The 69246-nt window shown below is 48.4% G+C and overlaps 11 protein-coding genes and 5 pseudogenes across 16 annotated transcripts; 9 read left to right on the top strand and 7 right to left on the bottom strand.

The window, feature by feature from the left end:
- Positions 1-8701: 8701 nt before the first annotated feature.
- On the bottom strand, positions 8702-11598 carry GCG54_00015358 (uncharacterized protein; the record flags this gene model as incomplete). The annotated part of the gene is made up of 2 exons (XM_045415153.1): positions 8702-10357; positions 10420-11598. Coding segments are annotated over 2 exons (2835 nt in total), but the record flags the coding sequence as incomplete, so codon positions are not given.
- Positions 11599-15443: 3845 nt separating this feature from the next.
- Positions 15444-17026, bottom strand: GCG54_00015357 (uncharacterized protein; the record flags this gene model as incomplete). Its single annotated transcript, XM_045415152.1, has 2 exons — positions 15444-15581; positions 15638-17026. The coding sequence occupies 2 exons, from the start codon at positions 17024-17026 to the stop codon at positions 15444-15446; spliced, it is 1527 nt and encodes a 508-aa protein (XP_045258325.1).
- Positions 17027-18590: 1564 nt separating this feature from the next.
- On the bottom strand, positions 18591-18971 carry GCG54_00015356 (uncharacterized protein; the record flags this gene model as incomplete). Its single annotated transcript, XM_045415151.1, is given in 2 exon segments — positions 18591-18876; positions 18895-18971. 2 exon segments carry the CDS (start codon positions 18969-18971, stop codon positions 18591-18593), a joined length of 363 nt encoding a protein of 120 aa, XP_045258324.1.
- A 155-nt stretch (positions 18972-19126) lies between these two features.
- GCG54_00015355 (uncharacterized protein) lies at positions 19127-19324 on the bottom strand (the record flags this gene model as incomplete). The annotated part of the gene is made up of 1 exon (XM_045415150.1): positions 19127-19324. The coding sequence occupies one exon, from the start codon at positions 19322-19324 to the stop codon at positions 19127-19129; it is 198 nt and encodes a 65-aa protein (XP_045258323.1).
- Positions 19325-19643: 319 nt separating this feature from the next.
- On the bottom strand, positions 19644-20916 carry GCG54_00015354 (uncharacterized protein; the record flags this gene model as incomplete). The annotated part of the gene is given in 6 exon segments (XM_045415149.1): positions 19644-19911; positions 19984-20066; positions 20083-20228; positions 20245-20605; positions 20654-20729; positions 20771-20916. The coding sequence occupies 6 exon segments, from the start codon at positions 20914-20916 to the stop codon at positions 19644-19646; spliced, it is 1080 nt and encodes a 359-aa protein (XP_045258322.1).
- A 721-nt stretch (positions 20917-21637) lies between these two features.
- GCG54_00015353 lies at positions 21638-23348 on the top strand (annotated as a pseudogene). The gene is given in 5 exon segments: positions 21638-21688; positions 21713-22203; positions 22270-22617; positions 22677-23206; positions 23217-23348. Coding segments are annotated over 5 exon segments (1552 nt in total).
- Positions 23349-23594: 246 nt separating this feature from the next.
- Positions 23595-24303, top strand: GCG54_00015352 (annotated as a pseudogene). The gene is given in 4 exon segments: positions 23595-23613; positions 23648-23760; positions 23775-24006; positions 24099-24303. Coding segments are annotated over 4 exon segments (569 nt in total).
- GCG54_00015351 lies at positions 24304-24779 on the top strand (annotated as a pseudogene). Its single transcript has one exon. A coding segment is annotated over exon 1 (476 nt).
- A 234-nt stretch (positions 24780-25013) lies between these two features.
- Positions 25014-25432, top strand: GCG54_00015350 (uncharacterized protein; the record flags this gene model as incomplete). Its single annotated transcript, XM_045415148.1, has 2 exons — positions 25014-25125; positions 25209-25432. The coding sequence occupies 2 exons, from the start codon at positions 25014-25016 to the stop codon at positions 25430-25432; spliced, it is 336 nt and encodes a 111-aa protein (XP_045258321.1).
- A 76-nt stretch (positions 25433-25508) lies between these two features.
- GCG54_00015349 lies at positions 25509-27379 on the top strand (annotated as a pseudogene). The gene is given in 8 exon segments: positions 25509-25517; positions 25578-25784; positions 25971-26214; positions 26298-26370; positions 26421-26723; positions 26741-26922; positions 26934-27119; positions 27218-27379. Coding segments are annotated over 8 exon segments (1366 nt in total).
- Positions 27380-27415: 36 nt separating this feature from the next.
- On the top strand, positions 27416-27777 carry GCG54_00015348 (uncharacterized protein; the record flags this gene model as incomplete). The annotated part of the gene is made up of 2 exons (XM_045415147.1): positions 27416-27443; positions 27500-27777. 2 exons carry the CDS (start codon positions 27416-27418, stop codon positions 27775-27777), a joined length of 306 nt encoding a protein of 101 aa, XP_045258320.1.
- Positions 27778-27788: 11 nt separating this feature from the next.
- On the top strand, positions 27789-27998 carry GCG54_00015347 (uncharacterized protein; the record flags this gene model as incomplete). The annotated part of the gene is given in 2 exon segments (XM_045415146.1): positions 27789-27890; positions 27906-27998. The coding sequence occupies 2 exon segments, from the start codon at positions 27789-27791 to the stop codon at positions 27996-27998; spliced, it is 195 nt and encodes a 64-aa protein (XP_045258319.1).
- A 201-nt stretch (positions 27999-28199) lies between these two features.
- GCG54_00015346 (uncharacterized protein) lies at positions 28200-28720 on the top strand (the record flags this gene model as incomplete). Its single annotated transcript, XM_045415145.1, has 2 exons — positions 28200-28511; positions 28553-28720. The coding sequence occupies 2 exons, from the start codon at positions 28200-28202 to the stop codon at positions 28718-28720; spliced, it is 480 nt and encodes a 159-aa protein (XP_045258318.1).
- A 176-nt stretch (positions 28721-28896) lies between these two features.
- GCG54_00015345 (uncharacterized protein) lies at positions 28897-29319 on the top strand (the record flags this gene model as incomplete). The annotated part of the gene is made up of 1 exon (XM_045415144.1): positions 28897-29319. The coding sequence occupies one exon, from the start codon at positions 28897-28899 to the stop codon at positions 29317-29319; it is 423 nt and encodes a 140-aa protein (XP_045258317.1).
- A 16067-nt stretch (positions 29320-45386) lies between these two features.
- Positions 45387-46036, bottom strand: GCG54_00015344 (uncharacterized protein; the record flags this gene model as incomplete). The annotated part of the gene is given in 4 exon segments (XM_045415143.1): positions 45387-45501; positions 45567-45687; positions 45705-45831; positions 45851-46036. 4 exon segments carry the CDS (start codon positions 46034-46036, stop codon positions 45387-45389), a joined length of 549 nt encoding a protein of 182 aa, XP_045258316.1.
- A 96-nt stretch (positions 46037-46132) lies between these two features.
- GCG54_00015343 lies at positions 46133-46367 on the bottom strand (annotated as a pseudogene). The gene has a single exon. A coding segment is annotated over exon 1 (235 nt).
- Positions 46368-69246: the final 22879 nt, after the last annotated feature.

Here is a 69246-nt window from a genome sequence, read left to right as displayed (position 1 = left end):
TAATCTATAGAGCTTATAAGAGAAGAAGGTATAAAGGTATAAACATCCTTCTAAATCTTATTATAATAGTTATACTTTAATTATATAATTAGATATATTAGGTTCTACTTTAAACTATTTTATTAGGTCTAAGATAATTAGGATAAGTTTATTAGTAATAAGGTTCTTAATTTTCTAGAATACTATCTATTATAGTTCTTCCTATATAAAAGGTATATCTTTATANGCTGAGGCTAGTGAGAGCTATATTAATCTTACTATAATCTTTAATAAATTTATAGTAGAAGTTAATAAAACTTAGGAATCTTTAGACTTCTTTAAGGTTATTAGGTACTAGCTATTCCTTAATAGCTTTAACTTTATTTCCTAATATATAANTAAAGTTATTAGGTATTAGCTATTCCTTAATAGCTTTAACTTTATTTCCTAATATATAAACCTTCTTAAAAGTAATAGTAAATCTAAAGTATTCTACTTTTTATATATAAAATTTGCTTTTTTTAGGTTTAACTAAGAGTTTAGTTTCCTAAAAAGCTTATAAGATATAATAAATATCTTCTTTATACTTCTTAAATATAAATAAAAAGATAAGGATATTATCTAGGTAGATAACTATATAGATATTAATATACTTATATAATACTACGTTAATTATATTCTAAAATATTATAAGTATATTAGTAAGACTAAAAGGTATAATAAAGTATTTAAAATATCTCTTTTATATTTAGAAGGTAGTCTTCTATTCTTTATTTTATTTTATTTAGATTAAGTTATAAACCCCTTTAAGATTAAAAGCTATAAACTAGTTAGTTTTATATAGAAATTATCTTATTTTATCTATAAGAGGTAGTAAGTAGTAATTCTTAATTATTATTTTATTAAGTATATAGTAGTTAATATATAGTTATAATTTTCTATTCTTTTTAAGTATAAATAGGATTAAGTTTCTTACTAGTAATATTAAAGGTCTAATATAACCTTTCTTAAGGTTTTCTTTAAGGTACTTATTTAAAGTTTCTATCTCTATTAAGTTAAGTCTATAAATTTTATTAAATTATAATTCTTTCCCTTCTTTAAGGGGGATTTTATAATTAAAACTAATATATTTAGGTAGTTTAGTNTATTTAAGTAGTTTAGTTTCTAATTTAGCTATAAAGAGTTTCTTATAAACTTTATATTCTTTTATTTAAGATCTATTATTATTAATAGTAGTAATATAGCTTACTTTACCTTAAAGTAGTAGATATATTATTTTATAGTTCCTTACTATATTAGCTTATTTAAAGTTTATTTTTAATAAGGCTACTTAAGGACTAAGTTATTATAGTCCTAATAGAGTTAGCTTTTACTTTAGTCTATTTATAGGTTACTTATTTATAATTAGAGTAGTCTTAATACTATATTATATATTCTTAAGTTAGTAATATTAAATTAGATTCTTTCTTTTTAATTTAAGTAGCTTATCTTAAGAGGTATAGTCTTATTATAGATAGTACCTCCTTTATATTTAAATTCTTCTCTTTCTACTATATATAATTAATATAGTTATTCTTTTCCTCCTTATAGTATTTTTAGCTTATTAATAGCTTAAGAGGTAATAAAGTTTATTTTAGCTCTACTATTAATTAGTATAAGTATTATCTATTAATTAATAATAACTTTAAGTTTATATTACTCTAATATTTTTATAATATTTAGTAGATAAACCTTTTCTTTATTACCTATTATAGTTTTATATTAGTAAGTAAGTTTAGTTTTTTAATTACTTTAGGTATTTTAAATAAGTAATTTATTTTTCTTCCTATTATACCTTTATAAGGCTATTTTTATAGTATCTAACCTAAAGAGGTTAAGGTCTATTCTTTATAATTCTCTAGATATATACCTTTTCTTTATAATAGATTTAGTATTTATTATATTAGTATTTATCCTATTTTATCTATTTATTATAAAGGTATTCTATAGGGAATTATTAGCTAAAAGTAAATATAGTAATATTACTATTAAACTTTTTAAGTTCCTATCTAGTGAGGATATATATAGTATAAATATTTTATAGGGGACTATTATTATATTACTTAGGTTAGAAATAGTGTTTATACTTATCTCCTATATAGATTTTATAATAATTAAAGAAATATTATACCTAAAAGAGGTATTAATAGTTAGAGTTAGTAATTTTAAGATATAAGTAATCTTTAATTCTAAGTTATAAGGTGTAATATATTTTTAGCCCTATATTAGGTATACTATAAAGTTTAATAAACTATTTATTATTATATAAGTTAATTTATTTATATATAATCTACTTAGGTATATTATCCTTTTTAGATTCCTCTTTAGAACTAATATTATTTACACTAGGGGTAAGCCTATAGGTAATCTCTACTTAAGTATATTAGTATATAACGTTATAAGGTTTATCTAAGTTATAAAGAGAACCCTCTCCTTCTCTAAAAGTCTAGTTATTTATGAGATTAAATAGTTATTATTCTTCTAAGAGGTTATACTAATAATCTAGCTTATTATTAGATTCTTTCCTTATTTATTCTTCTAATATTATATAGGTAGTTTAGTTTAGGAGTTTATAGCTAGTCTAACCTTAGTTATTAGTTATTTTTAAAGTAGAACTAAGAATTAGTTTAAGTTATTATACTTATAGTATCTCTTTAAGTTATTCTTAGGTTTCCCTTTAAATCTTACTATTACTAGTATATATTATTACTAAGGTTCTTAGATATATATCTAAAGTAGTTATATTATATCTAGACTATTTAAAGTTACTATCCTTTAGGTAGTATCCTAATATTTCCTTATTTTTAAGATAAATCTAGTAGTTATTATTATAATATTTAGTCTAAGACTAAGATATATATAAAACTTTAGTAATAATATTAACTTATTAAGGTTATTTAGCTATTAGCTTCTAAAAAAGCTTTTTAGACTGCTTATATTCTCTAGTAATATATTCTTATTTATTATAGTTATAATACTTAAGGTTTTAAGGCTTTTTATTATTAAGTTTAGTTATTATACTAAGATCTATAGGTTTATTATATTATCTATAGGTAGTACTCTAGTAGGTATTATTCTAGTTATTATAGGGTCTATTATTATTCTACTAAGGGTTAAACTTCTAATAGAGCTGCTATTAATACTTATATCTAAAGTTTAATCCTTATTATTTTTCGCCTTTTTCCTTATAGTATTTAAAAAGTTAATTATTAATCTTAATAGTAAGGTTAGTATACTAAAGAAAGTTTTTAGGATAGTTAATCTTAATAATCTTATCTTTAACTTTATCCTTAAACTTTTAATAGAATATAAAGATCTTAGTTTCTTTAGTGAGGTTAAGTTAAATACTAAGTTATCTAAATATAGTAGTATATTCTTTTATTAACTTTATCTATTATAGCTATATAAGGTCTCTCTTAACTTATCGTTTCTTATTAAGGTCTTAGAAGAGAGAGTAGAAAGTATCTTTAAATCCCTTAAAGTTACTATAGATATTATAAGTTTTAGTAGAGTATTTATCTAAAGTTTTATACTTAAGGAACTCTTCTTAAATAGGTTTAAACTACTTAAAGGCTTATCCTTATAGGTAAGTAGTAATATAAATAACTTTCTTAGTCTAATTAATAAAGTCTCTATAATAAAAGTTCTAGTAGTTCTTAATTTAGATTAAGAATAACTTAAGTTATTTAGAGGTACTATTATAGGTAATTAAAGTACTAAGCTTAAGCTTCTATTATCCTCTAGTAAGGGTTATAATAATATTAGTAGCTATATATAAGATATAGATTTCTTCTTAGAGTTCTTTAATATTAGTATTACTATTTTATCCTCTAAGTTAGATAACTTTATTTTCTAGGTCTATAATATACTAGGAGCTATTTCCTAGTTATTATATTATTTCTTTAAAGTTTTAAAGTTCTATAGTAGTATTATTATATATAGTCTAGACTTTAGTAATATTATTATCTCTTTTCTTAACTTTAGTTTAAAGGTATTTATAAATATCTTTCTTTAAGGTTACCTTATTATTAGAGTCTACTACTATAGAGGCTCCTTTAAGTTCTTTAGCTAAGTTCTAGACTAGCTACTATAAAGAGGAGGAGGTCCCTAGAGTAAGTAACTTAGTAGAGATATATAAAGATATATTTATTATTTTACTATTAATAGGTATTAATAATTAACTTATTAAATAGAAGTAATTAAAGTGTTATAATTAGCTATCTAATAGTAAGGTCTACTAATAGAAACTAAGGATTAATATATTATAATAGTATACTAAGGTTATAATCTAAGTTATAAGTTATAAGCTAATAGTAGATTAAGTCTTTAGAGGCTAAGGTAATTAGTCTTAGACTTAATAAGTAATTTATAATAAAAATAAGCTAAAAATATCTATAAGGATAAATACTAAGTTAATTACTAAAGAGCTATAGAAATCTAACTATAAGCTAAGCTTAAGGTTATCCTATATATAGATCCCTTATATAAATAGTCCTACTATTTATAAGTACTATTTCCTTATTATTATAAATACTTATTCTAAAGTAGAATAAGTACTTATTCTAATATCTATTAAGTACTTATTATAGGTCCTTTATCTATACTTATTCCTTATTATTATATAGCTTATACTATAGTTCTTCTATTCCTAAGTAAGTCCCTATTATTCCTATAATCCTGTAGTATAAATATCCTATCCTAGCTGCCTGTTACCTAAGTAGGTTAGTTAACTGTTATCTATGTATAACAGGTTGTAATATCAGGGCTGCTTAAGCCTGGAGTGAAGCTCAAAGTGACAGCCAGCGTCGAGAAGGACCATTGTGCAGCGGCGAAGGTGGGTTTACGAGCGCGCCAGGATCCGGAAGTAGAGGGGCGACAATCCACCCTCTCGAGCAACACCTGTACCTAGTCAGGCAAGAGTTGGAACTACACAAGTTTCCATCTCCATGCCAACCACAAGGTCGATCCGAAATATTTGCCAAAGGCACGCTGAGGAGGACGAGTACCTAAAATTCACCTTACTTCCAAGCGAAGCATCACAAAGTCCTATGCAGACCACGACCCAAGCATCGAGTTGCATCCATTCTCACCCCGGTCCGCTTCCTCCACAACTTCGCTTAGACAGTGTTGTAGTTCACGCAAGGTCCACGTTGAGTCAGTCAATACATACACGGGGAGAGATTCGCCGTCACATGGCGCGAAAGAAGCCAACGACGCGACGTAGAAACTACCTATGCAATTCCCAATCTTTGGCAGTGAGCCCCGGCCAAGCTGACACGGCAGAAGCTCCCGTCTTCCGTCACCGCGCCGCGCCGCGCCGCTCCATGCATTCTTTAACCTGACCGGTGAGAGCCACGTCCCATGGCGTCTCCATGGGGCTGCAGCCAACCAGAGGCCCGTACCATCATAAGAGGATGGTACGCGCTCCATACCATCATGAGAGGATGGTACGCGCTCCATACCATCATGAGAGGATGGTACGCGCTCCATACCATCATGAGAGGATGGTACGCGCTCCGTACCATGGTGAAGAGAATGGTACGCGCTCTATACCATCGTGAGGAGATGGTACGCGTAATTACAGGAAGGACGCGTACGCTTGGAACGCCAATCGGGACTTCCACCGTTTGCTACCTTAGGCAGGAGTTAGAACCGCTCCACAACACCTTCAAGCAAATTATCACCAGTAACCACATCTCGGCCTTGTCTTGGAACAATACAGTAAGCCTTCCGTCTCAGGTAGCATCATCAGCAGACTGGCTGCGCGGGATATAATGCAGCCGGAAGAGGATTGTTACAGTGTGAGCTCGTTTGCATTCTAGAAAAAAGAATGCGGATATTTTTAGTCGACTCAACGTCAGTCGACAGATGCGATGGCGTAGGTGCAGTGCTAGTGGAACGAGACATCTCAGGCTATTGCTCGTATAGGTACCTTGCGGAGACAGGTTTTGTGTAGATGGTCATCGTCGCAGAGAGCATTCGACTGTTCAGATGGCACCCGACGCGTCACCGCGCTTCGATTGATTAAGCTGGGCTCTGGGGCCTGGGTTAGTGTCCGAGAAATTGAATGTGACGGTTTTCAATGTGAAAATCGTCACATTCGTTTTCGCCCTGCCTGCCTGTAGCCTCACAGGGGCACGTAGCTGGCTCCTACCATGTGCAGCAACGGACACTTAGATTAGAAGGCTGTGATTGATTCCAAGGCTGCGTACCATCCTGGGGAGATGGTACGAAGGCTGGTGCGGCTCTCCTATTTGCTGTATTGTCGCAGGCCGAGGGGGACCCGCTAATCAAGCCACATCTTTGACAGACAGGCAGTCTCAGCGCCACAGCAGTTCCTTCAGGTCCTTTACCAGATTCCTGGCACCACCATCACCACCACCACACGCATTAGAACCACGCACCACAACAAACGCGCCCCTCTAACACGACTGACCAACCAATGCGATCGCGACGTTTCTTTGAAAAGGACACTGCTCAACGCAGTCGAGAGTCTTGTCAGCAACGGCGTTGACATTGTTCAATGAGAAAAGACCCCCAAATGGCCGGCCTTTTCGGCGATTAGGAACGGATGCTCCCACGGCAGATTGGACTCTCCACTTGAGCACGACGGCCCCATTGCCCACCCAGGTCCTCTCATCCTTCAACCTTCCAGCCCGGCGATGATCCTATAGGCGCGCACCTTAGGCCCGCTGGAAACCGTTCTCGTCCATCTGAGTCGCATGCTGCTTCTTGTTCAGCGTGTGTATCGTCCTCCGCATCCAGCTAGAAGTCGCTTCTCTGGTCTATATGTTAAGTCCAGTAAGTATTGCGAAGAAATCTGTAAGGCAAGTAGGCACAGTAGGTGCAAGTGGGCAGTTGCTAGTAAATAGGTGTTAAAAATTAACATGTGTGAAAAGTTAACATGTGTTGAAAATTGACATGTGTTAAAAATTAACATGTGTTTAAAATTAACATGTGTTTAAAATTAACATGTGTTTAAAATTAACATGTGTTTAAAATTAACATGTGTTTAAAATTAACATGTGTTTAAAATCAGCAGGTGGTGAAATCGGCAGGAGGTGACGCACCCACCTTACACTGTACTACACAAGGAAGTCGGAGGGCTTCGCTGATTGGCCGTCTTGGGTTTGTGGGGTTCTAGGATCTTCAAGGCACCGCATTATCGCCAGGGAAGGGGTCTTACGAGTAGGTGTCGGCTCGGCCCGTCCCTTCCAGCGAAAAAAAGCCAGAACGGTCTGGTGACGCAGGGTTGTGGCGGAAAAAAAGCCAGAACCCTACGTCATGTAATCATCAACCGCGGGAAGGGACGCAACGCCAACGAGTGGACAGACCTGCCCGACGTTCTGCCCACCAAAACGTGCGGCGCACGCCAGTTGTTCCTGCCGAACCTACAAGATGCAGTGTGGCTTTTCGGACGCATCTAATTCGGTGCGTCTGAAGGCGACCTGCTGATGAGGCCATCCCCCACCACATTGAGACGCGCCGCAGACTTGACTCCGGTCGTATCGTGTGCAGTAGGTGCCTTACCTCCTGACGATTGGACTACCTGCCGATGTCACTACCTGTGAAACTTTAACACCTGTCAACTGATAAACGCCTACTTTTACCTGCTGCACCTGCCGTGCATCCCTCTGGTGCGCCCAGCCAGACCGATGCTCGCGAGTGCGAGGATACAGTGGCTTGCTTCTACGGCAGACGCTTTCTTCTCAAGGCATTAGCGACCCCTGAACCCTTCCCGTCGTGATGTCCGTATCTCTCGGGAGGCAAGAACTCACCCACCGCCCTCCTGTGCCTCGTCACCTGCTTCGCTGCTAGTTATCTCCCGGCCTGCAGTTCCATGGACGGATTGATGAATTGTTGAATCTCTGGCGTCAGGGGACTTTGTGCAGCTGTGGTGTGCAAGGCGTCCACAAAGGTGCTGCGCCCGCCCAAGGCTTGAACTGCAGCGTGTAGGCCGGCACCTTGCACGCCGCAGACCATACCATCAACATGGTCCTCACCAAAGTCGATAGGTATGTCCTAGCCGTTGAAGTCCAAGGCCACCTACTCCTGCCGCTTTGGCAATGGCCCAGAAGCAGTGTGTAGTGCAATTGATGCCTCTCCCAGGTTGAGATGCTTCCAATAGAACAACGAAAGTGCTGCGACACAAGCAGACCAGCCATCTTTGTATCTGATGCCATAATTTGCCCTCTGAACATTCTAGAAACCATGCTCCATCATACTGGAAGTTGGTCCTCTAGCGAGCCAACCTTGAGCTTCCACCATGTTCACTCTCACCTCACGCCCCTCCTTACCTACGTTGTGGATTACCCGTGCTGTGTCGCCCCAAGACCTTCATTCCGGCGCTTGAGAACCGAGGACCATGGGATGAATGCAGCTAGGACAATATAGATGGCCATGTAAGGAAATCTGGCGTCTCATCCCGCTGCATAGACACTAGTGCCTCGTAACCATAGCTGAAAGTCGACCAATAAGTCTTTATTAATGGATATCAAGATGACCGACCAGTACAATAAACACGCCCAAGAACAATGTAATTCCTTTGCACCCACTTGTTCCGCCCTCTTGCTTAATCATGCAGATGAAAATCCCATATTGCTCCAACCAGTTATGCAGATGCTCCTGTTTCGAGAAACTGTAACGATGTCGACGGTTCGTTTGGCCATCTCCCGTGCTAGTATCAGCCAGCTTTCTCCAGTTCTTTCTTCAACTCCTTCAGTTCCATCTCTATGGCGTCAAGGCCTCTCTCGACGGCCTTTCGTTCGTTCGACCGTCGAGCTTGTTGGTGCACAATCTCTTTTTCTTCGTCTTCAAGAATGGCAATTCGCTGCCGAGCGAGGCTGGCGATCTCGATGTCGCCGACGGAGCTCTCGTGCTTTTCGAGCGTCTCTCTGGTGAGACGAAGTCGCTGCTCGATTGTCTTGGCCTTGACTCGAGCTTTCTCCTGTTCGTCATTCTGGTGCTCCTTTCCCTTCGTGCGTATGCGGAAGATGAGGTTGTTGATGTCGGCGATCGTCATCATCGTCAGCTGGCGCGCCTCCTTCATACTTGTCAAGGCTTCAGTGGTACGCTTTGACAGCTCCGAGGCCCAGCTCTGAAGGCTTGTGATGAATCCCGCAACGGCGTCCGTGTGGTACATGGCTCCTCCTGTGGAGGACGGCGAATCCGATGTTACCATCAGAGGATGAAGACCTGCAGGAGCGCTGCAATCTATTTGGGGCCTTGACGACAGGAACAGAGCTTTTGCGTGTGCAGCTCGAATGTCGTCAACAACGGTGGCACTTGGAGGCCTTCCGGGCTGATTGACCCCGTCGACACCGGATTCCTCTTGAGCATGGGTAAACAGAAACACAGCGATGATTCGACGCCATAGAAGCCAGTCTGTTGTTACTGGCGGCGACATGCCCGCGAATGTATGGAGACAGTGCAAGATAACGGCGACGCCGCAGTCTTGCCCATTCTGTTGCATGGTACTGTGGCGTTGGCGGCTGGTCCAGTCCAATTCCTGCAACCGCTGTTTGAGTGCCGGGTCCCTGGAGCCAGCTGCTGTAATCAGCTTCTGGAGCCTTTCCTTTGCTTCATTGACTAGGGCGTTTCGACTTGCAGCATCGCTTGGCATTGAGTCGTACAGGTCGATGCTTCCTCGACTGTTGTTGATGACTGCCACTGCCACATTCCAGTGCCCTTTCTTGGCCACTGGCATGACGATTGTAGTCTCTTTGTTCTGAGGCAGAGTCAGAACAGAGACAATCCTGTGCTGTGCTCGGTCTGTCGGCTCCTGCATGTTGGAAGCTGGGCTATCTGCGACAAACGTTGAATTGTGTAGAAGGCTGGAAAAACCGTTCAGCGCTGCCGAAATCACGCAGCCAGTCAAACATGTGGCGGGTGCCAGCGTCTTGTAGTAATCTTGCAGTGGACTGCCGTCTGTGGAGTGTCGTATCCGTCTGGATGGCCGGTCTGGGGATGATGAGCGACCTTTTCGCTTCCGACTGTCTACGTTGTCCGAATCGAGAGCAGAGGGCGTCTCACTGACGATGCCGATATTAAGCATGTTGCTCGTGACAGAGTTCGACGGCAAGCCGGCTTCGGAGGGCGGCGGAGACTCCATCATGGGTAGTTCAAGCGTGAAGATGTCTGAGTCTCCTTCGAACGAATGGGTGCTGTTCACGATTATCTGCGACAAAGGGCGCCCAGTCGAATCGGCATCGCTGTCGGCTTCAGGGATATTATCAGAGTCGTAGGAACCACCTGAGGTAAAGTCGGGCTCGTAGTAGAGATACGTATTATCTGGTACGACGTTTAAGGGTTCCGGCTCATGGTCCTCGACGAGGGAGGGCTATCGGAGGGGAGAGTCAGCCATTGCAGGGTGTCGAACAGGCATCTGTCAGTGTAACTTACCTCGGCGTGCCTGAAATACTCGAAGGAATTGTAGCTCTGTTCGTCGAAGCTTCCGCCCGCCTGAGCGTCAGGTTCCTCGGCCACGGACTGCTCTCCAACGACTTCGTCTTTGCCCTCGGTCCCGGCTTGTCCTCTGGTGGCGTCGGTGTTGCTCACAGAGGCGCCTTGGTCGTCAAGGTCGTCAAGGATGTAGTCGTTGGCCTCGACGTAGGTCTCGCCTTCAGAGGTGTTGTCCTTGCCGTCAAGATCGGCCTCTCGTTGGGACTCGGTGTGGCTGTCCTCGTCTTCAGACTCGATGTGGCTGTCCTCGTCTTCAGACTCGATGTGGTTGTCCTCGTCTTCGGACTCGATGTGGCTGTCCTCGTCTTCGGACTCGATGTGGCTGTCCTCGTTTTCGGGCTCGATGTGGCTGTCCTCGCGTTGGGACTCGGTGTGATTGGCCTCGTTTTCGGGCTCGAGGTCTTCGGCTTCGGGGATGGCCTCGTCTTCGGGGCTGTTTCCGTGTGACTTGATATTGCCAGCAGCAGAGCTTGTCTCAATCGGTCGATTCTCGATCGCCCCTTGGTTTTTGCGCCCGTTGTGACTTTCTTCGGCTACAGAGATGCCCTCCTGCTTTCGATCGTGTGGGGTGATGGGGTTCTCAACGTTGGATACTGCGACGGTCTTCTTGCGTGTAGGTTTGGAATCGACGCGGTTGATCCCAGAGATGCGCTGTGTTGCTGTTCTGATGTCGTGGCCTATGACGCCCGGCGCGTCTTTTGCGACGCCACAGCCGAGGGAAGTTGAGGCTTTGCGGCGAGCTTGCGCGCAGTCTAGGAGTGCTTGGATTGCCTTGGCCCACTCGTTGCAATGCTGGGAAAGATTATGCAGCGATTGGAAAAACCGTCGACCAAAACGAGCTGCGTCGAGTAGAAAGATGCATACACACGGCTCAATCTTCCAGGTCTGGCACGCCTTCTTGAGCTTTGCCGGGCTTTGGCTGTCCGTGAGGGTAAAGTCCTTTGCAGAAGAATGGAGAACAACGGCGTGGGCGAGTTGAAGTGGTAGGTTGCAGCGAAATTGGACTACGTCGACGTCGCTGGGGAGCTTGCTCTCGAGGTCGAAGTATCGGTCGGCGATGTCTTCGGTCTGATCAGCTAAGTCGCCATAGTGCTCAATGAACTTGTCAATCGCAGCTTTCTAGTCTTGCGACTTCGCTATGCGTTGGCGTTGGCGCATAATTGGCGACGTGGGGAGGATGCGATTGGAATCATGAGGTGGTGCGGCAGTGATGTTTGGGGGAGAGCAGTCGCGAGTTGGATGGACGAAGTACAGGGTAACGGCAGGTAGGGCAGGCGGGGTAAGCCAGTGGAGGCAGATGCCTCCCTTTTTTGATGGCGGGGTGCTGTGAGGCAGCGAGGCAGCCATCGCGCTTGCCCTGTTGCTGCAGTGCAAGGAAGGAAGTACTGGTCTCATGTGACTTTGCCTCTGCAAGTCCCCAGAAGAGTGAAACTCTCGCATTTGATCAATTTGACAGCCGAAGACCGGGTCGTGTAGTTTTAATGGCTGGGGACAGGGTTGAGATGTTGAGGCCTTGTGGCAGGAACTTTTCGATGAGCTGGATGCTTATGATGCAGCGCGTGATGGCGATGTTTATTGTCTTTCGCAGCCTGTTTTGGGCTATAATAGGAGGAAACCTCGGAAGATAAACATGCGTAGAAAGTAGACCGGCTGTCGGACAGAGTCCGGAGAGTAGCGCCGGGGACGGACCCACTCCGGCTGCCGGACCCGTGATTCGACCCGGAAGTAGCCCGACGGATCGGGCCCATGCTTCTGTTCACGGTGACGAAAGCGTTTCCATGATCAGTTCTGGCACATAAAGGCATTGGTGGATGAGAAGAGTGTCAACAATGATGTAAAATCCAACGAGGTTTTCGCTGGTATTGATATGGGCAATCAAATTCGGGTCTCCTAACAATATGACATGTTTGCTTTCGTCATGCAGTCTGAAAACCTTCTGTTCTGTGTTGATAGGACATTCTTTTCAAGCCGAACGAATCATTATAAGTAAGTAAACCACACTCCTTCGCCATGTGATGATTCTCAGGGTCGTCCGATTCCAGCCTCGGTCTCCTCCCCAGATCTGTCAACATCCTCTGTCGTACTTCTTGTGTTCTACTAGTTCTGCTCCCCAGTCCGAACTATCATATTAAATTTGGCCACCGTTTCAAAGACGATGCGGACTCTTAAAGTTGCAAGCAACTGCACAACGTTGAAAGATAAGAATCGGACAATGAACTACGAAAGACGGAAGTGCCAAAAGCGAGACAGAGATATTACGTGGCTCAGGTCGAAGTATTGTACGCTCGATGGGTCAGGGATTGTAGACCTTCCGCAACGGAGATCCTCAGGGTGCGCCTCGGTGTCTGATTAGCGTCCATGAAGAGTGCCGAGAATTGTGGTCTCCAAGGTAGACACGGTGTTTGGGCTGACTTTGAGCTTGAGGCGAGACCACGCTGGTGAGTCTTGTCGGCAGTGGTTGGCTGGCCACAAGGTGAAAGAAAGTCGGTTTCCTGAGATTCTCGCAAGGATGAAAAAGGTGAGGCTCTGCCGGGCACAGATGGGGTTCGCGGCAGTTGTGAAGCAGCGGACTTCGGGCTACTACGAAGCCTTTGTGACCGTGGCGAAGGAAGCAGGCAGTGTTATTTGAGGTGTTAGGATAACTTCTACGTGAGATATCTAGCTTGACTCAATGTTATCTTCTGTATGCCCAAGATTTTATTCCGGGAACATCCATGACCTTTCATACTGATGGCGCAGAGAACACCGCAGCCCGAGGCACTGATCAAATTTCGCATTTACCGCAGGGTCGTCCCTCTGCAGACAAGCCTTGGCATACTCCACTTACGGTATGGATTCGTGGCCTCGCTTCATGTTCTGCGATTCGCTTGCTTAGCCGCCGACTGTGGTACGTCTCGTCGAATGGGGGCGTCCAGGCCATCATGATACCAGAGCGGTTGGCATTGCGAGGGGGACTAAACCGTAAGAGACTGTGCCCCTCTGATTGCGTGGCCCAGCCAATTTTCCGAGCTGCGGAAAATGAGACAAAATAAACACTCTGCTTTGCTGTACTACAACTCAGCCTGAACCCCAACTCCAAGCGCTCTCTCTCTCTCTTCGACTCATTACCAGAGACCATTGCCACGCAGAATCTACCAGTCCCCTATACATAAGTTTCCTCTATAGATATCGCAACATACCCATTCAGGAAGCAATCTCCAGAACAAGTCATTGCATTTTCCGTCGATGGCGTAGGTTCCTCGATTGTTTCAACGCATCGGCACTGTCGGCGATACCAGGGCAACATGAGGAGACGGGCCTCATTCGCTGGCTACAGATATGAGGTGTTTTCTGTGGATCGTTTCCGCGTCGCACTTACTGTACCTTGATTCAAATCCCGCTGGGCAGGGATCGAGGGCGCCACCCACATCATGAGAAGCGCGCAACCCTCGGGTGATAATGTCGGTGGCTGAAGCTGTTGGTCGACCTGGAGTTTTGGTGAATAATCAGCACCCTGCTCGGTATCCTGTCTGTGCCTGTGGATTCAGCAGGATCGGGTCAATGGGCTCCTGATTCAGCCTCACCTCACTTGACGGGCATCGAGGTCGGCGCTGTACTTGGAATTCTGATCCATGTCAGCAGCGACGGTCATTTGGCCGATATACATTCCAGGGGCTGCATTCGTCTGTTGATTTGAGCGATATCCTGGGTGGTTGGTGGGGTGCCTGTGATGTGTAGACTTCCACTCCTCCACACCTAGCTCACCCTGAAATGAAGATCTAACTAGCCTTCTTCGTCTCCACAGAGGCAGAGCGAAGCGATTGAACGAGAGCAGATGGGCTAAGAGATTTTGGGACGCAGGATAATAGTCAGGAAGCGGTTGAGAAGCGCTTTCTCATAGTTGATCGACGGATCCTGCAGCCTGGTCCGCTGACTCTCAAACTTTGTATCTTCTGCAGCCGCGGCGACGTGAATGGTGATTCTAGCCGCTAGCTTGGCATTTGCGCCCGTCGTTATTGAGAGCATCACCATTACTGCCGTTATAGACTAAAGGGGTATGATGTCATGTTTTCCCTGGGGGTTTTCGCTGCCTTATCGGACAGTCAGAGTTCGCAAGACCTTTCGCTACGCATAGAATTCGCCCACATAAAAAACGGCTGCTGCGTCTCCTTATTAAAGGCTGAAGATGCATGTCGTTGCCAGGAAACTTTCGCATGGACGACTTCATCACACCGCAGATAGCTCCCCAATAACCCGGGTTCAGAATATCAAAGGTAACGTGCATAACCACCGCAAGGGGTCCGGGGTCCATGGGACATAACGAGATTGATATGAAAGAAGTAGTGGGCCAAAAGGAATTGCATGAAAATCAGGCCGCTCGACAACCAGTAAATCCAGTCACAAGGGCCTGATAAGGTCTCGTGGGGCAGGCTGCCCAGAATGCAAATGCGGAAGATCCATGGTTCTAGATCATGGAATACTAGATGGACAGTCGGCTTGATCCGGTGATTAAGCGCGAAGATGTCAAATGAACAAATGACAAGAGCTGCGTGTGACGAGAAAATGGACGGACGCCACACATCGGTCCCAGCGCCTCTGAATAGAGCTAGTTCGGGGAATATCGATCGTCAAGCTCAAGGTTGAGATCCTAGACCACGATACATCCAGCGTCTCGGGTTGGAAAGCTTGATGGCAGAATTGATGCAGCACGTCTGTCAGGATCTCATCACTTGGGCGACACACTTAGGCGATGCTCGTTGGAGATGGCGTCTGCAGTGCAAGACGGACACCGTGCACAGCGAAATGGAGATCAACACACCTGATTGAGAGGGTGGAAACGGGGGAATAGTGTGCCGTCGTTGAACGCCATGCAGTTCTTATTCCTACAGTTGTGGCGGCAGGACAATTGTCTCATTGGCTGCAGAAACATACACATTTACCCAGTCACAGACCTAGCAGGAAATACGCAAAATCCATTGTGGTGACTATGAACCGAGTAGCTGCATCAACCTCGGCTGGAACTCTTCTATACACCAACGCCGCAAGACTCTGAGTAGGGCCAGAATCCTATAGCATCCATGCAACGACCCCGTGCCTTCTACACGAATAAACTCAAAGACGACCTGGGGCGAGACAGGGTAAGTATACGAATAGCAGGTGAGACCGGAGGATAACTTACGATGTCGTTCTCTCTTTCGACGGCAAAGGAGAACTGCCACTGCGGCCCGATAATAGAGATCAGGGGAAAGGTTAGAGGGACGGGCGTAGCAGTGCCAGTCAGTTGGTGCAGACGCAGCAGGTGTGCCATGAGCCACACCGAGAGCTGAGCCTTGGCCTTGTTGCCGGAGGTGTCGGGTTGCTTTGTCTCGATGCTCACAGCAATGGGTTTGAGGCGGAGCGGGTAGTACTCGGAATGGCTGATGGTTTCGGGCAACTTGACTTCCTTGGTGGCGGCGCTGTCGCCGCCGCCGACACCAGAGCCTGCCTCCGAGACGGAGTCGACGCCGGAGATGGACGATGTTGCTGCGCTGGAACTGGCTGAGCCCTGGGCAGGCTTGCGTTTGCCACGCCCCTTCGGAGGCTTCTCCACTTGCGGGGCTGCGGCGGTTCGGGCTATATCCTTGAAGACAGGCGAGGATAAAACCATGCAAAAGTCAACCATTTTGGCTTGGATATTTGCACCATTTGTGTGGCGCGGGATACAGGCTGGCACAATGCGGGCAGTCGTTGTATCAAACACCTGGATGGCCATGTCGTCAGCCTGCTGATCTGCTTCGATCGCCGTGACCAGCATTGGAGAATGCACGCGGCCATTCCAGTGGGCTTCCGAGTAGCTTCCAGTCGCTGCGCGCTTCGATTCCCGGACGATGGCACAGAGACTTTGCAACTCTCGCAGAGCAGTTTTCGTGTCCTGGGTTACATCCGCCAAACACATGTGCTCCTCCTTGATCCTCTGGAAGTAGTGCAAGCTTTCGGCTTCAGTGACGACCTCGGAAAAGATGTTGGATGGGATGACTCTGGGACTGTCCGCGATGTCCCCGAGCTCGGTCAGGAGCGGGTGCATGTCTGGGGGCAATTGTCTGGGATCTAGAGGGACGTGCTCTACCGGCTTCTCTGCGAAAAGCAGGTCGCCGATGCTCTTGACAGGGCTCCGCGATCGGCGGCTGCTCGCTTCGGAGCCCTGAGGTGCGCTCTGGGGGGGCTCGAAGCGTACCGCATCGAAGCTTGCAGCATAACCAGAGGCCTGGCGAAGAGGCCAGGCTGGCGGTGGCGCTGTCATCGCTGCCGTATCAGCGGTTGATGATGCGGGCTGTCTCTGGGTCCTGGTCTGTCGTGGCCTGGCTGGCATATTCCTCCGGGGGGTCAGCTGCTCAATTTCGTCGTCCTCGTCCGCAAACTCCTCCTCTTGAGACAGTTCCACCTCGGCATTCGACTCGTGTTCATTGTCGTCTGGCGGTGGAACTGCTCCACGTCGCGGGCGGGCATTCGCTGTCGGGGCTTTTGATCTCGCTCGAGGGGCTCGCTTCTCAGCAGCTTTGGGTGTCTTTGCGGGCCTCGGGCGGTCCATGTTGCCGTCGATGGTAGCAAGGGGGGCTCGGGTGTCGGATATGCGTGGGACGGTCGGGGAGGGCTTCGTCGGCGATTTTGAGGTTGGCCAAGTTCTCTTCCGCTTTCTCGATGAAGGCGTCGTTGGGCAAGGCGCCCGGAATTCAGTAGGAGGGCACCTTAGGGGCGACGCGTTGGGATGGGCTTCGGTGAAGGCAACGGCGGCGGCGACGTCTTTGATCCAGGCTTCGATGATTTGGCCGCGCGCTGTTGTGGATTGGTGATATTCTGGAGCCACGGACATTGGTGCAGACCTGCGATTGACTGGTGACAGAGTTCAATTGCTGCGTGGTTGCATGCGACCGACCGATGACAATGATGATGTAGGAGTCAATCCACTGTTCCTGACAGATTGTTGATGTCTGTGGATAAGCGCGAGCTGGTTGTAGCGAGTTGGCTCGGCAACAGCCGCCCAGCAGCGGATAGCAGTGCGTCACTGATAAGACATGTCACGTGGTGTTATCGATAAGAGTCCACACCACACTTAAAGCTGGCAGCGCACTGTGTGACGCACGACTTACGTACGCAGGTCGAAAATTCTCCCCCAAAAACTTCGACCTGCGGCTTCGGCCACGTGATGCGAGCTTTCGCCGGGTCCCAGTTGTCTGATTGGCTAAGGTAATCTCAAGCTCAGCCTGTGGAGGATTTCTTGGGTTGAAAACGGATGCGGGGAAAAAAAAAAAAAAAGGAGTACGTACAGCAGGGGGCCGGCTCAGACACCAGTAGATCGGCGCGCGCTTTTCACGGGTCCCCCAATCCCGTCAGCCAAGTATTCGGGCTTGGCTGAGCGGTTAAACTTGAGGTAGTGGGACTGACAGCTTCTGCCCCATTCTCCACCGCCTCGTGCCTTACCCGTGATACGTTTGAATGTACCTGAGTATGACGGAACAGAAAGCTCCTGCGAAAAAGCCATCAACGATATAGAGAAATCAACATGGAAGGACCTTGGCCACCGAGAACACATCCGGCGCGATATCAACCATCAGAGACGCCGGTGGTCGCTCGCGAAAACACCCCAGCCAATTGCAATAGGTTGACAACACCCACGCTTTGACGAACCAAGTCCAGCCGCCTGAGGTCAGTCTTGCATCGCAAATCCCGCGGCACAAATATCATGGACCAGTGTTGACATTCTCATCGAGCGAGATATCCATCTATGCGTGGAATATGACTACCGATCACGTCGCCACATTGTGCGTGTGTTCTCAAGGTTTGGTACCAACTTGGAGTTGGAGCTATCGCTGCAGTTAGACACCTCAGATTAGCAAGACGAGGAAAAGCAATGTGAAGACTTTTGAATTGACTGTTCTATGTGGGGTCGTCTAAGGGCATTCCGATAAATGGATTTGTTCTCTTGTCTGGGCGCCAAAGTCAACAGGAAAAAAGGCAGCATACCTGATGCCCCCAATCAGGCTACACTCAAGTAGGAAGGACGCGGCCTGCTTGGCCTCGAGCGTGACATTGAACAAGCCATTAGTCGGAATGGGGAAGCGGAGTGTCTTGTTCGACATCTTTGGCTGGGGGAACTACCTCCACGCGGAAGATGGACTAGTTCTTCTCCGATTCGCAGCGCCACATTGCAGCTCTTCCTTGATCAGCGACTGGCTGAATTCCCTGACTAAAGGGGTCATCGTTATCGGCGGTGTTCCTATGCCGTTGACGCTATCAGCGCCAGCGCTGACTGTGACCGTGCTATTGCTGGGTGTGTCTTCTCCAACTTTCCGTTCCGCGGTCTTCGCTGCTTCACTCTGGTGTTCAGTGCGTTCCTTCTGGTCGAGCTCAGTGCGGGACTTCCAGGTGTAGGCACTGCCGCTGAAAAGGCATTCCTACCCTCCCGTCAGGAGCAGCTGGACGACGACCTCATCAGAGGCCATGGGATTTGGCAGAATGTTATACCCCTGCGGCATAGGCTGGGCCGTTCCAGCGTGGGAGTTTAACGTGACTGCACGTTGTACTCTAAGTGGTGTGTGTTGGGTTGCTGGTGACGGTGGAATTATGGATAACTGGATCTGCCTTCTTGCCTGTGGATGGCCCGATCTGTCTGAGTACAGCGATATTGATGTCAATGAAGGCCGTCTTTAAGATCAACGTAGCTAATTGTTGCGAGGACGTCTCTAAAGTTGTTGAGCTTCAGGTCTCCGAAAACCAGGGTCCCTGTGTCGGAATAGATGAAGTTGCCTGCGTCTGCCACACCGTTGAGCAAATTAGCGCAAGCTGTCTTGAAGCCGCAGTTCAACGAAGTCTCGATAGCGTCACGCATGATTTTGTCCGTATTATCTTGGACGCACTGAAGCCCGGTACTAGTAACGGAAACATTCTACACCACGCGTATCTGCCCTTGTTCTTTCACTCGAAGTCGAATGTCGGGTTCGTGGCGGCCTGAGTATGAAGACCGGGGTAGAGCGAGGCTGTGTTCGGGTTCACCAACATCACACCAACTCTTGAATTGTTGCCCGCCAGTGGGCTTATCTGCGAACATCTCCGAATAGACGGGAATGACAAAGGTTTTGACACGGAGCTCTCGAAGAATTAAGAGGATCTGCTGCTCAAAGTACAATCAGTGGTCTTGGATGAATGCATCAGGGATATAGGCCTTGTGATGCCAACAGGCTTTGTATTGCCCCCTGCAGGCTCGGCCAGGTTCCCGCCATATTCAGGTCAATCACCGCTGGGTAGTCTTTGTTTGACAACTTTGCAGAAGACCAGCCAGTTTTCTGGATGGCCGAGTTCGCCCGTATTGGCCAAAAGGGGAACGGTTCCGTTCCGGACTTCTTGTAGATGTGTGAGCTGAGCAGCGTTGCTGGTTTAGGCGTAACTTTGGATACGAAAAGCGGTTGAAGCCGAGTACTGCTATTATGAATATTCCCTTTGGATTGATTGCAGCGTCGGGGGCCGACCACACGTAGTCAAAGCTTTCACCACCAGAGGTTTGGCCACAGGAAGACGGATCTGAACGCCGGGACCCACAAAGCCGGCTCTTGGTTGTCTTCCGCCCAATTATCCTTTGAGCTTAGACACCATAATTGCCATAAGTCTAGTCTTCATATCATACTTTGACACTCCCCAGTCTGCCAAACTGATCTTCTTGGTGCCATCCCCAGGATGAGGCAAATATGAGCGGGACTCAACAAGCGTGGTCCATTGACCCTTTGGGAGTGTCATCACTGGACCGAAACTGACAGACATCGAGACATATGAACAAGAACACAACACAAACGTTGGGTAGAGTAGTCGCTGGACATGAGAGGGGTCTGTTTCTTTCCGCCTGCTGCGGAAGACTCCTTTCTGCTACAGTAAGAGCCTCCTCCTGCCCTTTTCTGATGGTAAGATCGAGTTTATGAACGCCCTGGGATTTCTTAATCTCTTCCAGTTGGGTGGCAGTAGCAGCCGCATCCGCAGCATCCTTGTTGAAGGGTTTATCACGGCTAGCCTGTCCATCGAAGACCTGCAAGCAAACGGTAATGACCCAGTTGTTGACAGTCAGGATCTGATACGCGGCCAATTCTATCTTGCCTGATGTGTTGCTGCAAATATGTTGGCTCTTCTTTGTTGTTTATTCTTGATTATGGATGAAACCTTGTTGGATCACAAAATGCAGCTCTGGCGTGCCGAAGCTCCCAAGTTGAAGTTTGGCCTGAGGCGGGTTTAGGGCAGCATCTAAGAGTCTAAGACGCTGTTGTTTCCTCAATTTTATTTCTATCATAACCCAATAAGCTTCTGGTGTTCATTAAAATAGGTCTTCAAGTTTTCATTCTCTCTTCTCTGGCTTAGTGCGCAGATCTGGCCATAATACTCCTCACCCTTGGTACCCTGGATTTCGAGAGCAATACGATTGCGATTCAAGGCAGACATAATGATAACATGCCGATCTAGCAAATAGTGCAGGGGACGACAAGTTTGGGTGTAGAAACTTGATTGTGAAGTTCGCGTCGACTTTTTGCGTGATGGACCATTGGAGGTGCTAGAAGTTCGGCTCTGTCACGGCCAGTTTTCCCGCTCGTTCAGCTACAAGGCAAGATCAAGAATGCTGGTCCCAGACCGTTCTGAGGTGTCCCCAGGGAAGCTCTCAAGCTGGAAAGTCTTTACGCACTCAGGTGGGATGGGCCGCGATTGAATTCAAGGGCCATGCCATGATGCCACAGCAGCGATGCACATACGAGGGTATGGCAGAATACTTCGTTCTGTTTCATAGTTCGAATGAGAATATATCCTATCCGCCTTTTCTACTCCCCCGTCTTCCCCGTCTCTTTATCTTCACCTTTATTCTCACTATTATCCTTACTCTTATCCTCACTCTTATCCTCACTCTCATACTGAATCTCATCCTCACTACAGAGTAAAGGTGAACATAAGTGCGGATGCCCTTCCCCGCATGCAATTAAAGCAACCCTGGAATCAGCGACTGGGACCCAGCCAGCCACTGCTGTAAGCAAGATCATGGCCCGGGGCAATATCTAGCAAGCCACTTGCGATCGCTAATACCTTGCATGCTCAATCAATAAATCTTTGGCCATCCGTGTGGAGGCCTAGAGTAACCCATGGCTGGGAACCGCACGTCCAAATTCAGGTCGACATGCGGCCTGTGGGACTAGATATCGCTTTATGCTGGTGGATTATGGCTTCAGTATTTTGTATCTATTTATGAGAGAGAACGAATACCGACGAGAGATGTATAGCTGTTTGTTGTAACAACATCGAATTTTCAACCGCATCATATCTTCTGCCGTCTGGACCTCTTCTACGCCCGTATCTCGAAACTCCTACGGCAGGCAAGTGCAAATATTGTAGCTACGCCCTTGATCCGGTGCTCAAAAGGGGCAATGTACCCATCAATGGCATCTCGAACCTGCATTTCACACAGGCGGTGCCCGACTACACCAACAGTGACCTGGATATCTGTGGTAAGCTCTTGAATGAGTTGAAAGTTATCACTTCGTTAGAGCTTGCAAATATGTCGTATCCACATTCAGAATCCGTCCCGAGAGATGAATCAAGTCATGTAGTAGAGCGATCAGAGCTGCAGACACTTCAAGAGATCTGCTCGAGATTCTTTGACGATCATCTCACCTTGACCGTTCAAGTTGTGCTGCGCTCCGGGCGGTTTTCCTCTTTGTTCAAGACTGTAGAGAAAGTGGCAGGGTCAATGACATCATGCCTCCGGCGAGGATGGACGTCGACGATGCACAGGTCATGCAAGAGAAACAGTTACTTTTATTGAAGGAGAGGGAGACCTCCAGCAATCGGAGAAAAACCTCCATCCGGCTTCGGCGTTCACCAAATCGACGATTCTCCTGAGCTGGGTTGTGGATAACCCAGAAGACCTGCATTTGCTATACAAAGCAGACATTACATTGGTCCGACGGATTACGCAGCAGCTCAGCGGCAAATTTGCGGAGCAGATGATAGAAAAGAGGATGAAAAACGACGCGCTCACGGTTTGCGACTACGCCGGGCGTGTAAACTCCTGGAACTCGCAGCTTTGGCTTTCTATCATGCAGTCGAGCAGAGATTATCGCATGCCCATTTCCGCAAAGAGACAAAGCGATCTCTCTGGTGTACAATTTTGAGGTCTATCGTTGAACAACTTCACGGATATCCTCAAGATTGAAGAGATCACTCCGAAGAGTGTTGCTCTGTGGCGGTCCTGTCGGCCTACCCGAGCGATGCCCTCCTCCGGCTTCGCAACACGATCTTCACCAGGCCCATCCCCAAATTACTTTCCGACGAAACACTCAGGTACAGTTTATTTGACGTCTTTTTAGAGCGTAGACTAAATATTCGAAAGCTCGATCTGACTTGCACCAACTCACAGACTCTGCTGCTGTATATCTTAGTCATCGGGGTGCGGGACTCCCACGTCCAATCCGTTGCCCCGAAAGCCGTTACGCCGTCCGCCAGGTCTGAGGTGTTCATTCATTCATATCGAACCCCGACTTGCTTCTTAGAGGGTCAAGAGCCTACCAACGCCGGCCCTGTGACGCAATATCATCCATCCAACACCAATTACCCCGTCTACAGGAAGCTAGTCTCAGAGGCCACATACCCACTCACGAGTTTCCCCTATGATCTGGCAAGCAACATCGAGGGCGCCGTCTTTAGGGCCTATCAGCTCGATGTCGTCCGTTTCCCTCGCGTATTTCAGGTACCCTCAGCGTCTCTTTGATTTTATTCACCTCGGTCGACGGGCTCCCTTGGCGATCGGCTCGATTGAACTATCCTCAGTGATGCGACGGAGCGCTCAAGCACCGCCTCGCTGCAGAAAATTTGGGACTCCGGCAAACTGATTTACGCATCATCACCCCAAAAACGTTCTTCTAGTTGTTCGGACGCATCCAAGATCGATGCGTCGGAAGGCGACCTCGCTAACCAAGCTGAGCGAAACACAGCGCCCAACCTAAGCAGACTGAGAATGAGCGGGTACCTACGCCCATGCTTATTGTGCGAGCAGTCTCTCCCAAGTAGCTCTGGGCATTGTAAATACATGCTCTGATAACATTGCTTCTCTCTGAGGCTTTGACACCGAGGCGATCATGCTGGATATTTTCAGGGGTTTCTGCGTCGTCAAGAATCAGCCCATGCTCAGATCAGGGCTTGAATTCGAGGAGATTCTTGAACTCGGCAAGACCCCTTGCCTCAGCTAATATCTCATCATCACCAACGCACTGGGGTTATTGCAGTTTGGCCCATTGGCTGAGGGTCTATTGCTTCAGCCAATTACAGCTGCTCCTCCACACCAGCTTCTCAATACTACGCTTTCCTTTTCCCTGCAGGCAGTCCTGCGGCTTCAGAATAAGCTTTCCTGGTCAATTATCATCACTAATGCTACAATAGTTATTTTCCGCGGACCTGAGCTATCCATCGTGGGCAACACTCGTAGCACTGGAAAGCCCGTTCTTCCACCGCCCATCACCCAGATCGTTGTCAAGAAACCTAAGGAGAAGTGTGAAGATGCTTTTTAAAAGGACTCCCTTGAGCAGAGTAAACCCAAAAGGGGCTACTTCCACTTCCATTGTTTCACCCCATCGAGGTAACAGCCTTCAATTCTGCAGAATTCGTCTGTATTATTTCCTTTGTGGTGAGCGGCATCGTGGCCCTTTCAAGACTGAGCAAGCTTTCTTGTATTGATGTGAGGGATGGACACCAATCAACAACTTTGGGAATAAGTCCTTGTCCCATCGCGAATTCATGACAAAACGCCTCCAGCAGATCGACGGCATGTACTCCCTCATTGACACATAAATGACACCACCGTCGGCAAAGTACTTGACTGCCAAAAGTACTCAAGAGGCTGTCAGAAACCACATGATCGATGTTTGGTACAGGCTTTCAATTTCGACCAGCTCGCAGCTGCTTCTAAGAGTCGAGACCAAAATCTCGATATTGGCGTTTTCACTGCACTGTGTTGACACGCTACCATTTATCTTGTACTCTCTGTGCCCCCGAAAGAGCTGCGAGGAATTCTTTGAAGTCGTCTATACTCACATCAGGCCGGTTGTTCCGGCAGACCCAATGTGCACAGTCAATGTCATTGAAAATTTAGAACTGCTTCTCGACCCTGGCTGGACTGTCGAGTCGTCGGCAAGCACACTCGGCCAGAAAGGTCAGAGAAATATGGTCGCTATGACAAGGGGAACACAAAGGGCCTGATTCGCGGGACTTTGCCTAGCGCTCGAAATCTCGACGGCGGCCCAGAAATTTTAACAGCCGGTTCCTGAGGGCCTACCTAAGACCGTCCTAAGCGCCTCGGATGTGATGGACAGTTGAGAGCAAGGAGAACATCTCATCCCTTATCCAATTTATTGCATTGCTGGAAACTAACTTCGCCTCCACCTCCGGGGTTTGTGGCAATACCTGACGCTATCTGTGAAAAGTTTCCATTGGCACAGAAGATCTCTGATGCCTTTGCGCTCCTTCTCAAAACCACAACACGTAGCTCGACCATAGGGACCATGACGCCAGCCTCAGGCGGAAGCAACCAGGGCACGTCTACATTCACATTCAATGACGATGCAGCTGTGTATGCTAAGGCGACCGAGGACGCCAGACTGGCAGAGCAAGTCAGTCTCGAATAAAGAATGCAACTTCACCGCAGAAGATCCGAGTTCATCAAAGTGGCCTCTCCGGGCATCAATGAAGTCCTACAGATGACCTTCCTCGTCAATACGGTCAAGAGGTCACTGCCAAAGCAGGCTCCGTCATCAGCCTTCCCCGTCTGGCGGACATTATCAAGGTGCAAGCAATAGACACCCAATCTGAGCAGGCGGTCGTTTCTGCCTGGCATGGTCTCAAGCACGTCCACAACGACGCATCAACATCTGACGGTCGGATGCCTACTTTGCAGCACCCACGAGCGATAGTTGCACATTGACGCACACTGGCCCTTCTGACGAGGGTCGAGCACATATAAGATTGTCCGTGGATAGCATAGATGTAGTTTGTGCCACATGTGCCCAGTAAGTCACGCCATTCCGCTTGATTGATGGAAAATAAAACCGTCTCAAGGCAAGCTTCAGTGCGAAGCAGTGTCATGGTCGGATCCAAAGTCCAGCTCGACAGCGTTTTCAGATAATGTCTCCAAGTCGGTCAGCATTGCACATAGCGCAGCGACAATCATATATGCCATCAAGCGTATCACGTATCTTTTCATGGTCGTCTGAAGACCGAGGGACTGCAGTACATGATTCTCAACTGCCACAAGGTCGACCAGATACTAGTCCTAAGTTCGATGATCTCAAATTGGCTGACTTGACAGCCCAAGCCAAAACGTTTTCGGCCGCTGATGCTTAAGGCTGAGGTGAAAAGTTTACTGTTTGTGTCCAATTCATTGCTTTACTTAAGATGTACTGAGTGGTCATATTAGATTTCTTACCTAATTTTAGTTTGCTGAAATGTCCGATTTCAGGCAGGACAACACATACGGCTTAGCCGCGGCAGACGCCTGATCAGATCTTGCCAACTCCGTCAATCAGTCACAAGCAAAATTGATAGTCCTGCTCCATTAGTGGGCTGGCTAGGTTTGATTATTTCTCATACGCTCAATGATATCGCTGCTAAATGTTCTGGCTTGCCAGCCGGAGACATAATGTCGAGCTTGAAACAATTCGAGGCGTTCTTGGGATTTGTTAATATCATCCCATTCAATGACGAGTTGTAGAACGCCATATCTGGTGGAGTACTGCCGAATATGTTTGTTTTGTTCGATCTCAACAATTCCAACATCCCCTTTCCTCTAGCAAGAGCCACTTCAAAATAGCTACTACGCTTCAGGACAGCCTTACTCACTCTCTAAGGACGGGCATTAACGCTGTCTTAACCCGAACGCGCGAAGAGTTCTGGTTGAGTACCTCTTGAGGTAGGCGAAGGCTCGTGATGAGCTCATCATCGTGTATGCCGATGGCCTATCTGAAATCTTCCTCGTCGACGTGGAGATGGGGCCTCATACATGCACATTGCGAATCAAACAAGCCATCTCAGTGGTCCAGCTCTTTGTGCAGCAGCTTTTCCTGGGTATGAAAGTGGGTATGAAAGCCGACATCGCCAAAGACATGTTTCCACGTGAGACAGTGGACTTGGATGCAACAGTTCTCTCGTGTGAGGCGTATCGCAGATTATTCTGTTCCTCAAAATCTGGCTCAAGCCGTTACTGAACGGTGACAATAGTCAGCTTTTTGAGAAGCTGGAGACGATTCTCATGCAATAGCATCTGAGCGTCATCAGTTTCCTGGGGCGGTGCAGGACTTATCATACTACATCAACAGCATCTCCAGTCTGGAAATTGTCTCATATCTTTGTGAATTGCATCTGGTGGTAGAGAAGACCTTCCATTTGTTCGGAGGTACCTGTGCAGCTCTACAAATCGTTTACTTTAGGATCCTAATAAGCTATCACTCCGACAGTGTTGTGTTCTGGAAGCTTGGACTAAGATAAAGATTGACTTGCCCTCTATCGAGGACAACTGGGACTCGACGCGTCTGCAGGGCAGCGAGGCATATTTCGTTCCAATTTTCCAAGAAGCCTCGCTGTACGTCTTCTTCCCTCAAGTCATCGTCAAGACTGTGAACACAAGCCAGGATTCAAAACTGGCCTTCAATCATAAGCATGAACACAGATGAGACATATCGCTGTGACCGTTCAGGAGCCTAGACAGCAGTAGGCGGTCACCAGCGAGTTTGTCAGAGGAACATGTACCCCGAAGCGAGTCTTAACTCATAATGTCCTGTTTGACAAGCTGAGATCCCCAGCGTCAAAGTATAAGCCTGTGGAACTACCTCCACGAGGCTCCTCTTATTTGCCTGACAATTTCGCCGGGCTATAATCTTCTAGACTAATCATCTCGGGGTCCTTCTCAATTATGAACCTGGAATGGCACACACAGGATAGTTGACTGGTTTTATCGACGTTTCGACAGATCAGGGTATTGTTTGCTAAGATACAGACATTGCCGTCTCTTCCCTTGAATTCTGCACGCATCTCGGCAAGTTTACTGGGGAGAAGTCCTCCTTTTTCATGCCAGGCGTAGAGTACAAGAAAACAGCACCTCTCACCTGGCTGCCTAGCACAATCAAGCAGCTTAAGTCGGACATAAAGCGGACACTGTTCAAGACTCCCAAACAGGTCACTGGACTGATGATGAACACGCAGACAGATTCAATGTCTGCTTATGCGAAGTGCCAGGAAAGGACCACCAGTCTACGTCTTGGACGCAAGAAATGATTGCCAGCAACATGGCACTTATTCCTATGAGCCACCCTTTCTCACGAAGCCGCATGGAGACTGCTGTGAATGGTTTTGCTCTCCTCGGGAGCATCTACAACACTGTAGAAGCTGTTTGATTCGGACAGTTGGGTACCAACTTCAGCCTCGTTGGCGATGGCACCTTCTACCTCGACCTTGCGGTCCCGTCTACGCTCTACAGCAATGAGCTTAGCATCTAAGCTGCCATGACCGCGACCAATCGTTTCCTCGCTACGCAATAATACGACGATGGCTTCCTTTTCGATCGTATCGTTGACACCAATGTACGACGAGTTCAGATCGACCCTCAATTGGGCGAAGCGATTAAGACTGTGACGAAATCAAGCTGGCGATTTCCTTCTTTTCTTAACATAAGTAAGTGAATCGTCGAGGCCAGTGACATGTGCCCTGATCTGAAGATGGTGGCAGCAAAGATCGAGCTCGCGATCAAGGAAAGTCACTCATTTGGCCAACTCGTTCACGACGCAGCTCGTGGTCGACCACAGGCGTATACGAAGTGGATTATTTTGAAGTACGCCGAGATACTCTTCGTATCTAGATATGACTGGTTCCAACAAGGCACACTTGAGAGTCTGTCCCTGGCCATTCGGTGCTACGCTGAGGCCGCGCATGTCCTCTGTTTCGAGCCGGTCAAGGGCCTCAAGCTGGAACGAACGACACCTAAGTGCATCGAGAGCGTCATCATCGACGAGGTCCGAATTAATTCTTCTTGCCATTCTCAGCGCTGTTAAAGAGGGTCAAGGACTCCGTTGAAGGCTCTGCGACGCCGACCGAGCTTGATGCCCGGAAAGAAGCACTGCGGTCCTCTATCATGGCTCCATTCTTCTGCGGGCCATTGAACTCCAAGTTCAAAAAGCTGCGAAGTCTGGTCCACGATACCGTATCAAGATGCGATTGCTAAAAGCCCTTAAGCTCTACAAAGAGCTGCGCTTCATGGCAGAACAGTTAAAGACGGCAGTTGAAAACAACAAACAAGAAAGCCGACGAGTTCAGCCCCATACGTGCATGTAACGCGTCCGTCATCCACTTCCTGATGCTCAGCATGAAGCGACCGTCATTACCCGAGCGAAGCAAACAATGGATTTGCGGCAGGTCTCAAGGCAATCCCAGGCGGCACAGCTGCCGTTCTCCCTCGCCATTTTGGGAGAACCTACATCGACAAATCTCAAAGCATACGAAGATTGGATTGGTACGGAACAGGATATCCGCCCCGTTCCACGAGACAATCTGCGTACGTCGGTGTGCGAGAAGGCCGGGATGGACCTTTCTATCGCTGCGAAAACAGCCCATATAACTTTCTTGTTCGCATGGCTGCCCAGTACCTCTGGCAACGTGGCACCCTTTGGTATTGACTGCAGTGTCTTAGCAGGTGGATCCACGATCTCTGGCACAATCCAAGTTGATGGCATGGCTATGAAGGAAGATGCGATGATTATGAGTGAGATCAGTGACGAAGGAGCCCGCAAGGGCCGCATGATCAAACAGCTCCAGGAAAAATGACTACAAGTCAACATCAACGGTCACGAAATTCGATCCACAGACCAACAAATGCTAATACATTGCACACGCATCGCGGCAGCAGAGCAAAACATAAACCCCCAGTTCTTTCCGATGCAAAATTCAAGATGCCGCGCCGGCCGAAGCATACCACCGCGCAAGACACATCGGCCACCAACTCTACGCCTGGATGGAAAAGGCAGACCGCGGATTATGTATCCAAGCTTACACCCTCGCCGCCGCAGCAGCCCAAAAAGCCGTCGCAGCACTAAGCTTCAAGCAAGGCCGACTCATCGCAATTCTGCGACCAGCTGCATCCTGGAACACTTCTAGGTATACGGCGGTTCTGCACTGCTTCGTTGGTGCAGGGCCTTCCATGAACAGCTTGACTACGTTCTGCACCAAGCTGGATCTCAAAACCGTAGAGTAAACTGGGCGACGGTCCAGACTCTTAATTGAGTTCTCTAGCTGGAACTCCCTACGTTCGACAGAGTGGTGCTAAAGGACGGCAAGTAGATCAATAGATCCTCAGCTCTGGCGTCTGGCTTTTGGTCTTTCGGTCTGACACGTCAAACGCCCTCTGGGGCCTAATTAAGCTGACCATAAACACACAGTAGTAAAAAGGCTGAAGCCAAATGTATCGACCAGGTGGGGGCCAGGTATAGGTGGCGATTGGGGGTGTGAAGAGGCTGTTGTGGCCCAGCTCGCCACCACCTGGATCAACTAGGACTATCTGAGATTACCCTCGCCAGGCTCAGTCGGTAGGGCGGACACTTACCAACGGCGATGATGCGCCGATAGTCATCAGTATGTTCAGTACTGTGGCCTGGATACAAATCGTCGGCCATCTGGGCATAGTGGCGGTGCGCCAAAATTGAACCTTTCCGGAGTGAGCTGCGAAGCCTACACCAACAAATACTTCAACAAGTTTACCATAACCGAGGTCACCATATGGGCGGGGTTTCTGCGGGTGGAAGTGTGTCGGCCATCGTGGCAAATCTTCAAACTTCTTTATGCATATTTCCACTCAGACTTGGCCTATGATTTGTTGACAATTAGCTGTCAAAGGTTCAACCTGATGCCTCTGAGGGACAGAGCTACTGATGAGCCCGCGTAAGAAGGCTTTTATAACCGATATGCTGGGGGCGGACGTCGTCTGACAGCAATAAGCCAGATCCACTCGCAGTGCCATACTTGCTACTCGATCACGGGGTGTATGCCTACCACGTCCACCTAATTGCTGAGGCGCAGTAATCATGTTGGCAATAGCGTGTGAAGACCTCAAATGATTCAGGTCAGTCAGCGGAGAGACGTTCCATCAACCTGGCTTGGAACAACTCCCAAGGGCAAGGCGCCGATTCTGGGTCGCTGCCCTGGGGATACCGCTAAGCTCCCATCTGAAGTTATGCCCGAAGGGAAGTTTGGGAAGGCTGACTTCCAAGGTTGCCAATAGGCCCTTCAAAATTCGGAATTGGTTGAATTGAACGACCAGATGCTGCACGACTTAAAGTAAGCGAAGGTGCATATACTCAATTCGGTGGGTTGGAACCAGGCTCGTCACTAGGACTGAGGGTATAATGGACCTTCAGATCGTAGTCGACAGAAGATTTCTCTTTGTACATGTTTTGGAACCGGGCGAGTATGTCCTTATCGCATGCGCTTGCTACCTTTTGGGGTACCATTGACATCAAGCACAGGGCCCAGCGTTTTGAAGCCATCTGGGCTAATTGCGTTTTCCTGGAGTTGCAAATTGCAGGCAGACTCGAGTGTTTGCGTGGCAGGTGTGAGCTCTGTCAACTCAACTCGCATCCAACTCGCATCCTCTTCTGGATTAGCTGGCTTTGATTTCTGGGTTCTTCAAGACCGGCCGTAAGTCACGAAACCCACAGGCTGAGCTGGAGATAGCATAAGTGATGGCTCAGCAGGCTTAGTCGGTTCAGCCTGCTCGGAAGGTAGACTTTTGTACCAAATCAGTGAAACACCAGAACTGAGACTAGGCTTCTTCAACCAGGCGAAAAGACATCTCGACTCCTTTTGAGGTCCCAATTTGTCCCTCACGCTCGTTTTTGGGTTGTTCTTCAAGAATCTCAGCTCCCTGTTGCTGGCTTCTCATCTCTTCGTCCTATTTGCAAGATTCTTCAGCCTGTCTCTACAGCTGCTTCCTTTTCTTTTCGTCGCTCTTCATAATATCCTCTTTCACGCTTCTTTTCATCCTTCTAAGTAGCTTCCATCTCGGCGATCTCTCGTTTCAACCACTCGTCTTCAGTCTCCTCCATCTTTCCGCCCAGGTGAAAGCTCGTTATCCCCCTGAAAGGTCTGGAGTCCCTTGATCTGGGTGAGGGTGTCTTTTTACCGTTACAGAGAACAGTACACACGAAATAAACCGCCTTGTCGATGTCAGTTGCGCCGCCGGATGCCGGGCACAGGGCCGTGAACATCAGTGCACGACCGTCATCGGTAGGCAATGAACCTGACGCGTACGGTGGCGCGGCTTGGTTGGCAGTATATAACTTCAGCCGGACCTCACCATTGAGAATGCGCTCCCAGCTTCTCACCAAGCAGCACAAGACCTGGTCCAGCTCGAGTCGGGCCCACATGGACCGTCCGGGCTGGGATGGTGCAGGTCCACTTAACTTCGGCCGTCGGCCGGTGCGAGGGGCATTCGCACCATCACACGCTCCGTCGCGCGGGGCGGCGAATTGACTCTGACGAGATCTTGAAGAGAACATGTATCAGCGTCACCTTAACCTGTCCTTGGAATAGGGTACCCATGACGAGTGACCTGGAGCTACACCGTCCTTGGCCTCTTGGCGCTGCGCGCACGCAGGTCCCTGATATTGTGGTATCGCACCGGGGAGAAGCTCGACGGCTGAACGAGAGCGCATTGGGCGGTGCTTCCAGCTCAACTGAAATGGCTCGGCATCGCGGACAGCTAAGTCGCCCCTCCTGCACCGACGTGGTCGTCAGAGCTCTCTGTACTTGGCTTGAATCCTAGAGATTCAGAGTGGTATTCTCGCTGATGCCAGCATGGATAAACGCGATTTTCCAGCTCAGATTCCGTATATAGGTTGGTTCAGTGGACGAGTGGGCGCTCGTAAGTGGGCAGCGACCGGGCATACATGAATCTGAGCACTCTGGCGGAGATGGAGGGATTCAAACCTTCCATGTCGTCACGCCTTTTAGCCGTATGACGATTTAATGACTCGCCACCTTCAGCCTCTCGGCCACGTTCCTAGTACTACTTAAGGGATTAAAAGGCCCTGCACATGCAGCGTAGATAGCGCGAGCCAAGGCAATTCGTTGAGGCATATATTCTGGCATAGTTCGGCCCAATCTTTTCACAGGCGTCCGGCCATACCATGCCCGCTGCGATCGCAGAGGCACGGTCATGAGCGGGGCGGCTGATACTTCGTTTTGAGGAGGGTATAATTGCAAGGCTTGGTAGCTTTCTCTTCATTTCGCATTCATGGTCTTAGGTAGGTAGTGGTCTCTTTGGTGTGGGTGAGAGAAATCAATCGAGCAAACATGGGCTACTTGGCTGGTGAGCAACAAGCTATTTTATTGTTGAAGATCAGATCGATTTGATCATGCTTTAAGGAGCTAGAAACCTGGGCCTGCGGTCATTGTATCAGCTCTCATCAGGGCGTTTTTTGAATATCGGCATGCGTTTGTCTCTGCTATAATTCTGCAATCGGTCAGACGAAAGAGTTTTGACTGTGAGACAGCGCAAAGGGAGGAGATGACAAGACTTCGAATATGTAATCCACGGCAAGCTTGCTATTAGAAAAGACTGCGTGAAGCAGCGATGCAAGGCTTTAAAAGCCACATTTCGACAAAATTAGATCGCGGGGAGAGCCGGCTGTGCCAATTATGCAGCCTGCGTCATGCTCTCTTGGACTTTCTGTTTGAGCTCCTTCAACCATCATACCTAATTATACCATGCAGTCCGTGGGGCCTGTCCCAAGGAGGCCGATTTGGCTGCCCACCCCGAAGCTGGCTAGTATTCGACGAAGAAACGGCCGGGCTGTTCGGATAGCCCCGCTCGCCATCCAACGAGATAGCCGCATTCTTGCACGTCGATAATGAAGCTTGGGGGTGAGATAGTCCAGCCGTCGACTCCCTAGTCCTGGTCGAGCAACCCGGAGTGTGCGGCATTCAAAGTACCGACATTCCATATTACGCAATCCAAGCCTTCAAATCTCTCAATAGCGATGAGGCTAATGGTTGTCTTTCTGCGCCATTATTGGTAGTCGGGCCGATCCTGGATGCCGCAATGCCCACGAGATCCCCCCAGCTCGCCAGGCTTCAATTCCTCATCGAGGGGTGATTTGCTGGCATGTTGCTCGGGGGCCTGCTCGCTACAATGGTATGGGCAGGCTTGAAGCTTGTTCGTCGCTCCTTCCTTCTCGCAGGCGATTACGTCACGGAGGGTCCTGCGCGTCTAGTTCCTCCTGCCGTGTCAGTTCTGCTCCTTCCAACTCCCAGGCTGCCAAGTCCGTCATAGTGGCGTGCCTGCCATTGCAATATTCAGGCAGGCACACAGGGGGTGAGCTATTGTGGGTGCCAACGTGTTGCTTTCCTGATGGGGAAAGCCAACTGCATCATCGAGCATCCAACTCCCATCGACTCTCACGCTATCCCACCGCACCCCATCCAAACGACGACGGACGAAAGCAAGATCACGTACTCAGCCAAACGGGCTCCGTGTACCGCCACGTGCCAATCATGCAGATCGACACGGTTCCCGAAACCCCAGCTCCAGCGAGGGGCACTGCTCCAAAAACCCCGGAGAAGACGGCCAGATTCGCGCCACTTCCAGGCAAGGCCGACCCAGAGCCTCCAAGCTTCAACGCGCCCCAAACACCTACAGAGTTCCGGAAAGCAATGGCCGCGCAGTCACCCACGAACTTGGGTTTATTGATGACGCCGGCAAGGAGATTCAAGCGGACGATGCGCATCGAGACCGAAACGGTACCTGCGGCTGCAACGCCCAGTATGTTCAACACCCCACCACGGCGGCCCGGCCGTACCCCGGCCAAGAGCCAAGCTGTCGACGCCGACACTGTAGACTTTCTGCCACCCCCCACGCCGACTCGAACGAAGCGAAATTCATTGTCGCGACCCGATTATATTCCGAGGTCCTCTGAGGTCGTGGCTGAAGCTCGCCGCTTACAAGAGGCGGAGAAGGCCAACGTCAGAGCAAGAATGCGAAGGGGTAACAATGACGAACACGATCGTTCTCCCAGGGGCGGAAACCGAGGACTCTGAGCACGAATACGACAGGGACTATCCTCGCAAAACTCCGCAGTACAGCTGACGCTGCACTTGGTCGCGGTTGAATGGCTGCTATCCAGACACAAACAGGACACCACCACGAAATCATTGGACCATTACAAACGTTACGATATGGCCATCTTTGGCTGGGCATTCTTCTGGGCCTGAACCATCACCATCCTTTGTGTCTGAAGGGCGAAGAGCGCATCGGCGATGGCAAAGGTAGGGTTCAGGAACATAACGACTACATACGACGGCCGAAGAAGCAAGGTTCAGCAGTGCTTACCACAGGGGAGCCTATCCAGTGAAGCATTTCTTGACATTAGACGCCACTTGCGCTCCAACGATGGCTCTCTCGCCGCTTTGCTCTGACGGAGGCCACGACTTGCGGCGGCGCGTGGAGGCTTGATTTGAAATTGGCATGATGAACATGATGTTATTCTCTTTGGCTGGTATCCTTTGTCGAAAGCAGCACATTCGCGATGCAAAACGAAGCAGAAACGCCGGGATAATGATAAAATTCATTCTGTATCTGGCTGAAAAAGACCAACACAGTCAAAATACTTTCTCTTTTCGATGAATCCCGGTCTGTGTGCGTGTCCTTGGTGACTTTCTATCCATCACTCCTTGCGCATAGCTCCTACACCTCCTTGTCTGGAGCGATTGCTCGGTGCACGACGCGAGCTTCTCGGCGGACCTGTTGCTCTTCTGGGTCTTTGTTTTCTTCCCTTTGGCGTGGTTGATTGCGGCCGCACTTTGATGAATTTGCAGGTTTTCTGGCGACGAGGCATTTGACCTTGGGTTATTATTTGTGGTCTTGTTAGTTGATCGTAAACCATAGAAAACGCACAACCTCCCTGAAGATGAAAACAAGAGGCGTCTCGGGAAAGCGGAAATCTAATGGTCATCAATTAGTGATTGTCGCTGCAGCAGTGTTGGACTCATAGCCAGTCAAGCAGCTTCAATACGAGAACTATCAATAACTACAGCCGAGACAGCTACCATCTAAGATATTTGCAATACATGAATCATGCGAATATAGCTCATATAGACCATGTACTGCCAGGGATGTCCTGCCAGCAGCTGCATGGACGGAAACGGGCAGTTCACGTGCCTGTCATAGTGGCGCATAAGACTCACCTCCAGCTTAACGATGTTTGAGATATACTAAGGCAGCTATTTCAGGCAAAGTGTCCATAGCTTTAACTTCCGCGCCGTTTAGGGGGCAGCAGTGTGGGCTGTATATTAAGTTGCGCACTTTCAACAGACTTCAATTTGGATTCTCCAAGGCTCAGAATTGTCGGCTGGTACTAGATATATTGCCCCTGTTTGGGCCTTCTGAACTCGGTCTGTTTGGCGGTTTTCCAGTGCTGGGGCTTATTTCTTTCCTGCTTTCAACTGACATCAAGTTGACAACAACTCTCAAGGAAGACGAGACCTCGGGAGCTTTCGCACTGTTCGGTCTTCGCTGATGCTTGGTCGCGCGCGTGTCCGGCTTGCACACTGCGGATGGTTCAGAGTTCTCCCATGAATCGACACACAGTCGCTTCCATACTTAAGGGGGGTGCTGGGCCGCGAGGGGAGTTTCTATGAAGCGGGCATCACCATTCTGGGTGCCAATGCCCCTTATGCAAAGCTTGGCGTCATCCAGGCCTGAAGAAGCAACTGTTGGCCAACCTGAAGCCGGAGGATTGAGGCATAGTCAGAATTCTACTTGTTGGGAAAAGGCCATCTGGGAATCAATCACATTCATGCTATTTCCCATCAAGTGCTCTGTAATTTTAACAAACACAATACCAGCCATAATGCCTTGGATTCTGCACCTGTCACTGCTGTTGTTGCTCATCTTCCCCGCGCGACTGTGCATCTCGCGGTCGGGTTCGTGTTCCGGGTGGAAGAGATGGAAGGTATCACCTTCCTTCTTGGATGAATTGAAGGCTGGCAGGTACGAATTTAAGGTACGTACCTGCCAGATGAGTGGACCTGGCTCCGGCGCCACAGACCCACTCGCCCAGGGCAAGGAAAGTCACAGGTGTAAACCGCCTACCTTGGGCATGAACGCACCGCTCCACAGCAAGATCCAACCAAAGTAATGGCGTGTTCTGGCCAACAACTTCACAGCGTCATGCCACGGGTCCCACGCAGCGATGATGGATTCAAGTTACTGAGACAGCTATCCGTCAAGGCACCAAGCCCCCAGGCAGGCGAGGCAGACATGACCACAGGCTCGCCCCCTCCACAGCTGTTTGGATGGATCTCATGAGGTGCTGCTTTGGTCTGTGCGCGGGTGTGGGAATCCGCGGCGGCGGACTGTTTTTGAAAACCCAACCATCCAGGTGGTGTCATTGAACACGGTGCACGTGGCGATCCGCAGGAAAGGTGGGACCTGCACCATTTATCGCTTGCAGCACCTAACACATGCCGGAACTGCTGTTGAGGGCTGACCCTGAGCAGCAAGGCAGCTCCAGGCAAGTCCTGCGGCCAATCAGGGAGCCGTACCATCCTGGAGAGATGGTATGTACCATCCTGGAAAGATGGTATGGGCCCTCGCTAGCTACAGCTGTTGGGTGCACGTTACTAACACATGTGTTAGATATCAACATATGTGTTAGTCGTCATGTCCTCAACCCACTATACCACCCGGCAAGTCCTGCGGCTAATCAGGGAGCCGTACCATCCTGCAAAGATGGTACGGATATTGCACCTGCACCTGCACCTGCACCTGCACCACGCTCAGGGCAGCTCCAGCGCAGGTTCGCTGTTAGTTGCACGTTACTAACACATGTGTTATTGGATGTTAACACATGTGTTGGTCGTCATGTCCTCAACCCACCGTACCACCTAGCAAGGCCAATCAGGGAGCCGTACCATCCTGTACCATCCTGTACTATCCTGGAGAGATGGTATCGGCCCTCGCTAGCTACAGCTGTACCATCCTAGAAAGATGGTACGGATATTGCACCTGCACCTGTACCTGCACCATGCTCAGGGCAGCTCCAGCGCAGGTTCGCTGTTGGGTGCACGTTACTCACACATGTGTTAGATATTAACACATGTGTTGGAAATTAACACATGTGTTGGTCGTCATGTCCTCAACCCACCGACCGTACCACCTGCTGCCGGACCTGAGATTGGTCAGATTATTGCATCGCACTTCGGCCGTGTTGCGATTGCCTCCGAGGGCCGTGAGACAGTGAGATTCACGCCGGGAATGTCTACTGCGCTGCACTGCACCACGACCTGTAACACATCATGACGTAGGCCGCCCGCTGCGCCCCTGAATCACCAGAGCACCCAACAGCACCTAGCAGCAACGACGGGACATCCGCAACCTACGCGCCCACACCACAACCTACATCGCCACCGACTCGCTGCGCTTCGCCAACAACATCGTCACTCCGTCCCTCTTTGGCTTTACACCACGTTTTATCCTTCTTTCTTTGATGATGCATCAAAGGCTCCTAAAGTTTACTACGTTTCTTTCCCCTCCACGCCTATCTACCTACCACCTTGCTCCTCGCCTGAGCAATTGTGCAATCCGCAATGTCCACTTCGTCGTCGATATGCCCTGCTGTTGCACCACGAGTCCAAACTGAGGGCGTGCAATGCTTGCAAGAGGGTTTGAACACTCCTAATGCAATCAACCATTTCGCGCCAGGGCAAAACAAATCCAGACCTGATTGCGACGTTGCCACGCTCTATACCGCCTGCGAGAGCATCCCCAAGCTGTCCTTTTATCATATCCTCTCACACTCTCCGTTGTAAAGATGCTATTTCTTCTATTTTCTACCAGTTAGTCCATCCACCTGGGTCACCCTACTAGCCACCGATGCAACTCCGACCCTCCCCTGAATACCGAAGTCCATCCAGGACATGCAGGAGACGACGCCAAGACCATGCCCGCCCCCGAGCCCGCCTCACATGAGGTGACTCACCCTGCAGAATGTGGAAGATCTGACAACAATACCAACAAATCCTTCCTCTCCACCAACAGCCCACACAGGACGGGGATCATAGCTTCTCCGAGGACGGCTTTTCTTTTGAGAGTCAAGACAATAATCCATCATTCGTCTGCGAAGACTGACGGCTTGTCGCACAGTTTCAACGGCACGCTAGGATGGCATGATGTGTGTGATGTGGAGGAAGCAGAGGATCTCGCGCGAAAGACCCAGAGAACGTTACGAACCTCACCTGGACACAGCTCTCTCTGGTAGCACCCGGTAGAACACTGGAGGTCGGTGCTGCGCTCATGGGTCACTGCACGACTACGACGATCACGCGTGTCGACCGACTAGATTTCTTTCGTTCGGTCGCAGACTCCGTGTGTGTATGGTGGTATCCGAACGAAGGGCGAAGCCAGACATGCGCTACTCGGCAATGGACTGGGCATTTGTATCGCCAACGCCGAAAGGTTCGTGATCAGATGTTCGGCAATGAGCTCTCTCTAGTTCGAAGTAGGAACGTGTGCAGAGGGTTGACTGAAAACTCCAAACAGGATTAATCGCGCGCCTACTGAGTAGCCACGAGCTCATCTGCTCGACTTCGCTAGGACCTCTCAATTCTTAGCAAGCCCAGTCTTGGCTCAGGGCACCTGGCGATTAACATGGCTAGCCTGCATTGAGAAAAATGGTCGCGTTGATCTGGATGAGTGTGTAGAAGAGAGGGTTTTGCAAGAGCGGGCCACCCTCTGCGACGCCATCTTCGACGATTGCCTAGTAACCCTGCTAACGTTGCCAGCAAGCGTATCCCATCTAAGCCTGCGTAGCCCACCCACAATCACTCTAAATTTCCTGTCTTTTCAGAGATACGGGCCCGGATTGCGCATGCGTCAATCTTGTGGCGTGCCGCCTGCGCCACCCGGGGGGGGTTTCTTGTAGCAGGGGAGGCATCGAGAGGCCTTCCAGAAAAATGGGCGTCGGGGAGCTTCTTACGGCACACGAGACCGGCCCCTAGCAAGCGGCTCCTAATTAAAAGGCGTTATCAAGCACCCCTCACGTCCTCATCTAGGTAGCAGGCAAGGATTACCATAGCACAGTCACGTAGAGCTTGCCAGAGACCGCCGCAGGTGCCAGGGCTTGTCCATCCGGTAGGCGATTTACAACTTGGTTGCTTGCCTGATCTCGAACGAAGGGTTGATGTAGTTGACGGAGGGAAGTTGATGGGCAGAAGGGTCGAAAAAGACGTGATTTTCGAGACAGCAGCCAGCTGTCGAGAAGTCTGCTGTCCCCTCTGAGTGAGGTAGTTGTTGCCGCCAACCGGGCATATCCAAGGTAGCGCGCCGGGCGGGGTAATTGCCGCCGGGGGTACAAGTGTGGTGTTTTTTGTAGGTATTGATGTTTGATGGAAAGTTTGACGCAGGTAGGGGCGAATTTTGAGGAGGGTAAGGGTAGGCTTCTTGCTGTGAACTCGTTCTGACATGGGAAGTAGCTATTGGCGCGGAAATGCGCTTGAGTTGGCGAAGTAGGGGAAAGTCAGCCGACGCAACGCCTCTCGAGACGAGGGGTCAAAGATGGCGTCGACGCGAGGTTGGGCGAATCTCCGAAGAGCCTACCGCTCCAGTGCACGGTGAATATTCGAGGTTCTTGCGTGGTGGATACTCCCACAGAGGGTCGAGGTCAAGTCGACGCTTCTGGGGATTCGGAGGAAATGCGCGGTTCTGATGGCATCGCTATTGCAGCTGTGAAGTAGTTGGCGCGCCTCCTTCCCTTTGCACGACTCGGGTGAGTGACATGGCTGTTGATAAACGACGAGGCGATTTTGAGGAGCTGCCTCTTTATAGACTGACCAAATCTTGGCGACGCCTTTCATGTAGAAGCTGCCCTCCACGATACTGATGTTTTCTTACGCAATGCCGTCTTCGGTGATGATGTTCTGACGCTCGCGGCCTCGACAGCCGTCCCTGAGAAAACAGCCAAGCTAGAACGCGGAAGATGATCTTCCGATGAACCCTCTGGCGAGCGCTGTGGTAGCAGAGAGAGGGCAGAGCAACCTGACTTACAGCATAGCAGCAGTTAGGATACTGCAGAGCAGGACTACTTGTTAGTAGATGCACCTGAAACGCTTGAAAATATATTAGAGGTATTGTGGGATGCGGGAGAATCTGAGGATGTCGGTTCATCACTGTCGTCCCTCGATTTCCATCGATAACACGATGTTGCGTGCCTGTGTAGATAATGCCTCTCCACCGCGGAGAAGGGCGCGCTCTACCACACGTTTTCGGGCATGGACGTCAGGCGGACCCGAGCGACCTTGAAGTCCGAATGCGGGGATACGAGCACGAGCTGTTCTTCGACGAGTGCAGCGCGGTCGCTGCTGCAGCGAGAGCCGAAGTTGGAAAGGCTGAGGGAGGAGTCACGGCACAGGTCGGGGTATATGGACGGTGTGCAGGTCCTGCTTGAAGCGGTCTATTGTGGTGGGTATAATGGGCTGGACAATGGAGGGGCTGGACTTTGCGATGCCGAGGACACTGCTGAGGCCGGTCCAGTCGACTGCGAAGCGGGTGCCATATGAAGCCCACGCGACCGTCGATACGGGGTCCAGCCTGCTTCTCCTCCCGAGCAGCGCGTCGCCACGTACTATGCCGACATCCCCAGCGCAACACTGCAGTTAGCCTGGTGCGCGGCGGAAAGTTTGACGTACGATTGATTCTTCGGCCCTTGAGGGAGACAACAAACAGCATCTGTCAAGCCTTGCCTTACCGTACGGCCATAGGTCATAGGACGGGCATTGTCTCCACCCATGTTTCTGCCTGGCACAACCCCAGAAGTACACAGCGCGGAAAATTCATTTCTGATCCCCTACTGGAATGGGCATGTCTTGCCTCTTGCCTCTTCGCGTACGGCGTGTGGTGTACGGCGCTTCTAGCGTCTCCCTGTAGATCGCGGCTTCTCTGGGGAATGGTCAGGCACAGGAAGAGCTGCGTGGTCAGAGAGCTAACTCCGACAAAAAACCCACCAACTGATTATTCGCTCCGACACTTCGTCATTGGGGGGTGCGGCAACGGCCACCTCGCTCTGCCAAGGGCCCAAGTATGCCACGAAGTGACTCGCAGCTCGCATTCGTAAGGGAGGAGGCAACAGGGGAAACACCAAACTGGATAACTTCGGCAGCGTGTGGTCAGAACATGCTGTAATTGATGGCAGACACTTGCAACGCCTTTGAAATTGGAGGCTGATTTCGGTGAGGGAAGCTTCTGAGAGGTTGCTACTGCTGCCCGGTCGTCAGCGATGGACATGCCAAGACACAGCTCAAGGTTGATTGCATGTGAGACCCGAGATCGGGGGCAGAGGCCAGCTGCTCATGCGAATCCCTGAGACAAGTGTAATACTGCTTGGATCCGAGATAGACTCGTCGAGAATGCGAAAAAGGGGGCGTGGCGAGCCTGTGTATGTTGGAGCGTGCGCTGCGTCTCTCCAGCGGCATCTTTGTAAGACGTTTTCACCTCGTCGGTATTGACGTAGAAACAAAGCTATAAATCGATGTGTGATGTTCATCCATGTCGGATGGATCGGCTTTGCAGCTTCAGGAAACCGCGCCGTCAACCAGCATGAGTTGGCAGGCTCCGGGTCAGTAGCATTCGATCTTTTGGGTAGTAGAAACTTGACTTTGACTTTGACTTCGGTCTATCTGGCAGGGACGTAAGCTGCCCTAAGGTAGGTGCCCAAGAGCATTGCACATCGTCGCTCCACCAGTGCACGTCATGCTCGCGGAGAGGCCACGCGAGACTACTTCCAAGTTGCTTTTCCGTCTCTAATTCGGGGTCCTCCGTAGGGTGGTTCTCGAACCCTCCGTCGCTTCCCCATGTACGTCAAACTCGGATGTCTTGCAGATATTTCGGCTCGCAAGGGTACAGACTGCGGGTGAGTCGGCTGGCAAAGAGAAATCGGACGGGGTCGAGGCATAGGCTCTGAGATCTGTCAGATCAGCAAGCCCGAGTACTTGGGCAGGCAGGCTAGCAGCGACACCTTTGTAAGGAGGAATGAGCATCATCTGGGCGGGAAACCAACGGTCATGTAGGCCGCGGTATCTTTGGGGAGGATCGGAAAGCTTCAACTCGGTGGCTCGCTCATCACGGGCGAGTGGCGGATAGTAGTGTTTCCGGTCGTTCGGAGATCGGATGTCAGGACCCACAAAAGTACTTGTGGAGATGCGGACTCGAAAACAGGTCTCGTTGAGGCATGAGTGGTGGTCGGCGAGGGAAGTAGGAGGGATTTGGGATGGTTCAAAGCGATTGTCGACTTGAGAGGATGGTTAGATGATTGCATCTTCTGAGGAGAATTGGTTGCCTGTCGCAGTGCTTTCCTAAAGGAGCCTGTAAATGCGTGGGCAGGAACACGGGAGGGGAAAGAGGGAAGATTGAGAATTCGAGGGTGGGTATGGAGAGGTGAAGGTTGAGGCGGACGAGACCAAAAGGGTGGACGCACGACCCTGAGCAATTCCACGTCCCCTGAGTGTCCACCAGCAACGCGCAGTGACGGTGCATTTCCAGCAAGCCGCAGTCCCACAGTGGAACCCTTGCAGTCTGGTCTGCCTGAATGACCCTAGCTGCGGCCCGGCCCGTGAAATGCACGATTAGGTTTTCAGGCGTGCAACTGGGTGCCCGCACTGCCGCTGCTCCGTCACAAGGGACGGGAATCACGAGACGAGACGCGGGATATCATCCGCTGGCAGCAGCGGCGGTCGCCAAGGTGATCCACCTGCCGATTTCAGCATAGGAGTCGGCAGTTCGTCACTAGGAGTGGGAATGGTTTTTTGTAGGTAGGTACCTAGGCAAACACCTATCAGCTAACACGTAACAGCTGGCAGCGAACAGTTAACAGCTAACAGCTAACAGCTTACCCAAACAATCTGGGCAAGGGGACTCGACTAAGAAATACCCAGAAGTTCTCCGGGCACACTAACCAGCAGTCCTCAGATACGAAGGTTTATGGCAGATATCTAAGCAAGCGTGGTATTATCATGACATCCAAAGCAACGCGGACGGACGCGAACTGCCAGCGTCGAATTTGCCCCAACACCACGATAAGACTCAGCCACTCTGAAGCTGTGTCAATCAGGCCCTCAGCTTGCGCCACTGGGGCTCCTCGTAACAAGTGACACAGTTCAAGTCGAACAAAGATCCTGCATCACTCCATACTACCTGCATCTGCTGCGCGACACCTGTTCGTCATTTCATCAAGGTATCCTTCAATCAAATTCTAAGCGAAAGTCTTCTCATCGTCGACGCGCAGCCATGATACAGTACCCGCTTCCTAACTCCTAGTGCACCGTCAGCGCTGCCCCGCCTCATTTTTCGAGTCGAGACACTGCGTACCTTACCAACGCCAGAAACATGTCCAACGCGCCATGGAGCGCAGCGTGCTGGGAAGGTCGAGTGGTGGGCTGCTCTTTTGGGGGGTCGTAAGATGTGAGAGACAAAACAAAAAAAAAGGCCCCGCGGGGCTTGTCAGGGGTCTTGTTTCTCGGTGGTTATACGTTCTGAAGAGGATGATTTGCATTTTCTAGCTCGTTTCTAGCGCACTATGACAGCCGTAGACATAACACTGGAGGTGAGGTACAGCAAACAGAAATAAACATAAACGAATAGAAAGAATATTGTAGATATGACGGCGAGACACAACTGTGGTACTGACTGGAATGGCTCTCGCATGAGTGCGCGTAACTTCACGACAGACTGGCCTACCTTGAGTCACACTTCCCGACCGCTCCTGATAAATCACTTTTCTCGCCCGCGGGCCTGCCTTTCAATGCGGCGTCGGTTTAGAGGTAGGACTCAGTGTTATTTTGAGGAACCTGCGGTTGGAGTCGCAGCTGTTGCTTGCCGTTGCCTGCTACCTGCTGGTTGTCGCGGGGAATCTTCAGACTAAGACTGCTTGTCCTCGGGCGGGGAAGTCTTCGGGCATGAGAAGGATATCTGTTTCTCAGACTTGAAGCGGTTCCTCCGCAAAAAAAGGCCGGAGACAGAAGCCGCCGTCCGAGCATTGCAGCATGTCATTGGCTGGGTCAACCGCGCAAGCGCAGTTGAACTCGAAAGTGTGAATCTGAAGTTAAAGAATAAGCTGCAGCTTCTAGAGCATCTTAAAAACGCCTTTAAATAGTTTCAGCTCGTCCAGGGGGGGCTTGAGCGGCTTCCCCGCTAACACAGCACTGTATCTCCAGCAGCAAGTCCTAGGTGTTGCCCGATGCAACACCAAAGCCTTCCGGATACCAGAGGCACAGTCGCTCCTCGCCAGCCACATCACACACGTTGACAAGCCGACGTACGGAAAGCGGTTCGAGCACGCGTCGTGGGCACGTCTCCTACGAGTTGTCCGGCGTGTCGTCGACCCCAAAGGTGGAACGCACGTCCTCCACCCTGCCTGAGAAACACCGAACGCCAACGAGGGGTGTTTGCGCGAGGCGCAGGTGTCAACGCTTATGTCTGCTTTCTGCTCTGATCTCACCCGGCTGAGCGATCAGCCAATACGAAAGCAGGGTACTGTACTTCTGGCCCTCCAGCGGCGGATCGAAAAGGTTCTAGCGGCATCCGTAAGCAAGCTGCAAGGAATCGTTCTGGCCAGCGTGGTCTCATCAAACAAACCAGTTCAGCATCGCCCGGCTAATAGCGATGACGACAACGACAGAGGTGATGACGACGATGACGATGACGATAGCTGCGGGCTGCATAGACCAGAATTAGCTTCTCGAGACCTCAACCCACCACCGTCAGCACAGAGGCAGTGGCCTGCTCGAGAAGGTAGCGCGAGAGAGGCACGAGGAATTGTTTATAGCAGCCAGACGGCTCAACATACTCCCCTTTACATAGCATACAAGATGTCCAGGAGGCCGGCCACGCGGCGGTCACCATTGCCGGTGAAGAAGATAGCCTCGACCACATCCTGTGTGGTCGACGTCCTGGCTGCGGCCGTTCCGCTGTCTCCTTGTCACCTTACAGCCTAGATGCCAAACGACTCCAATCTTCCAGTCCTAAGTCCTACGTCTCGTCGAGGGGCAGGGCCTCGAGCGTGGCCAGAACGGTCTTCATCGTCGCAAACCAGTAGTCATTAATTCGAAGGTCCGCCATCCACTTAAAGGCGGAGATATTAAAGGTCTTAAGCCCTAGATGGGTCTGGCACTAGCGCGTCGTGATTTCCCTCTATCCTTTGTGGATCTAAAGTGTGACGAGCCGACCTGTAAGAAAACTCTTCTCGCTGCCAAGACGGAGAGCCTCGACAAGCCTATGGTCAACGGTCGCTTAGCTCCCTATAATAGACTCCCCTACCACTAACGCAATCAATACCAGATAGCTCCATATCTGCCTATGATTGTTTAGAAGGCTTAGTTCTCTGCAGTTAACACGTAGTTTAATGTTAAGGTCTGCAGGGAGCTGATCTGTAAGGTTCTCAAAGCTCTTACATTCCTGCTGAGGTTGAGGCGGAACGAGGCTCACTTTTGTCGTATAGCTCATACGTCCATCAGGCGTTAGACTCCAGTGCGCTCGTTGCCTTAATATACTCTCACAGGGCGCAAAGTTGGTGCTATCCCGCTACAACCTCCACCTTAGTTATGTTGATAGAGGACTAGTGAATGAAATTTGCTTTGCTGTCGCTATTGCTATCATCTTAGATAGCGATATCGCTGCCGTCCGTTCTCCACTAGATTCGAAGGACTTCTTCAGCGCTACAGAGGACGAATAGACGGTTCTCCAGAGCACCACGTTCGAGCCGCCCTTCATGAAGACATCCGTCAGCTCCCGGACGTGGTCCGGCTCGACACGTCGGTTCCTACCTATGCTCCATGCTGTATCCAGCACATCGTGCTTGCCGACAGCTAATAGGTAGGGCTTCGCGCGCTCTCAGACCAACTCGCTTTCTCAGAAGGGCTCATGCTTCTTTAAGTGGCGTTTTGGAGCTGACTGCGCTGCACTACTGTCCTCGCAGCCGCCTTTCCGTTTCGTCCCGGACGCTGTGCTGGCTATATCGAAGTTCAACATTTTTCGTTATTACTCTCCCTAGTCAGCAGCTACAAACAAGTTTGCGAGAAGGAGAAAAGGAGTATGTTGAAAGATGGTGTTGTGAGTATTGGGTATGGCGCTGCTAGCTTGGTAATTTGTCGCCTCTGAAGTTGATGGCAGCTTGCACTTTACCTTCACCGTTGTTATTACCACATGAAGTCCGTCGTGACCGGCATTGGTACCTTCCGGCCGCATCGTAAAGCAAAGTCCAACCGTGCAGAGTCGTTCTTCCCCTGCTGTACCCGATTAGCGTTTGAGACTTAAAGCGTCGTTGGGTTTCTTGCTGGATGAGGTTGCGTGTTCAGACCAGGACTCATCATGCTGCGGTTGTGTTGCCAGTAGATGTATAGCGTTGAATCTGGAGATAGTGAGTTGGGGTCGAAGGAAGGTGTGTCGTAGTTCTGAGGCCAGCACTCCTTTTGTCAAACGGAAGTTCCTCTAGACGAGGCTCGAAGGCGCAACACATGGCTTCGATTTTCGGGGAAGACGATGTGGCAGGGATGGGATGCTGCTATTGCCGCCTTGGTCCGTTTGAGTCGTGCATTCATTGCGCGTTTATCCAGCGATGAGTTTGACGAATCAAGGAGGCAGCTAAGGGCTTGGCATGCCACGCCGCAAGTCGGCTTGAGTATTGAAACCCCCGTTGCTAGGTGTAGATGTCTTCGGGACCTCGCGGCTGTCAGAGGAGAGCCAGTCGTCATTTCAGGCTTCGGTAGCCCCGCAGGCCATGACGCAGTCTTGCAAAGTTGCAGCGAGGCATTGGCAAAAAAAGGCGCGGGCAACTTCTATTTTCAGGAAGCAGCCTCGATCCGACAAGGGGTCGCATTCGGAAACTTTGGCAACCGAAAATGGACTGAGCTCCTGGGTGTTGGTGATTTGATGCAGCAGGCCGCGAATCACTGGGAAGGACTAACCGTTTGAAATTTCCATGGACTTTTCCTGGGTGGGTGGGGAGTTCTTGCGTCTGATGTAAGGCATTGGTTCGTATCAAGGTGAGAACCTCAAGCGGTCTAGTGCTGAGTGGAGGCAACAAGGATCGAGATCGAAATCTCATTTTCGGTCCCGGCATGGGGTGGATCGACCAGAAAGATTGGGTCAATCTGGAAGACTCCAGGAGAGTTTTGGTCGCTCCGTTGTCAGGCGATGTCGTTGCGTCTGGCCAATTGAGGTCTGAGGCAAGATTGGGTGGAAAGACGACACCATTTCGGAAGACGGAGTGAATGGGACGCAGAAGGACGGATTGGGGCGTGAGAAGGCGCGTTCTTTCCCCCAAGACGATAAGGTGACGGAAAAACTAGGGAAGGGTTCATAGCAGCGTCGAGGGAGGAAAGAGTAGACCAAGAAGCCTCGAGAGACGGGGATGAGGAAACGGCGGGTAAGGTGGGTGGCCCGAAGGAGGAGACAATGACGAGCCTTCGCGGTCACGGAGGATGGCGAGACACGGCCGATGGCTGGGCATTACGCGGGAGGCAACAGGTCTGATGCGCCGCGACAGATTTTGAGAATTCCCGTCCAATCCCGTGATCATTGCTTCACAAACTTGCTCGCCAACTCGGTTGACAAGGCGTCTACCAGACATGCCCGCCCACGCGCCATACAGGAGATTGGGGCAGCGTCAGAACTTGAGGTTTCCTTCTCGACATGTAAATGTTCCCACGCCTACACCACGGTGCATCAACCCCTCGCGGCCCTCGCGGGCAAGGCGGCGGCCAGAGGTCCAACTTCGTGACCATAAAATGCTTCTCCGTACCACCTATTGCGATCAAGCCGGACCCTTTCGAGATTTGGGCGAGAGGTGGGCACAAGTCAAAGGCCTGGGTCTTGCGGCGCCCGCGGGGTCGGCACCGCGGCGAAGTTGTCGCAGGAAAACGGATCTTGCAAGCTGCGTGTGCCACACGGAACAATGATGTCGACGAGCCGAAAGAAGTGTGCAATTGGCGTGCGTTGACGAGAGACTGCCGTTTGCCGAAAATTTGTTGTTCTTGCGATGCAAAGTCTGGAGAAAATAGGGAGGGAAAGGAAACGAACCGATCTTGCCGTAAACAAGATGACGAAGAACTAGTCTGGAAGGCGCCGTTTTCTTGAGAGGCGGGCGGCGAACAAACCGACAAGTCGACGCTGCGTCGTGCACGCGATTGAAGTGGGACGGGGAGATGGTTACGAGGCCCGCAACGTTTGCTGGTTGGAATGCTGGTAGGCAAAGCGCAATGCAGGGTTGCATGTGCTTCGGTAGTGATAGGCATCGGTCCAGATTAAGGCTTCAAACAAAGACTCGTGATTCCTGCGGCGATGAGGTAGGAGGGAGTGTTTGCTGGTGGCCTTGGAGATGCGCTGCGATGCCCGCCCCGCAGTGAGATCAGTGATCGACCCCCGGGTCTTCGTCAGGTTGCGATCGGAGCTCACCCCAGCACGACTGCCATTACCGGCGACACGGTCAAGCCGAAATGGCCTTCCTACCTTTCGATATCGGTATGCCGCTACGTACAGTACGCCGACTGCTGCCAAGCGCGCTTTCAAGATCATCGGCTGCGGCTTAACGCTGGGTGGTGCTCGACTGAGATGTGGCTTGTGGCTAGAGTCTTAACAGGGCCGTGCAGAGGTACTTCTGGACGGCCGCGCAGCAGAAGACGCAACTACAAGCGCCAGGATTGCCTAAAAATTACAATTTGACGGAAATGTCTTCTTCTGAGTGATCCACATCTCATCATCATTTTCTTGTATTTTTATATCCCATTCGTGGATGCCAGTCGCAGTGAAGAGCTCTGTCGGCGCCTCAATCTGGTCGGGATTTCGACCAAAATGCCAGCAAACAAATCCGGTGCCAAGTACCCCCAACAGCACTTTCGGCGGCCCCATTGCACGCACGGGCCCGCCTCATCCATGTGCACCCAAAAGTCCCCATTCCAGTAGGGACTTTTCATCTTGCACTCTTCGACCCCGAACCCTCGGCCGCGATCGCCATTCAGACCAACACGTCCGAAACCCGCAGCGACCGCCCCCTCTCCTGTCCGCTACCAATCTTACCGACTTGCGTCTTATAGGCGATACCCCTGTATGGGATGCGCTCGGAGACCCCGACATTGCCAACGTTCAGCTTTCCCTGAAGACATCAACACTGGATTCAAGCAGTGCTGACGGAACCGGCCCCGTCACCCATCCGGCCCCCGGCAAGATCGCGCCCATGTGCCTCAGCGCAAGCATTAATGCCTGCTATGTTCATTGAACAGCGTCTTGACGGCGATCAAGGAGCACCTCGGCCTCGATGACAAGGGTCCGCGCACAAGGAGTGTTGATGACACCGATCGTGGACCTATCGAGGTTGGAGTTGACGGCGCACTGTCGCTGGTGCAAATGGACGGGGCCGAGCTCTCGGCAGCTGGGCCCCACTGCGGGCAAGGTGAAAAGTCCCCACTAGAATTGGGACTTTTCCCCGGACACTGGACCGTACATCGCGGAAGCTCCCATGTTGTGGTTGTGGGCCTCATGCACCCTACGTGCTCTTGGAGCTGTACAAGTTGTACTGGAAGCTGCCATCCTGAGGCCATTGGAAAGGACTCTTGGCAATGAAAGTACCCTGGTCGGTTGGTTTGATCCAGGACACTTCGAATCGTGGTCTCATTCCCGGTGCAGGTGACGACGGGAGATGGTCGCGTCTACTCTCAGTGTGTTCGCCATCCGTGGGAGCCACAAGTAGATGGCTTCATCTTTCACCCTGCAGACGATACCCGATTCGGTATTTCTTGGCCACAGCAAACGGTCGCTCTGCCTGATGTTTCGGTGCCACAGCAGGCCGCCTATTTCGCCAGCTGCACTACCTTACTTCAAGCAGGGGCCCGTTAGGCGCCCGGAAGACGCGATCGAGTCGCGTCGAGTGCGAAGGCGGCGGTATCTCGCCTTCTGGTTCCTTTTCACTTGGTGCTAGTCCACCATCCCACCTGCCCTGCTCGTTGGTGCCGGCACGTCAGGCGTCCCCAACCGCCTGACATGGCCCGCCTCGCTCGGCTTCCCACTCTCTTCATGAGTCTCAGCCCTAATTCTTTGCGTCTCCATTCAGCCCACATTAGCAATACGATCAAGGGTGGTTTGCTTGTCCTTCTGTATCGGCTTCTTACTAACTTTGACCAGGATCTTGTCCCGGATACACGATGTAATCGTTCCTCCCACCGTTTCAATGCGTCGACAACCGACGTGATAATCCAATGACCGACGACCGATTTGATACTTTGACGACCTGACGAAATGCAACTCGGAAAGGTACAACTCGACAACCGCCGTTGTGCTTCGATAGCTGACATGATACCTCGAGAATCGATGACATCCATCGATGACCGACCGATGTAATACCCCGCCAAAGGATGCGATACTTCGTCGCCCGATTTGATACCATGACAACCGATGCAAAACTTCGACCACCAAGTTGACCCTTCGCACCTCCGCTCTGCTCGACATTGACGACTTCAGACACATTACCTTCTGACTTGCTTCAACTTTGAATGAGTCTTTGGTTCCGCTGATGCAGCCCATTGGTTCACTACCTTTGCCTTTTGTCGCAGTTCCTTCAGCTCACGTCCGCCACGTCCATGCTCTGCTATCCTCACCGTTGGGCTTTCTTGACCCCCAATGAACACACCCGAGCAAATGGCGAGTGTTGGGCGCCGTTATTGATTCAGGCGGCCTCGAACGCATGGTGACCACCTTGCCCAGCCCCATAAGTGATGGCAGCAGCCAACGATTCCCGCAAGTGCTGGGATCCCACAGATTCCCGGCTTCCGCAGTCGTTGGTGACGGTATATCAATAGCACGCTCCTACCGGCCCCGAACATCATTATGGTCTCCCGTTTTCTCAATGGCATGCAATCCCTACCAAGCATTTCTTTGTTCAACGTCTGGATGCCACCCATCATTACCAAGCATACCATGGAAAGACGAGCACTCTCCATTACTCGGCTTGTCAAATCCCTCACCTGAAGCGTCTTGGCCGCTCAGCCATCTCTTCCAGTCTACCAGACTGGCAATAGCAACATGGAAGGCTGGTCTGCAGATACAAGTCAAGTGCGCAATCTCTCTCGGCACTTCAATCCAAGATATATCCGTGGAACGTATAGCAGAAGCCGAGGCCCCAGACCCAGTATCAGTCTCAGTCTGCCGCCGTCATATTCAACGCCTAGGACTCGACTGGCCGTCAACATGCAGTGAAGAAGACCCCAACCATTCGGTCTGGTGGCTCTTCGGTCGTAGGAGCGGCGGCAACCGCCCAGAAAACACGCCAAGTTGCCCCGCGGAACAATGCCCAAGCCAACAACGTCTTCCGCGGACAAAGCCGTCCCCAGACCATGGGAGGTCAGCCCAACAAGAGCGGCTTCGGTTCCGCTCCAGTAAGTGCTAACACTCATTTCGACATATGCCACCATTTCACCACCCAGCTGGCTTGCGTGTAGTGGCCTTGGTCTCCTGCCCCTCCCATCACGGCTATCTATGTCGAACGACCCGTGCGCATCCTCCTCCACTGGTTTCTGGAAGCAATGTCCGCATCAAGTCTCAACGCCTGTCTTCGGATACCCTCGTCCCTTCTCAGCCTTGACACTTGAGTTTGTACTTACGACGTGGATCCCCCGTAAAAGGACTACGGCAAAATTCACCCCGTTGGCGGGCACAGTTCTGGAAACATTACATAAGTACTTTGATCTATACCCCCTGAACATTACAAAGTCGAACGCGCGCTCTGGCCGAATAAACCGGCGGAACAGCAACGGCGCCGCCGCCGCACGTAGCGGGGCCGAACAGGTCACTGAGGCTCTCATGGCCTGGCCTGACAGAGATTAGCATAGGCTCGTGACCGCGAATTAGCTGAAGCCAACTGACGACAGCTTTGCTGAACCTTCTAGCGAGTCGCTGCGAACGCCGTCACACGAGAGATGACTCCTCAACCAAAGAGGTCGTCACAAGAGGTTCTCACAGCCAGAGGCTTAAAACGCTCTGTTGCTGTCCGTAGGGCCCTATACTCAACCTTGACACTTGGTTCAAATCGTACTGACAGTGTAGCTTAGCACAACAGGATGTCCTGACAACGGTGCTTTGACAAAATTCATTTGCGAAGCAATGTTGGCGGCGAAGCCACGGATTTGAGGCCGTGAGGTGACCATGCCAGGTGTAATTGCAGTCAAACTATCACCCCTTTCCGCCTAGACGCATTCTCACATGTGTGGAATGGGAAAAGCCGACCGATATGACATCGAGACAGCAGTATATATGACTGCCCCCTCCTACCCCCCTTCTAAGTCGCCTTTCCTTCCCGTATTCGCGTTCGGGCCCTGTGTTTTGGCGCTGCGAACCTCATTTTGTCCCTAGACCAGCGTCACAAGGAAATCTTGCCTCTTTGCTCGGCCATCTGATAGCATTACGTCAACTACGGTACAAGGCCCCAGATCTCGTCTACCTGCGAACAGGCCAGAAATTAATGAATCTTGCCTCTGCGTACTATAAAGTGTCAGTGTATAGCCGGAAGCTACATCACCTACACAAGAACCATTTCACTTGTAAATGAACCACAATACCTCAAGCGCCAAATTACCTGTACATGAGGCGTACCTGCACATGAGCCGAAATACTTACACATGACCTGAAATAACTGTTTATCTGCACGAGAACTATTGCCTGCACATGAGCCGAAATACTTGTATGTGAACCGAAAGGTTGGTACATGAGCCGGATTGCTTTTACATCAACCGTATTACCTGTCCATGATCCACAAAGCTCGCATGTGGGCCAGCGTATATGCACATGAGCCGGGATTTCCGCACATGAGCCTGTTCGTTTATTCATGAGCCGGCTTACCTGCACAGGATCTGAGCTATCTACACAAGAACCTCTCCATTTCTGCCATCATGAGTTGTCCCTCAAAAATAACCATCCGTAGCCCTGATATAAGCATTGAGACCTAAATGTTGAAACTTATCAACGTGTTAAGATTATCTACAACTGAGACGTACCGTTAGTGACATCCTACCATGAGAGGACCTCTAATACAAGTGGTCTCATGCTTGAACACCTCTGCTTCTAACCGAATATTCCCCAGACGGAACCTACTGCGCCCAGCGCTGTCGGTGGTGACATGCGACTCCAAACTCACCCAAGCATGTCTCCGTATCGTGGACATCTGTTACGAAGTATTTCACGGCAGGTTGTTTGATCTTCAACAGAGACTCGAAAAGGTCTTGAAGTTATCAAGACGCCAAATCCAAGGCTCCTTTCAAACCTCTATTAATTCCAACGCCGCATGGCCCGATATTTTAGAAATCGGAATCAAGCTTTTGAATCTTGAACTCGGAGATATCCGTTTGGTCGGCACATACTTCCAAGTCTCAGATGATGAATGAGTACTTCGCGAGCGCGATGGAGACAGGTCTATGCACCATAACTAATGACTTCAAACACATGAAGGCTCCGCCAAAAAAGACCAGCCCGAGCCTTGTAAAAGTAAATATATGTTCTCATTCTTGCTGAGAAACTGTCCGACTGGTGTGGTATTAAAGCTGCTCATTGCCGTGCCTGCTCGAAACATGGAGTCGGGATCAGCTGAGGAGCTAACAGGCTGTGGTCTCAACAAATGCTGTCAGTTCAGCATCGCGGAGGTTCCATAATGGCATAACCCAACCAAACACCTGCCAGTGCATCTCGTCGCAGCAGATAATCAGTAGCTCTAACTTCTTTGCTGTGACAACAGCTCAAGCAGAGACATTCCAGCGGCACTTTGCTGTTCGGGACCACTTTCTGACTAGTAAGAGGCCTCTGCTAACTTGGATAATATCAATACGCGCCTCACTAATAGCTTGATTTCGCTCCCCACGCAATTTCCTTTCCATAGTTGGGCTCACCACTTCGCAAGCTCACATCTCCTTCAACGCGCCAGCACGCTAACCAAAGGTCTTTTTTAGCTCTATACTGTTATTTCGCTTCTTCCAAATGGAAGAATATCTACTCTCTATCATTCAAGAGTCTTTTTAAGGGTTCTAGTGTCCACCTTCTCCCTTAGTGGTCATTATATCCTTTAGTTGAGCAGCCATTTCTTTCTGCGGCTTGCAGGCCTTCCAGGATCATCAAGTTCAGTCACACGCATCCAAGCAGCTCAGAGAGTCCTCCAGAAAGCTGCGTGTGTAGCCTGTCTAGGTGTTCGTTATGTTATGAACTTCTGGCAATGTTTCCCTTGAGTATGACTTTTCAGGGTGTGGGCGACCTGAAGGTGGCGCGAGCAGACATCATGCGCATGCCCCAGTCATGTACCAGAGCCCATTCAGGAACATTAGACGGGAATTTCGCGTGCACTGAGATGATGGCTGTCAACGTATTCTGCAAAGGAGTCTTATATGTCGGTCTTGTGTGGGAAAAAGGGATCTGATTCAACGTTTGGTCAAATTAGGTTGTGACGTATAATTTCAGCGTGATGGACGTCTTACATTAGCTGCATTTGAAGTCCTGAACATACGGGGTTTATTCCAGCTCACGCGGAGAGCGGCTTAGACATCACCGATATGGAGTCTTAAAGGATAGAGCCGATTGGTGCGTCACATCGAATGAATCCGCAAAGTTAACAGCGAAAGGCAGCTGAGGTAGTTGAATCTTTCTTCCTTTCTAAGTTTTCTTCTTCGCAGTTTGCCGCCTCGAGGCGCCCTTGTTGACTGCCGTATAACTCTCACGGGGAAATAACCGAGGGTCAGGATTGCAGACAAGCCTCTATGGCCACCTATGGGGGTATATGAAGAGAGCGCGAATCGCCAGGCGATAGATGGTGTCGACGTAGTATGGTGACGACATCTTGATGTTAAAGGAGTAATGGGTTGTGGTGGTGTGAATAGCGAGATGCCTGAGGTAGCTGAGTATTAGTTTATTATAGGTGCAGGCGCCCTTGATTTGGGTGTTTCTAGAGACAGATTTTCGGTAAGGGAGATGTGCTTGACTCTTGCGTTCGACACAGAGACCAAGGTTGAGGAGGGTGCTTGGAGCATGATCAATTTCAGAGCTTACGCAACGTATGGCGAGTTCTTAACCCGAGAGCTGCCAATAGAGCCGCATCAGCGTTGCGACACTATTGCAGACGGATGCTGAAAGACGAACTGGACAGAGGAAATGAGGAATCGGGAGAGCTATCTGCGACTTGCGTGAAGTAACTTGATAATCCAAGATGGAAGTGTATAACGGACGGAATGAGAGTTGTCTGGTAGTGGGTGTCACTGACCCCTTGCCTTCACCCGGGGTTTGGACCAAGATTCAGGGTTTCGCCGGAGCCGGCTCAGCGTCCGTCTTGCACGACTCACACCGTCCGATCAAGCCCTCGACCCGTGTTCCAGTCATTCAGGGACACCAATCCCACTTAGGCAGATATTCTGCTCATAGTGAGGGCAGATCCCTGCGCGACCCTACCCAGCCCGATCCCAGCATACAAGCTGGATGATTGAACAAGGTGTCGAGATGTCGACAGCTGTCCCTCAAAATTTGATGCCTTCGCTTTCAGAAAATCCGTCGCTGCTAATACACTACCAACACATGACTTCACAGCCGCCCTCGAACAACGTGCAGCCCGTCCGCAGCCTCCATCGCTTCCGCAATAACCCCAAGCACGCCAACTGAATTCTTAAGAACGTCTTCCAAGCAATAATCGGTTGCTAGCATCTGAAAATCACCAGCGGAAATGACCCCAGCTCAAACGCTGCTACCGTTTTAGATTGCACTGCTGAGCCTCGATCTAGATCCTCTTCGACTTCCACCGCGTCTGGAACAGCCACGTTGCATCATGCCAATTGGCGCAACTGCAAGAACCTAGGTTTCAGACAGTCTGCATTAGGAACTTTCTAGCACCAGCTAATCCAAACTTTCGTCTTTCCATCATCATTCACAATTCAGCTGGGCCTCCTTGTTTCTTAACGGTCACTCTAGGTTGTGTTCTCATCTACCCTATGCTTTAGAGGGCACTGTTTCCAGCGAGGAAGGCCTTCGAATGTCTCGATCGTTGAACCCTTTGAGATCTTCAGTGACTCTCATTCTGCTTCAGATTGTCAAACGCGAGACTCGTTTGCAGTCGATAGTTAGGAAGAGACTTGGCATTTTATCTTTTTCAGTAATTCATTTGATAGGGTTCCTGGGCCGCTCCTCATGCACCGTGGATTTCATCCCAATCAGTGGCTTTTGGTCGCTTGCTGACTTATCTGGACCTCAACTGCAAATGAAACATTCCGGGAGCTGGATGTTGCGAGGATCCTGGCTCGGATTAAGTAGTGAGACATCGCACTGAAGAAGGCTAGAAAAATGATGTTGAAGCCGGATTAAGCTCAGTGAGGGAACTCTGTGGGCAGCCCAGGTGGACCTGGTCCGCGTAAATCCAATTGCAGCCCTTGTCTGGCATGCGGCATGCTGGATCGGCCCATCAAGCGGTCAAAATGACGGGGTTTATGGCGCCATAATCAGCAGTGCCCGATTTAGAACTCATGCACCAACCTAATAGCTTGCATGAGGGCTCCAGCGGAAACTGTTTTGCCGGTGGTCAGGTCCTTGGCCGTCGATCTCTCCAACTCGACAACGCTCAGCCAACCGCCATCGGCCTCGCCTCCATGATATAGTAGTATCTCAGTACCCTGTGGCTGATGTGGGCATAGTTAAGCCTCGAAATAAATTGCTTTAGACGAATAAACCTCAGTAGAGTCCACCAGCAGATTTGATACTGCAGTGAATGAAAGTTAAGGTAAATTTCTGTGATTGGGTCGTAATGACAGTCCCGTCCATCAGCTTTTCAAGGTTAGATACTTGTGGTGAATAGCATTTGAGTTTAACGCTTTCTATCCATCTTTGGACAAATTCAGATAACTGACCTCCAGGATCGGTCTGCAAAGTCATGCCGCCACGCTGATACTTTCGAAATGAGGATCGAGGGTTCGACTTGCGATCGGCGCACCACTGAGAGCCACCGCAAGGGACTGTCTCCCTTAGGAAACTCGGCTCGGCCGCATAACCGTCGGATTTGAGCTTCAATGTACTTCATGTGACTACGAAAGCTTTGATCTTCATCGTGGGACTTCTCCCGATCCGTGTCTTAGAAGAGGAAAAAAGTCCTACCGATATTCAACCAAGCCCAGGAGTGGCTGCCAACATTCCACCATAGCTCTTCTTTGATATGTTCGATCGATTCAATGATTGCTGATATCGCGCCGTCGTGTCTTAGCGTGTGTCTGTCTTTAATTGCTCTCTTGCGGGTCACGCGGGGTTCGGCAGGGCACACGCGTCCGACGCTGATGAACTTAGCGGGTGCTTCTTTTCTCATTCATTAATAATGCCCAAACTGCGCGCAGATAAGACTCGAGTAGCAGCTCCTTCTGACTCACGAGCTTCACGGTCCCATACGAAATTTGGCAGTCTTTGCCCGGGTCCTGGCCCGAGACGGTGCGAGTGCGTCTGGTGGAACGTGAATCGGAGGAAGCGAACATGCGGCAGCAAAAGAGTCAGAGTCTTTCTGAGACCTTACCAGCCCACCTCATATTCCCCACCAATATACCAGGCCATGTGGACAAAGATATTTACCGGCTTCGATGCCAGATTGCGTCGGCTGTTGAGTCCGTATATGTTGCCAGCCAACAGCTTTGACGTCTTCCAAGTCCTATCACACGTGCGCTGCTACCTTCGACCTGGAACAATTTCATTCCGTAAAGACCATGAATGACCGTTCCCTGATCACAACTCAAGCTCTGGAATTGCTCCAGCGGCTTGAAGTTATCCAAGGCAAGAAGAGAGTCGGATGGCCTGCCAATTTGCAAGGTCCGTTGCTGTCATGAAGCACTCAACCCGCGTTCAGTACTATTCGGTCACGGTATCGGTGAGACCGTCGCACTACACGCTTGTCTCCTAAAAAGATCACGGGGAAAGACACCATAGGAGGAGTTGCAGCTGCATCCACACCATCCATTCCCACTCAAAAGAGTCTTAGTCTCAGATGTAACAGCATGGCGAAGAGGCCACTCCAGATACAGTCCCGGGTGAGATCTGGTCTCCGGAAAGGCGTCGCTGGGATCTGCGACTGACACTTCAGGCTTTGGAGGGTATGCAGGTGCGCTTACGCCGGCTTTGTACATTGGCATTCAACTTGGGCGACTAAAAAAATTGATGTGGAAAACTTGGCTTACAATCCCAGACTCTGGCACTTAATCGGTTTGAGACGTCTCGAATTAGGGTAAGCCGGAGGTTTTTGAACATGGCTTCGCATGCGCACATTGACAGACAAATTGAAAGAGTTGGGGGAATTAGGCAGATACGTCGTGGAACTCTTCTCTGCTTATCCGCCTGTGCGCGCCTTGGTGATGGCGAATTATTGGAGTGCTCGAGCCCCCACAGGCTTGTCCAGAACTTGACCCAATTGCCTTCTCTTAACATAGTAGTATGAGTGAGGAAACTCGGCTTTGAGACATCCTTTGCAGAGAACGCTCAGATGGGCTGAGAAGTTTGGAAGTTACAGTGAGTTCTTAGAGTTGCCGGTGCTTTATCACTTGGATGCATCTTGTACAGCTTGGGCATGCGGTTGATCGTGTTGTCAAACCCGAAGACCAGGTCCTCGCTGGACAGAGGAAATTGGACCTACGGTGCTGACTGGGAAGAAAAATCATCATTGAGAGAGATCGGGTAGCGACTTTGGTGGCGCTCACTACTGTCTGATGCGTATTTTTCTACTGCTATTCACAAGTTTGGCTGTCCATCACGTCGGTTGTTATTTGAGATTTCTAGTTCATATTCGGTGACATGGAGGTAGTGGTGCTTGATAGGTAATGTAACATTTGGTTCTGTGAGAGCAGAAAAAGTTGGCAATGCGTTCCGTACTTCGGTTCCGAAATTCCCGACTGGAATGTTGAGATACGTCCGTTGCTGTTTCCCGGGTAATGGGCGCACGGGATGCTTAACTTAGCGACGTTGCCGCCTGACAATCCCCGTCATTGGAGACTGGGGCTGTGCGTCTGCAACAGTAAGATCGATTACATAGTGATTGGAAACCGGTTGACGTAATACTTGCTGCTGGAACTCACCAAAGAGGTGCGCTCTGACCTCGAAAGGCATTACAGAAAGGTGGCGATGATTGGGCGTTATTCAAGAGATACTTTGAGTAACGGTTCTGTCTAAATGTGCGAGCAGGGGGCATGGAAATCAACAAAGGAGACCTGACGGAGTGGCACCGTCGCGCGACCGCGAAGTTTGGGTGTTCCAAACAAAGTGCCGCGGGGGTGAATATTCATTTGCTGGAATGAATCGGAGCACGGGGAGACAAGCAGGGTACGTCCACATCGGAGAAGTGCAATGGAATTGAGGCTTTCTATGCTGCCACTGCTATGCGGTTGATGGTGGAGCATGGAATTGTGAGGCTTATGACGCCCCATTTGAGATATGGCGGGTCATTTGGTCATGCCGAAGGGGTTTTAGCGAGAAATGGTCTCGTCGATGATCCCAGAATGAGAGAGGGGTGACCGAAGCGCCGGATCGTGCCCGCGGTCCTCCTTCTCGACGGCACAATGTGGAATCATTAACGATCGAGGTTGGCTTGACACTGATTCAGCCACGCTCACCGACTGTTGTTCCGCATAATCTACTGATCTTACAGCATCATCCATCGGAGCAGACCCTTAAGAGCTGCTAAGGACGCTTCTGGAATGAACTTGGGGCTACATATTGGTTGGATAACACGACACAAACCGCTTGGAAAGGAAGATGGTCTGGCAGATTCAGCGTGAAGCGTCACAGATGGCGTGAAAGAGCATGAAGGCTGCCGTGACAGCAACAGCAGGACAGAGTTTTCACCAGTCGTACACAACCAATGGAGCCGTCAATGTCCCCGCTCATGACAGCCAAGTTTAGAGACATTGATGCAGTCGTCACGAAAGACTCCACTAAAGCGTCCCTCATGTTGGGTGTGCCTTCAGTCAGACTGCAACAACGTACGACACGGACAGGACATGAAGTCTTCCAGTCTACGGATGCTGCATCGTAAAGATTTGCGAGCCTTTCGCAAGTCTTGGTGAGCCGAGTGAATCTCGGCGTAAGACCCATCGAAGGTTGGCGGCGAAAACGAGCATATACAGCCTCTGTCTATTCGCCGGCAGAGGGCGGGAAGGTGACACATCTTGGACAAGACGCGGCTCGAGCCTCTACGAGAGCCATGATTGCACCGAGGACCTCGGAGTAGAGGGCCTTAAGGCGCATCGCCATCAGCTGTGCAGCTACCGTGCAGGTCTCAGGGACGAGGCTGGAGCATATCTCATCATGTCCGAAATGAGCTCTTTGCCGGCGGGCCATCGCACCTCCCCCTAAAAGAAGGTTTTCGTGCGCGCTTGACTTCCATCTTCGATGTCCTGTCTCTAGCAAGGCTGAGTTGGAGTCTAGTCTGGCGCCGAATGCAGCAGAATGCTGGCGAAAGGTGACATGGTCGGTTTTTTCCCGTCTAAATCGGCGTCAGAAGCGTCTTTAACGCGCGGAAGTCGGTCGCAAGCCCATTTCAGATGCTGAAGGACATCGGACGACCACGGGAGGTCAAGCGCGAATCCGAGGTGAAGCTCCCAGGCGATCATAGCATCGTCGGTAGATCGCAACATGGTGTTGTAGCGGGCATGGCGTAAATGCATTGGGTCAAAAATGGCTCGATTGCAGCGATTGCATTTTGCGCCTCTGCAGCGAAACGCTTAGCACGGGCGAGAGGGAAAGGCTTGCCGACGGCGGCGGCGGGGTTCAGGCATCGTAAAGGAGTCGCATATGTTGAGCGACGCCAGGAGAGAATTGCATCCATGAGTACTGGGCAGTTGTAGCAGCAACGAGCTCAAAAGATGAGCGGGTGGAGACGGTGGGAGGAGTAATCCCTAGAGGCAGGATGTCGATGTGGTCGGATTCGAGGATATGGTGAGGGACGACGGCGTCAGAGAGTAGGCAAAGTTCGGCAGCTCGCGAAGCTATCACAATGGGTTTGTGGCAAGAGACGAGAGCCGGCGCCGAGACCGAAGGAGTCGTGGAAGCAGAGCCCTGCTAGCTAGCCGATAAGGCCGGATCTGGGGACGAAGGATTCAACCTGAACCGCATTCATTTGCATTGAAGCCGTTGGCAGTATGAAAATGAAGTTACTCTGTGACTGTTGGGCGAGAACGGCGACATGGATGGGCGGCGATGGCGGACTGCGAAGGAAGTTCCAGATATCTAGCGCTGGTTTGAGGCTGTTCGAGGTGTTTGTTTGTGGTGCTAATTGGGATGCCTTCAAAGCAGGAGAGGGTGTGCAGCATAAAGTAGTAATAGAGAACCTATGCACGTTATGCAAGCTAAATTAAGTGAGTGCGCAGGGACTCACTCCACTTCAGAGCAATCACATAAGTGCCACTGGCAACGACTCCACCTGAACCCACCCCACTACCTTAGGTGGAGTCACTGCCGTAGTCACTACCACAGATACTGCGTAGTAGAGTCGCTGCCACCAGTGGAGTCGCTGCCACCAGTGGAGTCGCTGCTACAGGTGGAGTCGCTACCACAGGTGGAGTCGCTACCACAGGTGGAGTCGCTGCCACTATTCACATTCCCTACGTGCCCCCCTTTCCCCGGGCTGAGATGAGCAGGAGCTTTCCTTACCTTAGAACGCATCTCGCCAGGTCCGCAACTTGGGAGCAACCACAGAACGACACTTTCCGTGACCACGTGTTGAACATTGTCTCCCTCACCCTTTGATCTCGACCTCAACTCTACCTTCACCGCGACACTGCGAAATCACCCCTGAATTTCCCGGCCGATCGACAGAGAATGAATACGGTATTCCAAATGTGGTGCTCGACGGCGATGGGGGTTGGGGATGATGGTACCGAAGAACTCCCGCGGCTTGGAGGCGAGTGTCTCCCTGATGTCTTTGGCATTGCTCAGATCTTTCTAGACAGCACGCTGCGAACAAGTGTTGGCAGCCAGGTAGTCGCTGGGCACGACATGTCACATGTAAGTCTTGTTGCGCCGCAAGGTGGGAGTTCCCATCGAACAAACCTGAATGCAAACCGTTCCAACCACCGTCTCTCTGAGACCATCATGCACTCTGCTCGACGATATCAGCGACACGTCAGATATCACTCATAACAAGACGCGCGCCTGCTGCAGAGCCCACCAATACTAAGCATGCTTCGAACCAGCGCACAAGCAAAGGCTGGTCAAGCAGCCCGCGGTCCAAGCAGCCGTAAGATGGCCGAGGCAGAGATGAGGTCAACTTCATACCGGGACGGCGGCCAACATGTGTGCAAGTGTCCTCCGTTTGACAGATGCCACGGTTCAAGATGTCAAGACTTCGATCTTTCACCAGCATTCACGAGACCTGCCTCTCTCGCTGCATGTGCCTGCTGCCATCAAGTCCTCTCACGTCCGTTTGCGCAATTCCATCCAGGCATTCTGATTCTGCACATTCGCCAAGCGCCTCCAGTTCCCCTTCATCACGTCCGCCTCCACTCAATTACCTCATGTCTTCTCTTCCCCTTCATGGCCGTGTCGATCCTTCGAAGCCGTTTATGCCGATGGGCGTTGCAGAACCAAGCGTTCTAGCCGTTGTTAATCTCTCCTTTTGACAGCGTGATAATTGACGAAACTGTTTCCCTCAATTAATTCGAGCGGCACCGTCCTCACTCGCCAGCCAGGTCACACCTCGTTTCCTCGCACCGCTTCGTCAGTTCCACTTCCCAACCTTCCTCCCGATCGTGGGCGTATTAGAAGTGTGTGGGGAGATTCAGATCCTGCGGGTGTGCTGCATAGCTCCCGCGGATGGAATATTGGTCATCAGTCATTGCAAGGGTGGCCGAGTTGGTTATGGCGCCAGGTTAAGGTCAGCTTAACATCTGTTTCCTAGTGGGACAACCCGCGCGAGTTCGAGTCTCGTCCCCTTCATCATTTGCATATTTGCCGCCTATTTCCTTTTTTTCTTGCCCTTGCAGCGTCTTTCTGCAGTCTTCCTCGCCGTCAACTCTATAGCTGATAGTAACGTCGTAAGATTCAGCGCCAAGCGTGTCTGTCTATTAATCCTGGCATATTCTATCTCCTCAGCCTGGTCCGGTTTTAAGGACATCGTGCGGCGCAGAGGGAAATATTGTGTTTCCTGGCTCGCATAGGTTGCCTAACGTGCGAGTCTTGAGGGGGAAATAGAGCATCAGGGGGAGGATAGCGATAACAGCTAGTGCCTGACGGCCATGTCACTTGCTACGGAATCCATTGACACAGATCACGGGCGCGGCCGTTGTTCATGTCTTGTGTCCGTTGCCGCGGCACTTATGTCTCTAATGCGCGGAAGTAGCGGCTGGGCCAGGCGGCCGCACTCACACCACACCCACAAGATCTGAGACTCTCAACTCCAACTTACGTCTGTCTCGGTTATTAGTTATGAGGCTAAGAGTATGTGCATGGCAGGCACACTCTGCCCTTGCTGGGTAGTTAATGGGTTTACTTCTAGCGCTACTAACTAATTAATTAAGTTAAATTGAGGGGTCTGATTTGGCTGTTTAGCCTAAAATTCACAGCAGATTTAGCTGTTTAGTTTGTTTGAATTTGAATTGATAGATTTAATCTAAAATTACCTATTTGGGAAGTTAGTGAGGCTATTGCGAAGTCTCTAGGGGTTAGATATATATATAATATAGTGTTTTGAGGTTATCTTAACGCTATTAGCCCCTATAGAGGTAGAGGTAGTTGCTAATAGTGATACTACTACTTTAAACCTAATTCTAGAGGTACTAAGTTTTTTTAAATAGATTTAGTATTATTAATAGCCTCTACGACATTAGTATAAGCTTAGTAAGGCTAAATACCCTCTTATAGTTTATTACTATCACTAGGATAGTGAAGATATTAAGGGTAAGTTTACTGAGGGTTAGGAAGGTCTAGTAATATAAAATCCACTAGGTAATAGGGTTATTAATAGGTTAAGTAATTAATAGATAATAATAGCAATCTAGTTTAGAAGCCTTATTAATAATAGCACTTTAGGATCTGCTATTTAACTATTAGCTATATTTAGAGTCTTTAAGCTTAGTAGAGGTTAAGATAGATATAAAAGAGCCCTCTAGAGGTATTAGTAAAATAATATTATTAAGTAGGTTAGTATATTATAGTTCTTAGTATTTATAAAGACCTCGCTTAGCGTTAGGAAGCTATATATCTATTTTAGGTATATCCTAATATTTTTTAAGCTATTATATGCCTCGCCTAAGGTGTAATATTATAGCTATAGTATATAGAGGCGACTTAGTGAGTTTAGCGTAGTACTTATTAAGTATTAACTAGCTATTAATAATAGAGATATATAGGTAACTCTTTAAGTTAAAGTTAATACTATAGTTAAGCTAATAATCCTAGGAAGCATACTTAGCGTAAGTATATATAGGGATACTGTTAATTAATAAGGTCTATAAGGATACTACTACTTAGTGAGAAGATTACTATAATAACCTTATATGCTAACTTAACTATATTAATTAACTTTAAGCTAGTTGTATAGCTATAGTTTTAATCTCTTCGTTTATAGGGATATCGTATAGCTTTCGCTAGTCCTTTAACTTATCTAAGAGATATTCTATACTTATAAGAACTTCTTAGAGTTAATTATGCCTATCGCCTTTACCTTAGCCCTTATAATACTTTATCTATAAGTAGAGAGGCTTAAGAATATTTTTAAGCTTAGTGAGTATATACTAATCCTTATTAGTGAGGTTATCTTTATTAGGTAGGTGATACTTTAGCTTTAAAATAGACTTATTATTAAGGATAAAGCTATTAATCTAGCTATGTTTAAGTAGGGCTTTTTGAATTATTATATATATTAAGTTCTATCTTATTATATTATTTAGTATTAGTTTAAGCTTTTAGGTTAACTCTTCTTATAGAGTAAACATATTAAGGTTATCTTAGAGCTTATTACTGATCTCTAAGAACCTCTTAGTATATTATAGTAATAACTTAATATACTTAATAATGTTATAGAGTTTACTAACTAGCCCCCTCGATCTCTAAAGTATTAGATCCTCTTAGATATTACTAGCCTTAATATGATAATTAGACTCTTGCTCTAAAGTTACTTAATTAATACTATAGATAATAACTTAACCTATTAAATTGAGGATATAACTATAGTATTGAATGCGTTATTATTCTACATCTTTTTTAGTAAAATGTGGTGAGATAGATAGATAGAGAGCCTTTAGATAGGTATTATTATTACTAGCGGTATTATATACTGTTATACTAACTTAGTTAAGTATTCTGAAGTTGCTAATAACTATATGTATTGTTAGAGTAATGTTCTCACTAGTATAGGCACTAGGTTAATAGCAGAGGGCTAAGAGGTATTATATTTACTTACCTAACTTATTAATAAAGTGGCTAAAAATAGTAATAATAGCATAATAGTTAGGCGATATCTATAGGTTAAATAATAAGTAGACCTAGCTGAAGGTATTAAGTATCTCCTTCTTAATCTATTTCTTCTTAGATATATATATATAATTAAGATAAGCCTTTATACTATCTCTTAACTAATAAATCTAATTGCTAATATTATAATTAAATAGGTTGAAGATATACTAAATATATTAGTTACTAAAAGTTAAGAAGGGGTTACTAGTATTAACTAGGAAACCTATAGCTAGATCTTTAATTTAGGTGACTCTTAACTTAGGTATAGTAATAGGGGTAGAGTAGTAGCGCTTTAGAGGTAGGCTTAAGTTATTAGGGTTATTAATAGGTATAAGATTAGCTTAGGTAATATAGTGTGAAATCTTAAGATAGTTAATAGTAAAGCTTATAGCTGAGGCGTTAAAAGGCTTATTAATATTACTAGCTTTATTATAATAGCAGTAGACCTAATATATACTACTTATATAGCTTATTAGTATGAAAAAAAGTAGACTAGATAGGCGCTATACCTAAAGTATTATTAAGTAAGATCTTATATATAAAGAAGCCCTTATCTCTAATCTAAGAAGTACAGCCTTAAGACCCCTTCTTTAAGATTAGTTTAGCGTTAATAAAGGACCTATTCTTCTATATAGCGTGAGGTAAGGCTCTTAGTGAGTCTCTTACATTAAGGTTAGTACTTAACGTATTACTAGCTATTAATATAGCGTGTAGTTAAGTAGTAATACTATGAGGTGATAGTGAGGGTATAAGGCTAATAAAGCAATTAAGATATTAGCTAGCGTTTAGTAGAAGTATTATAAGGGTAGGTAAGCTATTAAAGAAGGTGTTAAAAGAGTATATAGATAGGTAGGGCTTTAAGGGATTATTAGTAGCAGTAGTAGTAGCAGCAGCAGTAGTAGCAGTATTAGTAGTAATATTAAAAAAGGGTTATTTTTAAGGGCTAATATAGGGGTTAAAAATAGGCTTTTTTCAACTTCTAATAAGGGGGCTAAAAATGTATTAATTAAGCAGTATAGTAAAAAGCGCGTTTTTAGTACTTCTAGCACTTCTTAGTAGTAGGGCTAGTACTATTAGGAAGTACTTAGCCCTACTTTAGTACTTATTAGCCTAAAGGTATCACTAAATTAATATTTATAACTACTTACCTTTTTTTTTTAGAGATATATTATAATAGGACTTAATAGGCTAGTAGTAAGTCTACTATATAGGGAATTATAGAGATATTAGTTTAAAACCAGCTTAAGTTATTAACTTTAGTATAAAAGTTATAAGGGTTATAACCTTAAGTAGCTAGAAAAGGTGATATTAAGTGTTACAACCTATTATATATAGATAACAGTTAACTAACCTACTTAGGCGTTAGGTAGCTAAGATAGGATATTTATACTATAGAATTAAAGGGAATAATAGGGACTCACTTAGAATAGAAGAACTATAGTATAAGTTATATAATAATAAGATAAGAGAACGATTAGTAGAGTATAAAAAAAAACACTTAGTAATTAGTTAGTATTACTAACTAATTATAATCACCTATATACCTAGGTAATTACCTAAAAGTAGATAAAAGACACTATTTAAGACTTATATATAGTATAACCTAAGCCTTATTTAAGGTTAAACTTCTATAGCTCTTTAGTAATTAACTTAGTATTTATCCTTATAGATACTCTTAGCTTACCTTTACTATAAATCACTTATTAAGCCTAAGACTAATCACCTTAGTCTCTAAAAGACCTAATCTACTACAGCTTATAACTTATAACTTAGACTATAACCTCAGTATACTATTATAATATATTAATCCCTAGCTTCTATTAGTAAACTCTACTATTAGATAGCTAACTATAATACTTTAATTACTCTTATTTAATAAGTTAACTATTAATACCTACTAATAGTAAAAATAATAAGTATATCTTTACGTACCTCTACTAAGTTACTTACTCTAGAGACCTCCTCCTCTTTATAGTAGCTAGTTTAAAACCTAGCTAAAAAACTTAAAGGAGCCCCTATAGTAGTAGACTCTAATAATAAGGTAACCCTAAAGAAAGATACCTATAAATACCTTTAAGCTAGAGTTAAGAAAGGAGATAATAATATTACTAAGGTCTAAACTATATATAATAATACTACTATAAAACTTTAAGGCCTTAAAGAAATAATATAATAACTAAGAAATAGCCCTTAGTATATTATAGACCTAGAAAATAAAGTAATCTAACTTAAAGGATAAAATAGTAATACTAATATTAAAGAACTCTAAGAAGAAATCTATACCTTATATATAGCTACTAATATTATTATAACCCCTACTAGAGGATAATAGAAGCTTAAGCTTAATACTCTAATTACTTATAATAATACCTCTAAATAACTTAAGTTATTCTTAATTTAAGTTAAGAACTATTAGAACTTCTACTATAGAGACTTTACTAGCTAGACTAAGAAAGTTATCTATACTACTACTTACCTATAAGGATAAGCCCTTAAATAGTTTAAACTTATCTAAAAAGAGTTCCTTAAGTATAAAACCTTAAATAAATACTCTACTAAGACCTATAATATCTATAGTAGCTTTAAAGGATTTAAAGATACCTTCTACTTTCTCTTCTAAAACCCTAATAAGAAATAATAAGTTAAGAGAGACTTTATATAGCTATAATAAATAAAGTTAACTAAAGAATATACTACTATATTTAGATAACTTAATATCTAACTTAACCTCACTAAAAAAACTAAGATCTTTATATTTTATTAAGAACTTAAAGATAAAGTTAAAGATAAGATTATTAAGATTAACTATCCTAAAAACTTTCTTTAATATACTAACCTAGCTATTAAGATTAATAATTAACTTTTTAAACGCTATAAGGAAAAAAGCGAAAAAAGATAAGGACTAAACTCTAGACGTAAGTATTAATAGTAGCCCTATTAGAAGTTTAGCCCTTAGTAGAATAACTATAGACCTTATAATAACTAGAATAATACTTACTAGAGTACTACCTATAGATAATATAGTAAACTTATAGATCTCAGTATAATAACTAAACCTAATAATAAAAAACCTTAAAACCTTAAGTGTTATAACTATAATAAATAAGGATATATTACTAGAAACTATAAATAGCTTAAGAAGCTTCCTTAGAAGCTAGTAGCTAAATAATTATAATAAGTTAATACTATTATAAAAACCCTATATATATCTTAATCTTAGACTAAATATTACGATA

The sequence above is a fragment of the Colletotrichum gloeosporioides genome (assembly GCF_011800055.1).
Source record: "Colletotrichum gloeosporioides strain Lc1 chromosome Unknown consensus_86, whole genome shotgun sequence".
Classification (NCBI taxonomy): Eukaryota; Fungi; Ascomycota; class Sordariomycetes; order Glomerellales; family Glomerellaceae; genus Colletotrichum; species Colletotrichum gloeosporioides.
The sequence above is the reverse complement of the archived record's forward strand: the minus strand, read 5'-3'. Positions and strand labels throughout refer to the sequence as shown.